Raw genomic sequence first — 72,089 nt, 5'->3', positions numbered from 1 at the left:
GATTTCTCCGGGTCCAAATGTACTCTGATGGTTTAACTCTGCGTGTACAGCTGCTCACAAAAATCTAAAAAAAGCTTTCAGAACTATTCATTTTTCCAGAGATCTAGTTAAAATGGCAAGGGGTCAGTACAAGGTAACGCTAGAAGAGAGGAAATTGGAAATTAGAACTAAAGCATGGGAAGAGCTTTTGGCAGCTACTGAACTGAAGGATATATCGAAATTTTGGAAGGTGGTAAATCACCCGTATTTTTCTGATTACGGTACTAAAGACAACGATTGTTTGATTTCAGAAGCTGTTTGGGTGAATCATTTTACGAGGGTATTCCATGGAAATGATTTACCAACTAGGGGGATGAAAGTATCAAGCAGAAACTTGCAGAATCTAATTTGAACATTCTAGATATTTCCATTGACCTCCATGAGGTCACTTCAGCAATAAATCGTTCAAGGACAGGAAAGGTACCCGGACCAGATGGGGTCCCTGTAGACATCTTTAAATCTATGGCAAATCTTTGGGGTCCGCTAATCACAAATGTGCTAAGAAGTGTAGGAAAGAGTAACATTCCTTCTTCATGGAAGTTGGCCATTATTATCCCCATATTCAAAAGGGGTAATAGACAAGATACTAGTTGTTATAGGCCAATCTCCATCAAATATTCCATGGCTAAGATATTGGGGAGTGTGATCCTATCACAGTTGGAGGATTGGGTGACAGAGGCAAAGATTCTCTCCCCAATCCAATGTGGCTTTTGGCCTGGCCTAGACACATTAGAAAAAGCACTAAATTTGCATCTCGTTCTTAGCAAATATGTAATTGCTAAAAAAGAATCCATTCATATGGCATTTATTGACCTCTCAAGTGCTTTTGATTTGGTAAATAGAGGAAACTTTGGCAAATTATGGAAACCTTGGGGATTGTTTTGAACTTGTTGGAGTTAATAAAGCATCTACATACAGACTTAAAGGTCTCAGTTCAGTTTGGCTTGCATGGTGAGAGAACTCCCCCTATTCCATCAAGACGAGGAGTAAGGCAAGGCTGTATTTTAGCCCCATTTTTATTTTTGATATATTTAAATGGGCTCTATGTCTTTTTAGTAAAATATCGGAAGGAATTCCATAATATGGGACAGAGACAGCTCCCAGTTTTACTATACGCAGACGATGCTTTATTAATTGCGCGGACAGCTAACGGTCTTCAAGGCCTGTTGGATCTTTTTAAACCGTTATGCAGGACCTTGTTTTGAAAGTAAATTTCTCTAAGACGAAATATTATGAACAAGGTAAAAGACTTTTGTTATTTAAGTATGCCTGTGAGTTCCTCTATGTTATGGAACTCCCATTTCAAATTTAAGACCCAGCAACTGGTGAGAAATATAGAAGCGATATTTCGCTTTGCCCGTAAATTGGGCTACAGATCAATATCTCAGATTGTTATGCTCTATAATTCCAAGTGTGTATCAGCAGCTACATATGGGGCAGGTTTGTGGGGTTATGTTAAAGTAGACTTGCTTCAACGTGTTGAGAACAAATTTGCCCACAGACTACTGTTGGTACCCAAGAATGCAGCAAATATCATTTGCCATGAGGAACTGGGTTTACGATATATAGAGGATTTGATTGCTGTTGCCCCAAGTCTGCTGTGGCTTAGATGCTGAAGAAACCCTGCGGCTAGCTTGGTCCAAGATTGTATGACTGATTGTTTACAATTGGCCAAATCAAATAGAATCCCTTGGTTCTCATATTTGCAAACATCTTTTCAAAATTTGGGGCTTGAGAATATGTTTACAGACCCAGAGTCTTTGCCAATAAATGCAAAGGAGATGGTGAAACAACGTCATATTGTTTATACCCTGAGCCTTAGATTTCATAGTGCCCTGCAATTGAAAACCTTTGAACCTTATGTCCAGATTTCAACCGTGGCTACTATGGAACCCTATTTGACATGGTTCTCAAGTCCATTAATATGCTCCTTTCTAACCTCATTCAAATTAAACTTCATTCATTATAGAGTGACCTTTTCTAAACAATGTATTTGACAAAAAGAGCTTCCACCTTGTCCCTGCGATGCCAGATCTAAGCAGAGCACATGCCACTTTTTCCTATTTTGTACACTTTATACTACTCTTAGATATGCTTTTATATTGCCCCTTTTACGTAAAATAAAGTTCATACAGTACAAGCATGCTATGACTTTTGTTCAAAAACTGCCTGAAATTCAAACCTGTTATCCTGTATAAAATTTCATTAGGTCTGCTATCGCTATCAGGAAATGACATGAATCTGCTAATACAGTTGTACAATAGTTTAATTTGAAAATGGATATGACTTTAAAATTAATTTGTGATTTCTGATATAAGTGAGCGTCTGTCATTTTATCCTGCATACTTTTAATGTTTTAAAATAATTTTATACTGTTTTTATATTTTAGCTAAAAGTTTCCCATTTTAAGGCTGCTATGACTTTGCATAAAATCGAATGGTATCAAATTTATTATTCTGTTTTAAATCTTATTAGACTTGCTACTGCTACCAGGAATTGACATGAATTTGCTGATATGGTAGTGTAATTAGATTTGTACTTGGGTTATGCTGCTGATTTTTTTTGTAAATTATGGTTTGCATATTGCTTAATGTATTTTAACTTTTAATTTGTATAAAATGGTTTGTGCTTTTATGGCATCTTGCAGAATAACGAATGTTGACTCACTGACTGTACACCTGTTAATTCTCTCTTGGGGGTATGAGAGCTATATGGCTTCCATCAATGGCACCTATCACATGGGGGATGTTAGCAAAGGCATAAAATCCAGACCTGACAGCAGGTAGTTCAGCCCTTTGGGGAAACTGGACATATGTCTGCAGGTGTTGGAGGAATTTTGACAGGATGAGGCTGAACACTTACTTGCACCCATGCCCACTGTCACCTGAAATGAGCATGTAGACAAAAAATGGAGTACAGATAGCACTTGCACTTCAGTAGGGATGGCATGCTGATTCTGATTAGCTGGTCTAAGAACAGGATCCAGTAAAGCACAGAGTTCATGGATTGTTGAACGATTGAGTCCGTAGGTGACAATGATGTGACGTTCATTCATGGTTTCCAATTCAACAAGAGGTCTGTACACAGATGGGGCCCTCCCTCGCCACATAAGTCTGTACCTATGAGGGATGAAAGAACACATTTGAGGGCCACACATACACGTCCAAAACAGGTTGTAAATGTATTAATGGATGTGCAATACGTAGGTTACACAAACAGACGCTATGGATTATGTACAACGTCAGGCACATGTGTGCAGGGTCAACTCTGTTGTAATGGCATCCAAGTGTGGACACATTTCATAAGATGGGTGCATGTGAGGATCAATCACTCATGTGAGCAAGTGACTAAGGGCTGAGATTTGGAGGCCCTGAATGGGGCCCCTGGCCAGGATATATGTATGTGGTGCTAGCAAGATGGCAGCCTCCTGCCATGCAGGTCTGAGGGAGTGGAAGTGACATCATTCCGCTGGCGGTAGTCGTCATGGCAGAAGGCGGTATTGACCGCTGTGCACCCACTCATTGGATTACATGGTTGTCAATGGGGAACCTGGCCCTATCATGATCGTCACCGGCGAAGACGGTGCACATCGCTGCGGAACGTACGCCATGTTGTCACACCAATGAAACTTGACTCCTGATTCCCGTGCAAGCAAGTACTCCACTGCGTGTGCTGCTGTGTCCTGACTCTGGTTACTCCAAACTGGAATGGCATGGGTAGCAAAAAAACTATGGATTTAGGCCCAGATCTCTGTACTGGGGGTGAATGTTTGACATTGTTCAGCATACCGTCCATCACTTGTTCTTTTTGCATTTGTCGCCCTAAGTGGGAAGGGTATGTCCACACGTGGGTCCTGTGCTTCCCATGCCACTGGATTCAAGCTAGCCTGGCTGATGAGGGGTGAAACCCTGAAACTGGTCCCCAGATGCTTGTTTCCAGTCCAGGGAAGATCTGGCCTGGCAGTACGGGCTGACTGTTCCCATGGGGCACAGGGTCAAGACTGATTTGCATACGGTTAGGTCCAACTGGAATGGCATGGGCAGCAAAAAAATGATGGATTTAGGCCCAGATCTCTTTACTGGTGGTGAATGTTTGACATTGTTCAGCATTCCGTCCATCAATTGTTCTTTTTGCATTTCTCGCCCTAAGTGGGAAGGGTATGCCCACACGTGGGTCCCGTGCTTCCCATGCCAATGGATTCAAGCTAGCCTGGCTGATATTGGGGTGAAACCCTGAAAGTGGTCCCAGGGTGCTTGTTTCCAGTCCAGGGAGGACCTGATCTGGCAGTTCGGACTGACTGTTCCTATGGGGAACAGGGTCAAGACTGATTTGCATGTGGCCGGGTCCAACTGAAATGGTATGGACAGCAACAAAATGATGGATTTAGGCCCAGATCTGTGTACTGGGGGTGAATGTTTGACATTGTTTAGCATTCCATCCATCACTTGTTCTTTTTGCATTTGTCACCCCAAGTGGGAACGGTATTCCCAGACATGGGTCCCATGCTTCCCATGCCACTGGATTCAGTTAGCCTGGCTAATGAGGGGTGAAACCCCGAAACCGGTCCCAGGATACTTGTTTCCAGTCCAGGAAAGATCTGGCCTGGCAGTTTGGGCTGGACTGTTCCCAGGGGGAACAGGGTCAAGACTGATTTGCAAATGGCTGGGTCCAGACTGGAGTGGCATGGGCAACATAAAAATGATGGATTTAGGCCCAGATCTCTGTACTGGGTGTGAATGTTTGACATTGTTCAGCATTCCATCCATCACTTGTTCTTTTTGCATTTGTCACCCCAAGTGGGAAGGGTATGCCCAGACGTGGGTCCCATGCTTCCCATGCCACTGGATTCAAGTTAGCCTGGCTGATGAGGGGTGAAACCCCGAAACCGGTCCCCGGATGCTTGTTTCCAGTCCAGGAAGACCTGGCCTGGCAGTTCGGGCTGGACTGTTCCCATGGGGAACAGGGTCAAGACTGATTTGCATATGGCTGGGTCCAAACTGGAATGGCATGGGCAGCAAAAAAACAATGGATTTAGGCCCAGATCTCTGTACTGGGGGGTGAATGTTTGACATTGTTCAGCATTCCGTCCATCACTTGTTCTTTTTGCATTTCTCACCCTAAGTGGGAAGGGTATGCCCAGACATGGGTCCCATGCTTCCCATGCCCCTGGATTCAATCTAGCTTGGCTGAGAAGGGGTGAAACCCTGAACCTGGTCCTAGGATGCTTGTTTCCAGTCCAGGGAAGACTTGGCCTGGCAGTTCGGGCTGGACAGTTCCTATAGGGAACAGGGCCAAGATTGATTTGCATATGGCTAGGTCCAAACTGGAATGGCGTGGGCAGCAAAACAATGATGGATTTAGGCCCAGATCTCTGTACTGGGGGTGAATGTTTGACATTGTTCAGCATTCCGACCATCACTTGTTCTTTTTGCATTTGTCACCCCAAGTGGGAAGGGTATGCCCAGACATGGGTCCCATGCTTCCCATGCCACTGGATTCAAGTTAGCCTGGCTAATGAGGGGTGAAACCCCGAAACCGGTCCCCAGATGCTTGTTTCCAGTCCAGGAAGACCTGGCCTGGCAGTTCGGGCTGGACTGTTTCCATGGGGAACAGGGTCAAGACTGATTTGCATATGGCTGGGTCCAAACTGGAATGGCATGGGCAGCAAAAAAACAATGGATTTAGGCCCAGATCTCTGTACTGGGGGTGAATGTTTGACATTGTTCAGCATTCCGTCCATCACTTGTTTTTTTTTTTTTGCATTTGTCGCCCTAAGTGGGAAGGGTATCCCTAGACATGGGTCTCGTGCTTCCCATGCCACTGGATTCAAGTTAGCCTGGCTGATGAGAAGTGAAACCCTGCAACAGATCCCAGGATGCTTAATGCCAGTCTAGGGAAGACCTGGCAGTTTGGGCTGGACAGTTCCCATAGGGAACAGGGTCAAGACTGATTTGCATATGGCTGGGTCCAAACTGGAATGGTGTGGGCAGCAAAACAATGATGGATTTAGGCCCAGATCTCTGTACTGGGGGTGAATGTTTGACATTGTTCAGCATTCCGTCCATCACTTGTTCTTTTTGCATTTGTCACCCTAAGTGGGAAGGGTATGCCCAGACATGGGTCCCATGCTTCCCATGCCACTGGATTCAATCTAGCTTGGCTGAGAAGGGGTGAAACCCTGAAACTGGTCCCAGGATGCTTGTTTCCAGTCCATGGAATACCTGGCCTGGCAGTTCAGGCTGGATTGTTCCCATGGAGAACAGGGTCAAAAATGATTTGCATATGGCTGGGTCCAAACTGGAATGGCTTGGGCAGCAAAAAAACTATGGATTTAGCCCCAGATCTCTGTACTGTGGGTGAATGTTTGACGTTGTTCAGCATTCCGTCCATCACTTGTTCTTTTTGCATCTGGTTGCTCCAATGGCACGAATCACAGGGGAACGGGTCACGCCTTCACTACGGAGGAGCTTGAGAAGCTGGTGGACGAGGTCCTATCCCTTTATGCCAAGTTATATGGGCGACCAGAGGAGCAGGTGAGTTGGTGGATGTCCTGCTTGGATGTGAGTGCTGTTGTATGTCTGCTGTCTAGTGCCAGGCACTCTGACAGGTATGTTTCTGCAGTCCTGCCCCCATAGACACGGAAATGGTGTGGGACAGGTGTGGATGGTCCAAATAGGCCCATGTAGGTTCACCTTCCTGTACTCTTGGATGCTTTGTGGGCCCATGGACTGGTGGGTGCACTTGCTAAGCATGGTCCCCCATGTGTGTAGTCCACACAGTTTTTCGGCTCCGTGTTTCATGTGGATAATGGGGTGTATTCTGGGGTAGTGGCACAGTCATGACTATTGTTGTAGGTGCTGCGTGTAGGTGTGTGAGCTGGATGGGAGTGTGTGTGAACCAGGAATGTACATTCATTCAGGTATTCACAGATTTCTCACATGTTTTGTCTCCCCACCCATGTGCTCTTGTGCCCTTTGTGTACATCAGCATCATCTGGCGAGGGAGCAGTGGCACTGGTGAGTGGGGATGCAGTGGCCTATGGTTCCAAGGCAGCAGAGTCAGCGGAGGCCAAGGGGACCAGTAGGTTGGAGGGCGAAGGGAATATCACGTGGAGGCAACTACAACTGGTAGAAGTGACTCTGATACCTCCTCCGATGGCATCTCCCTGGTGGTGGTGGACCCTAATGGGCCCACCCACTCTTTGTCATCTTCCGCCACCTCCATGCCATCTCCGCCCTCCAAGTTGCTCCCCACCCAGTTGCCTGTGCCCGCTCACCCAGGAGAGTGGGCATCTCCTTTGCCCCAGGCACCTCATCCCCTGCCCCAGTCAGCCCTGCTGCCCTCACAGAGGAGGCTATTGACCTCCTGAGGACCATCTCTGTAGGCCAGACAACCACTGCGAATGCCATCAAAGGGGCTAGCATCCCAGATGCAGCAATGCAATGCATACCTGGAAGGCATTCATAGTGCCATGTCTGACCTACAGAGATCTTTTCAGGCTCTGGCCTCCTCTTTGATGGTAGCCAGTGTCCCAGGTCTTTCTGTCCCCCCTCCAACCACCACTACCCCTTCCAGCATCCCACTGCCTTCACCCATCCCAAGCACACGTCCATACAGCCATGGACACACATCAACACACAAGAAGCAGACAGACAAACACAAGCACCACACTTCCTAACACAGGCATACACACACCCAACACACAAAGGCACACACAACAACATCCACTTCCCCCAGTGGGTCCACCTCTCCCGCCTCCCTGTCTGTCACCTCACCATGCACACCCACAAGCACTGCACCCTAAGTCACTGCTGCTGCCCCCATTCTTGCAGTCACCACAATATCTGACATCCAGTCATCCACCCCAGACCCCGGACCCGCACTCATCACAACTACATTGACTGACACATGCAGCACACTCACCAGACCTGCAGATACCCAGACAACATCCATGTACACTGGCAGCCTGTCTAGTCCCACTGTGTCAACCCCCTCCTCTCAAAACACTCAAACGTTCACAGACACCCACACAACACACATCCACCACACATAAGCATACTGTCAAGCCACCTGCATCCATGTCCGGCACACATACACCTGGTACAAGCACTCCCTCTACCTCCACCTCCAAATCCACCCCAACTGCCCCTAAGAAACGTTTCCTCTCCCGTGTTGAGCTGTTTGAACCCACTGACCCACCCTGTCTCATCCCTAAACATGCACATCTCCTTACCCAGTCCACTCCTTCCTTGTCCAAGTCCACCCCAGTCCGCCCTTCCCATTCTCGTGCCCTTTCCCCAGGGAGGAAGAAGCCCTGTGTTGCCCCAGGTCCCTCTGCCACCCCACGGTCCAAGCCCACTCCTTCACCTTCCAAGGGCAAGCCCAAACCCCCTCCACCTCCCAAACGTAAGCCCAAACAACCCCCTTCCAGATGTAAGTCCCCACCCCGCCACCCCCTGCACCTGTTCTCTGAGGTGCATGGCTGGTCCATATATGTCCCTTTACAGTGGAGTACCCTGTGCACATGTGAGAGTCAAGTCCGGCCGATTTGGTCCCTTCAGGGTATTCGTTATGGACTGGCCAATGGCCTTATTCAGACATTATGTTGTTCTACTTATATTAAAGTTTGAGTGCCCAGTGGTGCTGTTGGCACAATATGGCGACGTTGTTCATCGTTTCATTGTTGGTGTGTACATGTGTGTACTTTGGTGCTGGTCTTTGTTGCCTTGTGTCGGGTAAGTACATTGTTCTGGTGTGTATAGTGTGAGATGGTGTGAGGGGTTGGGAGTGCATTGCATTGTGTAACTGTGCCCTTTCTTCCCATGTGTTCTAGGTTGCAGTACTTACGGTCGTCCTCTTCATCAGCGGTCACGGTCGTGGAGGTATATGGCAAGGAGCAGCACTGGCATTATTTGCAACTCTCTCTCCATGTCTACTTTGGCATGTTGTATGTACCTCAGGTGAGTGTTTCCTTTTATCTAGTTCATTTCCGCCCCAGAACTGATGGTGGTCTTGTGCTTCAGTATTTGGTGGCTGGATGGAGCCTTTCTGCCGGCCTGTGGGCGGCCTCCTCCGTACTCATCACCACTCCAATGCTGGCAGTGTGTGGCTAGACCACTACATGTTTCTCATGTGGTTTATTATTTGGCAGTCCGGACCGCCAGCCTGTTGGCTGTAGTTACCACCTCCGCCGGCGGTGCGGTGATTCCCACCATGTTCATAATGACCACCTATATGTTAATCCAATGATCACCATGCGCAGCCTTTGACCATGTGCAGAGGCAAATGGTTATAGGGCCTTGCCTGAGGCCAGACTCTGAGGCTGACTTCCTACAAGCACCCAACCTTGCACCGTACACAGCCTTTGCCTGTGCTCCGCAGGGGTTGCCCACATAGGCTGGCCTGCAGCTAGTCTGTTCAGCCAACCTCCCCCAACTACCCAACCCTACTCTGAACATGGCCCTTTGGCCGTGCTCAGCTGGAGTTGGCCGCAGCATACCTCTCTGAATGTGAGAATAGGTGTAAGGTAGTGTATCTGAACATGCAAGTGACTGTGAGAGTCTCTGCCTGGTTGTGAGAGTGCATCCGGTATCTTAGTGGGTATGTCAGTGTCTGCGCAGGTCTGCGAGTGGCTGCATGAGGGTGTCAGTGGGTCTGTCAGTGGGTGTCTGAGAATGTGGGTGGGTCTGTGAGTGGATGCATAAGTGTCTGCGCAGGTCTGCGAGTGGGTGCATAAGGGTTTTAGTGGGTGTGAGTGGGAGAAAGAGATTAAAAGAGAGAGAGAGAGAAAGAGAGTGAGTGGGAGATAGATTACGTTATATATTTAAAAAAACATAGGTTTACTTCAAAAAACAAAAGTTACAGAGATATCATTGTTGGGAAATAGACTTTTTTAATAAACCATAGACATTCACCTACTAAAGGGGATATTTATAGTCCCCTAGCGCCACCTTCCACTACATTAACGTCATTATTTATGATGTTCATGTGAAGGCTGAAATCTCCGTGCCGTATTTACAGGGTGGCACAATGCATGAATTGCACCACCCTGTAATCCTGTGTGCTACATTATGCCTGCGCCAGGCATAATGTATTCAAAGAGGGCGTTTCCTCATTACAGGAGCTGGAAAAATGTGTAAGGAAATCCATAAGATTAACTTGCACCATTTTTTATGGCACTTTTAACGCCTGATTAAGAGTAGGCGTTAAAAGGGGCCATTCAGTCATTAGAATAGAGCACCATGTACACTGCAGGAGTAGCGCCAATATCTTGGCATTACTCCTGCAGAGTACATCAATAGCGTCATGTGAAATTATGCTATTGCCCCCAACCCTGCATCATGGGGCGCTGTATTTTAAATATGGCGCACACATGGTGGTGGTAGGGGGGTGCTAAAGGGTGCTGTGAAAGTGGCACTGCACTCGGTGCAGCGCCACTTTCCATTAATCTGCCCCAAGGCCTATATTTATACTATTTTTGTGCTGCATTTGCGTAAACCTAACTTCATATTTATATTTCGATGTAAGACACAACTAATGTCAAAATATAGGAGTTTGCACCATTTTTTGGATGAGTAAACCTACATTGCTTCAATGAGATGCAAGATAGGCGTTTCCATCCAAAATATGGTGATATATATATATATATATATATATATATATATATATATATATATATAGCCCAATATTTATCCCCGTACTAAAATTACACACAAGTGGGAGAAGGGGTTAAATAATGGTGCTAAGGTTGCTTAGCACATTATTTAACAACTGGGTCAGAGCAGGTGTTAGGGGTACTGTGAACCCATTTCCATGGTTAAACACCATGGAATGGGTCCACAGTTCCCCTCCCCAAGACCCAGGAACACCCCCAGTCCCACCAGAGGGACACCAGAGGATGGGGGACCCCATCCCAGGTAAGTCCAGGTTAGTATTTTTTTTCTATTTATTTTGTTTTTTTTATCTGGGGCCCTAACGTGGGGGCCCTGCATGACACAGGGTGCAATGGCCATGCCCAAGGTACACTTGCCCCCTGTGCTGGCCACTGGGGTGGTGGGCATGACTCCTGTCTGTCCTAAGACAGGAGTCATGTTTTTGGTGATTGAGCGCCATGAAATGGCACTTGTCTGGTTAGAGGCACTTTTTTTCCTCTGAGCAGGCTAGTGTCATTTTCTGAAGCACAATCCCCTCCTTCCCTATAGCCACCCGGCTATCATCTTTTTTTAAGACGCTGGTCCAAGTTTAGCACCGGCTTGCGTCTTTCAATAAATACAACGCCCGGCTGGCGTTGTGAAATGACTGAAGCTGGCGCTAAACTTTTTGTCCCAAAACTGCGTTAGGGCAGCTTTGCTGCAAAGAGGGGTTAGTGCCCATATTTATACTTTTTTTGCTCCACATTTGCATCATTTTTTGGATGCAAATTCAGCACAAACCTAACTCCATCTTTGTATTTTGACGATAGACACGTTTAACGTCAAAATCTAGGTGTTTGGACCATTTTTTGGATGGGTGAACCTACCTTGCGTCAAAGAGATGCAAGGTAGGCATTTCCATCCAAAAAACGGTGCTATCCCCATTGCCCCATATTTACTCCCCTCTAAAGGTTGAGAGGCAGATTTATGGAAAGTGGCGTTGCACCGAGTGCAGCGCCACTTTCCCTGTGCCCCTTAGCACTCTCCTACCACCACCATGTGTGCACCGTATTAAAAATACTGCACCCCATAGCACATGGTAGGGGGCAATAGCATTATCTTTCATGACTCTGTTGATGTGCCCTGCAGGACTACATGGGGCCCTGCGTACTCCTTCAGAGTACATAGGGCCCCATTATAAAGAATGGAAGGCCCCTTTTAACACCTGCTGGCGTGAAAAGTGCCATAAAAAATGGTGTAAGGAAATCTCAGATTTCCTTACGCCATTTTTCTGGCTCCCCTAAAGGGGGAATGCCCCCTTTGCATACATTATGCCTGGCACAGGCATAATGTAGTGCAAAGGGTTACATAGTGGCGGAATGCATGCACTGCTCCATTCTGTAAAAACGGTGCCGAGATTTTGGCCTCGTTGGGCCACATTAACGTCAAAATAAATTACGTTAATGTGGCGCAAGGTGGCTCTAAGGGCCTATAAATAAGCACCTAAATGTAAAAAACCATGGAAATTCACCGGTAATAGTGTTAGAGTTACCTCAAAGAACTATAACTCATGCCCTGTGGTAACTATAACTCACGCCCTCGCCTTGCACTGCTCATTACCTCACACATTATGGCACTCCTGACATCTTGGATAACATCATTGATAATATCACTGTAATATTTGCAATTACATTTATGGAAAAAAATTGTGCATGGCGAAGTGCGAGCTATAGTTACCTTAGGGCAGGAGTTATAGTTACTTGAGGTAAATGTAATTAACTAGAACAGGTGAATTTCTATGGTTTCATACATTAAAAATGTGAGCCTAACTATTACGTCCCCGTAACCTTTGGTTTTTTATATATATATATATGTGTGTAAAAAAGAAGAGAGAACTCTACGTAGTTCCCAAGTTTAGGTGGAGAGCAGCTCCAGTAAGGAGCACCCAGCAAGTCCAGCGACACTCTAGATTTGCTCACCTCAAATGTCTGTTTATCTGGCAAAATCATTAAGCATAGGATCAGCAGAGTGCCATCCATGCCCAGCTAGATAAGGACAAAGGCCCCTATTTATACTTTTTGCCACAAAACTGTGCTAACGCTGTTTTGCAGCAAAAAGTTTAGCGCCGGCTTGCGTCATTTCACAATGGCAACCGGGCGCCATATTTATTGAATGGCGTAAGCCAGTGCTAAACTTGGGCTAGCATCTTTAAAAAAGATGCTAGATGGGTGAGGGTGTCAGTAAGGAAGGAGGGGTTTGTGCATCAGAAAATGACACTAGCATGGTTAGAGGCAAAAAAGTGCCTCTAACCAGACTAGTGCCATTTCCTGGCACACAACCACAAAAACATGACTCCTGTCTTTGAAAAGCCAGGAGTCATTCCCACCACCCCAGTGGCCATTGAACCCTGTGCCATGCAGGGGCCCGAGTTAGGGCCCCGGATGGCAAAAAGAATTTAGGAAACAAATACTAACCTGGACTTACCTGGGATGGGGTCCCCCTTCCTCTGGTGTTCCTCTGGTTAGGATCGGGGTGTTCCCAGGGCCTGGGAAGGGCACCTGTGGACCCTTTCCATGGTGTTTAACCATGGAAATGGGTCCTCAGGTACCCTAACGCCTGGTCTGACCCAGGCGTTAAATAATGGTGCTAAACAAGTTTAGCACAAATATATAGCCCCTGCTCCCACCTCTGTTAAAATCACTATAGCACAAGGGAATAAATATGCTATGGGGATAGCACAATTTTTTGGATTGGAACGTCTCCCTTGCATCTCACTGATGCAAGGTAGGTTCACTCATCCAAAAAATGGTGCAAACTCCTAAATGTTGAAGTTAGATGTGTTTAACATCAAAATATAAATATGTAGTTAGGTTTGTGCCGAATTTGCATTAAACAAATGACCAAAATGCAGCATGAAAAAGTATAAATATGGATTAAATTATTTTGCCACTTGTGCAGCAAAGTCTTTAAGCATAGAATTGACACAGTGTCACCCTTGCTGAGCTATAAAATAACAAAAGTAATTTACCACTCCAGGTACAGTATTACAGCTTTGGACTAGTAAAATACCATCCAAGCCAACCTGGAACGAGTAAAAGCAAACCCTGACAAGTGTTTCATCCTCAATAGAGCTCTTCAAAGGGGTTTATCTGTGTCCAGACCCAAGGGAGCACCCAGTGTAAGTCAAAACATAACTCTTTCAGGGTTAGAATGACGCATAAATTATGTAAAAAAGAAGAGAAAACTCTGTGTAGTTCCCAAGTTTAGTTGGAGAGCAGCTCCAGTAAGGAGCACCTCGCAACACCAATGACACTCTAGATTTGCTCACCTCAAATGTCTGTTTATCTAGCAAAGTTTTTAAGCATAGTATCAGCACAGTGCTCTCCACCCCGATTATATATAGAAAATTATCCGAAATAAAGAAACATGATGATTAAGATTAAATAGGAACTGGCAAACCAAATGGAGTTAAATCCTTAGTATTTATGTATTTTTATTTTATTATCTTCATGACTGCGATGACAGTGGAGATATTGGCTTTGGCCAATTGTCAGTAAAGGGATAGCTTAGTGTGTGATCAGCAGCTCACCTTATCACTTTTGCCAAGGGCATAGTAGAAATGGGATCAGTGTCTTCATAGAAACTGGGCTGAGGAAGGCCCCCTGTTGTCTGGTGGAAATATCTATGTACGTTATCGAAATTACTCGAAAATATAAGATGGTGGTGTGTATTAGCGATTGATTGTATGCTAAATTTGTTGATTAATATTTTGTGTACTGCAGGGAAATGGCGATAGATCGTACAGAGTTTCTTTTTATCCAGCATCTTTGCCTTGATATGTGCTCTTTGAAAGTTCTACAATTTATAAATTACCAATAACACTGAGCTCTTATTTTAACATGTAACTACTCAGTTACGCTGTGGTATGTGATATTTCCTTTATTTATGTTTAGTGTTAGTGTCTCCAACTTGGGTCAGTTTTTATAGATAGGCGATAGGAGGAATTAGGCTCATTCCTGAGTCATGGAATGGTAGCAATATGCTCTGCCTTGCAAACAGCAAGACATAGGAGGAGGCCCCTGGTGCCCCTCTTTTATTTTGGGAATGCACCTGGGCCCTAGGCCCACCCAGCGGGCAAATCATTTATAATCAATGAGATGTTACACTTTTTTTTAATTCACTGAGAAATTCACACATATTCATGAATTGCACCATGAAGTTTAAAAAAACAAGCTTTTCTGCCCAAGTGGGATCCAAGAGGGGACCCCCTGCACCAAGGCTGGGGAGGGGAGGGAAAATATATCCTGCGCCCTTTTCTTTTTTTTCATTTGTGTTTGGGACTCAGGTGAAGCCGAGTCACAAAATGGCTACCAACACTTAACTGTTGAAGGGTGGGCAGCTAATCAGATCTCTGCATGAGATTGGGAGGATTTGCGAAGTGTTCGCTCCGCTATATGTACAAATTTGGTTTTCCTTCATTTCCTTAAATTTACTGAACAGATTTATTCCATATAAGAAAAAGGCTTCTTTCTCAACCAAAAGCTACCTTTCTGCCAAATTTGATGTAATTCCGTCAAGCGGTTCGGGTTGTAGTCTTGTTCAAAATTCCTATGGGAATTAAAATGGGAAACAAACTTTTTTGACCCCACCCTTTTTTCTCAGCCGCTGCTTGACGGATCGTCCCAAAGCTTTCCATGCACAACAAGAGCCTTGGACACACTTTTATTTGGAAAATTTTGTGCAGATTTGTCAAATGGCTCTAAAGATATAGCCAAGTCAAAAAACGCTTTTCCGCCAGGTAGGTAATATATATATATATATATATATATATATATATATATATATATATATATATAGATAGATAGATAGATAGATAGATAGATAGATAGATAGATAAGTATGCATATAGATATATAGATACATGTGCATATTCATTCACTGGAAAATCAAAGGTTATAAGGCTCTATAGTAAGGAAATAGAATTTTAAAAAACTTAGAAATTCACTGAAACAACACAAGGCTACAGGCACATAGTTAGATTCAGATTTTACACACATAAAACCATAGAAATTCAGCAGTTATAGTTACTTGAGTGAACCATTATTTACACCCCTAAAATGCACTGCGTATGACCTCACATATTACATCACTCATGGCATTGTCAGTGACACCACTGATTACATCACTGATGGTGACAAAATTAAAATAAATGTATTTGGCTATTGGCAAGGCCCCCATTGGACTCCACCACCAGGACTAGGGAGTCAGGGTATTCCTACTCTGCCCCTTTGTGTTTTTTTTTTTCATTTTTTTCTTGGGACTCAGCTGAGTCCCACGATGGCTGCCACAACTTCAGATCTCATTTTGGGATCTGTCGGCTCTGCAGACCTCCAGCGTCTCTAGATCTTTCTTCTTCAACAACTCCAAAGCTACAATGAAGGAGAAATGCCCCCAGGACCTGCGCCACCTGGGGGCTTAATTCGAAAACAAGCACAGAAGACCACGCTTGCTTTTCTTTCATTTTTGCCACAAATTTCCTGAATTTTCGTTTACAATTTTTTTCAAATGCTTTTTTGCCCTTTCGGGGTCCCATTGGGACCCCAAGAACAAGGGTTGTTGGTCAGGGTATTCCTTCTGTGCTGCTTTTTCTCTCTTTTTGCCTGTAGCTGAGTCCCAAGATGGCAGCCCACACTTCCTGGCTGAAGTGCTGGCAGCCAATCAGAGCTCTGCATTTCCCTGTAAGAGCTTGTTATTCTTCGCAAAGTTGTCAGAGAAAAGCTGCAGCCCTAGAAATACAAATTTGGATTTTGTTACATTTCTTAACAGCTACTGAATGGATTTACACCAAATACCCAAAAAAACACAATCTGCAGAACAAAATCTAACAAGCTAGCTCTATTAAGAGTTATATAAGCCCATATTTATACTTTTTTTAACGCTGCATTTGCGTCGTTTTTTGACGCAAAATCGGCGCAAACTTACAAAATGCAATTGTATTTTGTAAGTTTGCGCCGATTTTGCGTAAAAAAACGACGCAAATGCGGCGCTAAAAAAGTATAAATATGTGCCATAGTCTTTAAAGTACTTACACTTTCTATTTAATGTCATCAGTGATGTCATTCGACATGTCATCAGTGATATTAGTGATGTCACTGACAATGTCATGAGTGATGTAATATCTCTAGGGTCATAAGCAGTACATTGTGGGGTCCTAAGATACAGTTACCTGATGTAACTATAACTGCTGAATTTCTATGGTTTTGTATGATTGAAAATTGAGCCCAAGTATAACATCCATGTAACCTTTGGTATTTTTTATGAATTTGGAAGGTTTTTAAAATTATTTTTCCTAACTATAACATCCCTGTCCTTTGATTTATTTCAGAGAATTTCTACGTTTTCTATAATTATTTCCTAACCATATTGCCCTTGTAATGTTTGTTTTTGTTACTGAATTCTATGAGTGATTTGGTGAGTGGCTGTTACAGTTTTTGAGTGGGTTGGCAAGTGCCTACTTGAGTGTCTGAGGCAGTCTGACAGAGAGAATATAAGTGTGTGAGTGGGTTTCTGAGTGGCTGTATGACTCTCTTGGTGGCTGTGTGAGTGGATCTATAAATGTATGAATTGCTCTCTGAAAGGGTGTGAGAGTGTCTGAGTGGTTCTATGAGTGGGTGGATAGTACCTCAGTGGTATGTGAGTGGGTGTATAACTTTCAGAATAAATATAAATGGGTGCATGAGGTTTCAGTGGGTCTGTGAGTAGGTGAATGAGTGTGTAATTTGGTTTGTGAGTAGGTGTGTGAGTGTAGGAGTGGAACTCTCAGTGGGTGCCTGAATTTGTGAGTGGGTCTGTTAGTGGGTACATGAGTGTTGAATTGAATCTGTGAGGGGATGCATGACTCTTTGTGTGAGTCTATGAGTTGGTGCGTGAGTACCTGAATAGGTCTGTGAGTGGGTGCATGCGTTTCTGAATGGGTATGTCAATGGATATGTGAGTGTCTAGCTCTGTGAATGGTTGTATGAGATGGGCTTATGGGGACATGGAAAGCAAGAGTACAGAGAGAGAAAACACATTATCTAAAGTAATCAATTTTTTGAGGAGTTTGCAATTGAGAAAGAGAGACTGTGTGCATTTTTTGTTGTGTATTTTTCCAAACATTTCTGGTGAAATATGACTCACATCTCACTACCTGACTGAAACAACATCCATGGAACTCCTTATCACTATTTATATTATTATGTAGGGTGTAAGACTGAAAACTCTCCCCTTATGAAACTATGTCCTTGGTATTTACTCAGTAATATTAGTTTTTATGCACCTTTAAGCAGAAAATTATTATAACATCACTGTTCTTTTACTAAACATGAGTCAATTAAAACAATGTAAATATGCTGCAAACACTGTTGTTTTGTTTTAAAAATATAAAGTAACTACTGGTTTCTTTCGGACAGGTGTGGGAATGTTCCTCTTCATTTAGAGTAGAACAACAAATTTTGCAAGGTAAGGACTGGGGAATTTCTTGTATGTAGGACATCATCTAGGCAAATTACAGGTGGGTGGCAGGTATATATAGTAACCTCTTAGCTGCTGGGCCTTCCCCCCCAGTGCTGAGCCCTTTTTTGGCTATTTAGGGTAGTTTGCGCTTAGGCTTTAATAACTTTTTGTCCACATAAGCTATCCACGCCAAATTTGTGTCCTTTTTTTCCAACATCCTAGGTATTCTAAAGATATCCAGAGTTTGTGGGATCCCCTGGAGGAAACCAAGAAATTAGCCAAAATACAGCTACAATTTCGTTTTTTTCAAAAAGATGGGAAAAAAAGGGCTGCCAAAGAAGGCTTGTGTTTTTTTCCCTAGAAATGGCACAAACAAAGGGTTTGCAGTGCCTAAATCACCATCTTTCCAGCTTTCAGGAACAGGCAGATTTTAATCAGAAAACCACATTTTTCAACACGATTTTGCCATTTTACTGGGACATACTTCATTTTTACTATTTTTGGTGCTTTCAGCCTCCTTCCAGTTAGTGACAGGAATGGGTGTGAAACCAATACTGGATCCCGGACAGCTAAGCATTTGTGAAAAGAAGACGCAATTATGAATTCAGCAAGAGGTCATTTGTGTAGATCCTAAAAGGTTTTCCCGCAGGAAATAACAGCTGAAATAAAAAAATATTGAAATTGAGCTGAAAAAAACAGCAATTTTTCTCCACATTTTACTCTGTAACTTTTTCCTGCAATGTCCGATTTTTGAAAGCAATATACCGTTACATGTTCTGGACTCTTCTGGTTGCAGGGATATATAGGGCTTGTAGGTTTGTCAAGATCCCTAGGTACCCAGAGCCAATAAATGAGCTGCACCTTGCAATGAGTTTCCATTCTATACCAGGTATACAGCAATTAATTTATTTATTTCAGCAATTCATTTGTTGAAGTATAAAGAGTGAAAAATAGGTATCAAGAAATCCTTTGTATTTCCGAAATAACCATAAGATAAGGTATTGAGAAGCAGTGGTTATTTGCACATGTCTGAATTCCGGCGTGCCCATACTAGCATGTGAATTACAGGCCATTTCTCAAATAGGTGCCTTTTTTACATACTGTCTTACATTTGGAAAGGAAAAATGTGATGAAAGACAAGGGTCAATAACACTTGTTGTGCAATTCTGTGTTCCCCCAAGTCTCCCGATAAAAATGGTACCTCACTTGAGTGGGTAGGCCTAATGCTTGTGACGGGAAAGGCAACATGGACACATCACATTTTTACATTGAAAACAGAGCTGTTTTTTTAAAAGTGCCTAGCTGTAGATTTTGGCCTCTAGCTCAGCCGGCACCTAGGAAAACCTACCAAACCTGTGCATTTTTTTAAACTAGACACCTAGGGGAATCCAGGATGGACTGATTTGTGGAGCTCTCACCAGGTTCTGTTACCCAGAATCCTTTGCAAACCTCAAAATGTGACCAAAACAACCACTTTTTCCTCACCTTTCGGTGACATAAAGTTCTGGAATCTGAGAGGAGCCACAAATTTCCTTCCACTCAGCGTTCGCCCAAGTCTCCCAATAAAAATGGTACCTGAATTGTGGGGGTAGGCATATCGTCCCCAACAAGAAATGCTGCAAAAGACAACGTGGACACATCACATTTTCACAAAGAAAACAGAGCTGTTTTTTGCAAAGTGCCTAGCTGTGGATTTTGGCTTCTAGCTCAGCCAGCACCTATGGAAACCTAGCAAACCTGCACAGTTTTGAAAACTAGGCACTTAGGGAAATCCAAGATGGGGTGACTTGTGGGGCTCTGATCAGGTTCTGTTGCCCAGAATCCTTTGCAACCCTCAAAATGTGACCAAAAAAACACTTTTTCCTCACATTTCGGTGACAGAAAGTTCTGGAATCTGAGAAGAGCCTCCAATTTCTTTCCACCCAGCATTGCCCCAAGTCTCCCGATAAAAATGGTACCTCAGTTGTGGGGGTAGGCCTAGCGCCCGTGACAGGAAATGCCCCAAAACACAACATGGACACATCACATTTTCACAAAGAAAACAGAGCTGTTTTTTGCAAAGTGCCTAGCTGTGGATTTTTGGCTTCTAGCTCAGCCGGCACCTACGGAAACCTAGCAAACCTGCACAGTTTTGAAAACTAGACACCTAGGGAAATCCAAGATGGGGTGACTTGTGGGGCTCTGATCAGGTTCTGTTACCCAGAATCCTTTGCAACCCTCAAAATGTGACAAAAAAAACACTTTTTCCTCACATTTTGGTGACAGAAAGTTCTGGAATATAAGGGGAGCCTCAAATTTCTTTCCACCCAGCAGTCCCCCAAGTCTCCCGATAAAAATGGTACCTCAGTTGTGGGGGTAGGCCTAGCGCCCGCGACAGGAAATGCCCCAAAACACAACGTGGACACATCACATTTTCACAAAGAAAACAGAGCTGTTTTTTGCAAAGTGCCTAGCTGTAGATTTTGGCTTCTAGCTCAGCCAGCACCTATGGAAACCTAGCAAACCTGCACAGTTTTGAAAACTAGGCACTTAGGGAAATCCAAGATGGGGTGACTTGTGGGGCTCTGATCAGGTTCTGTTGCCCAGAATCCTTTGCAACCCTCAAAATGTGACCAAAAAACACTTTTTCCTCACATTTCGGTGACAGAAAGTTCTGGAATCTGAGAGGAGCCTCCAATTTCTTTCCACCCAGTATTGCCCCAAGTCTCCCGATAAAAATTGTACCTCAGTTGTGGGGGTAGGCCTAGCGCCCGTGACAGAAAATGCCCCATAACACAACGTGGACACATCACATTTTCACAAAGAAAACAGAGCTGTTTTTTGCAAAGTGCCTAGCTGTGGATTTTTGGCTTCTAGCTCAGCCGGCACCTACGGAAACCTAGCAAACCTGCACAGTTTTGAAAACTAGACACCTAGGGAAATCCAAGATGGGGTGACTTGTGGGGCTCTGATCAGGTTCTGTTACCCAGAATCCTTTGCAACCCTCAAAATGTGACAAAAAAAAACACTTTTTCCTCACATTTCGGTGACAGAAAGTTCTGGAATATGAGGGAGCCTCAAATTTCTTTCCACCCAGCAGTCCCCCAAGTCTCCCGATAAAAATGGTACCTCAGTTGTGGGGGTTGGCCTAGCGCCCGTGACAGGAAATGCCCCAAAACACAACGTGGACACATCACATTTTCACAAAGAAAACAGAGCTGTTTTTTGCAAAGTGCCTAGCTGTAGATTTTGGCCACTAGTTCAGCCGGCACCTAGGGAAAGCTACCAAACATGCACATTTTTTAAAACTAGACACCTAGGGGAATCCAGGATGAGCTGACTTGTGGGGCTCTCACGAGGTTCTGTTACACAGAATCCTTTGCAAACCTCAAAATGTGACCAAAAAAACACTTTTTCCTCAAATTTCGGTGACATAAAGTTCTGGAATCTGAGAGGAGCCACAAATTTCCTTCCACCCAGCATTCCCCCAACTCTCCTGATAAAAATGGTACCTCAGCTGTGGGGGAACGTCTAGCACCCGCGACAGGAAACGCCCCAAAACACAGCGTGGAAACATCACATTTTCACAATAAAAACAGAGCTGTTTTTTGCAAAGTGCCTAGCTGTGGATTTTGGCCTCTAACTCAGCCGGCACCTAGGGAAATCTACAAAACCTGTGCATTTTTGGAAACTAGACACCTAGGGTAATCCAGGATGGGGTGACTTGTGGGGCTCTGATCAGGTTCTGTTACCCAGAATCCTTTGCTAACCTCAATATTTGGAAAAAAACAATTTTTCCTCACATTTCGGTCATAGAAAGTTCTGGAATCTGAGAGGAGCCACAAATTTCCCTTCACCCAGCATTCCCCCAAGTCTTCCGATAAAAATGGTACTTCACTTGTGTGGGTAGGCCTAGTGCCCGCCACAAGAATAGATCACACAACGGTCAATGTTGGTCCTTACATGAGGCAACTGTTGACCCTGAGGTGATACATTCCTGACGCAGGCACTAGGTATAGGCACTCAAGTGTAGTAGTGTTTTTATCAGGACAGGTGAGGAATCACTGGGTGATAGGAATTTTGTGGATCGCAGCATATTCCTGTAGTTTGTGTGACAGAAATGCAAGAAAAATAGAGTTTTTATTCAACATTTCAGCTTTGCAGGGTATTCTGGGTAAGAAAACTTTGGAGAATCCACACAAGTCACACCTCTGCGGACTCCCCCGGATGTCAAGTTTCCAGAAATGTTTTGGTTTAGTATGTTTCCCTATATGGCCGCCGAACCCAGGACCAAAAACACAGGTGCCTGTTTTACAAAAACAGTTTTTTTGTGATAGATAATTTTGATGTCCACACAATACAATTTGGGCAGTGGAATTTTGGGCTGGACTAAATTGGAGAGCTCCCAAGAGAGCACCCTCTCTGTGCTTGCTGCCGCATTCACCTGCTCTCTGGGTTGGGCTAACCCACTATTGCCCTGTTGCACAGACTGTGCTTGCGAAAGGACAACAGGACTGCCCTCATCCCCTCCCTCACAATTTACTGGAAGAGGAGTTATCCAATGGGACTCCTCTGACTGAAAAATCACTCACCGAGTCTGTGCCATTGTCCTATCCCTCAGATGCTGTCTCAGCATCTGCTGTCTCAATCTCTGATCCTATGTCAGAGCTGTCCTTTATAACCCGAGTGACGGCGTCAGCAGCAGTCATCCATCAAGATGCCATCTCTGCTATTGGCTAAACTGTTGCTCTAAAACACTAGACTACGTAGACAGTCCCAAAATTGCTGGCGTGTGTGTGTGATACGTGTAACAGTAGAGGCCACCTTACCTGCGCTTCTTCCCTCAATCAGCACGTTCTTTCAAGACACTCAAAAAACACCTTGTCACATACCATTCGTCACAGTCTTTAGCACCTCCTGCGTATAGTCCAACAATCATTATTGGTGCTCCCACTCCCACGTCCTCCTCCTCGGATTCCCTCATTACCACCCAGCAAAAGTGCTCTTCATCTCTCCATAGCCACCCCCCACCCTGCACATACATTTAATTTGTATTATAGCGCAGGTAATGGCTGACTTTACTAATGTACTCAGCTATTTACATAAAATACAGATTTGCTCTTTGCAGTGGGCATATAAACCTTCTGCACTTCTTTATGGCACTAAAACTGCCACTAGACAAATGTCTGATCCTTTTGTAGCAGAAACATAGTCACAAGACTTACTTGACTTTTTTATTGCTGCCTAAAAGCTACAGTTGAAATGCGTCAGTTGAAGTATGTGCATTGCTTTGAACACACAAGCTGCAACTGCAAGACAACTGGTGGCAAAAAAAAAAATATATATATATATATATATATATATATATATATATCACTTTTATACGTGGGTCTGGTTTTCCTGGGGGCCGATCGCAGCCCCCAGGGAAACCACACGTGCATTGACAAAAGTGATCTATATATATATATAGATATAGATATAGATATAGATATAGATATATCCATGTAGATAGATATATCTATCTACATGGATTGATATATATATATATATATATATATATATATATATATATATATTTTTTTTGGTGGTTGTAGGGTTTCCTTGGGGGCCAAAATGGCACTCAGGGAAACCCTACAACTACTAAAAAAAAGTATTACCCCCACAGGGGGTCACCCTGCTAAAGGGCGACCCCCTGTAAATTTCTTTATTTGTTAAAAAAATATATAGCCCCTGGGGGTGGCACGATCGAGCGCGATCGCGCCACCCCAGGGGACACCAACCTTCAATTAAAAAAATATGGCCCGGCGGGGGGTGCCCTGTTTTCCAAGGGGGCCGACCCCCTCAAGTGAAATCCCTGGTGTCTAGTGGTGTTTCCTGCGATCGAGGAAGGCCTTTTGGGGCAGTTCCTCCTCCGTGGGGAAAACAACAATGTGACGTCAGCGGGCCTCGCTGACATCACAAAGGGGCGGGCGCGGGAGACACAGAAGAGATCTGTGTCTCCCAGGGATTTAAAAAAAAAATGTAAATCCATTTTCTAACCCCCTCCCTGGTGTCGGACACTGGTCGTGGCCCGCACCAGGAAGGTAGTGTGGGCGTCGGCCAGTGGCCGATGCCCGCACCAAAGGGGGTAATGTGGTGGTGTAATTTCTTTTTTTGTTTTTTAAATTGAAGAGTTGCACACCAGACGCGAGCCCTTGCAAACGATATACAACTTCTTTGTAGTTTTGATATTTGTAGAACAGTGATATATAAGTTAGAAATATTTTGATTAGGGTAAGAGGTTTAGTGATATTGTTAAGTAAATACTAGAGCAATAGAGTATAAATACTATAACTGTTGTTTTACTAGTTTTTATGGAGCTGTGACATCATTGCGCACCATGCTGGCACGAATTTACTGAGTCACATAGGGGATGCCACTCCTGCTTTTTCTCAATAGTAGTAAAAAACATATATAGACACTTTAAAGGTTTAAATGAAAGAAAGAGGTTTACTACTAGACTAAGAAAAAATATATAATTAGAGAAGAAATACCTTTTCAATTACATTTCAATGCATTTTACGGCGTCACGTTTCCATTACAATGGAGCCGCAGGGGGCTTCAAGCATCCCATGTGATTCAGAAAAAAAAGGATTTGATTGGTTAAGCACCTTTCTATTTTTATCTATAATATATATTAGAAAGGTCCACCCATTCTTCTTTGCTTTGTGAGGGGCTGTGAATTTTCACACTTCTCTTTCCCAAGTCAAAATGTTGAATTTTGGCTTGGTGTTTCCTTTGTTGTTTTGCTACTGACCATGGAATCTGCACCATAACACATGGAGGAGGAAAAAGAGACAGTTTTGGAGGAAGGGAACTAGTTCTTAAAAAGAGAAAGGACAGTATTATTTGGGATTTTGTTTTCCATACTGGAAGGTAAAAAAAGGTTAATACATGGAAAGTTTCATGCACAATCAGCAAGAAGGTACTGTCACATGGTAGTGAAAAACAATATTCACGTGTTAGATCTAGCATGTATAAACATTTGAGCACCAACCATGGAAACTGTTGAGCGAGAGCTGAGATTCAGAGGCTGAAAACCCAGCAACAAAGTTCTAGGGAAACCAATCAATAACCAGGAACATCATCTGCAGGAGGACAAGTTTCAGGAGTTCCAACTACCATTCTGGAGTCTGGGAAAATTTGTATTTTTTGCCTGAAATGTACCAATGTTCTTAGTGTAGGTGAACAAGCTGTGACTACTCTGGTGCAAACTATTAATCCACATACCTGTTAATTTCTTTTTGAGTTGTGACACACTTTGAGTTTTTGCATGAGTAGCTATATGGGTGAGTGATCAGGTGTGTGGGTGGTTCTATGGGTGAGTGAGCTGGTGAATGAGTGGGTGTATAGGTGAGTGAGAAGGTGCATAACTGGCTTGATGAGTGAGTGATTGGATCCATGAGTGGCTGTATAAGCGAGGGACTAAGTGCATAAGTGGCATATGGGTGTGTCAATGTGTGAGTGGTATATGGATGAGTGAGTTAGTGCATTGGTACTGTATGGGTGATTGAGTGCATGAGTGGGTGTATGGGTGAGTGAAAGCATGAGTGGCTGTATGGGTGAGTGGCTGGGTACAGGACTAGCTGTATGGGTGAGTGATAGGGTGTGTGAGTAGCTGTATTGGTAAGTGACTGAGTGCATGAGTGGCTGTGTGGGTGAGTGAGTGGGTGTATCAGTGATTGTATGGGTGAGTGAGAGGGTGTATGAGTGGTTAAATTGGTAAGTGAGTGGGTGCATGACTGGGTCTATGGGTGAGTGAAATTGTGCATAAGCACTTGCATGGGAGAGTCACTGGATGCATGCATGAGTGAGTGCATGAGTGGCTGTATGGGTGAGTGATAGGGTTTGCGAGTAGTTGTATGGGGAGTGAATGGGGCATGAGTGGCTGTATGAGTGAGGCATAAGGTATGTGAGTAGCTGCAAGGGTGTGTGACTGGTTGTATGGGTGAGTGAGAGGGTGTAAGTGGATGTATGGGTGAGTCAGCAAGTGTATGAGTGGTTATATGGGTGAATGAGTGCCTCTATGAGTGAGTGGGTGACTGTGTGGGTGATTGAGAGAGTGGTTCTTTGGGTGAGTAAGTGGGTGCATGAGTGGGTACATGGGTGAGTGAAAGGGTTTGTGAGTGGTTCAATGAGTGAGTGAATGGGTGCATGAGTGGGTGTATAAGTGAGTGACGGAGTGCTTATTTGTGTATAGGTATGTGAGTGAGTGCATGAGTGGGGTATGGATGAATGAGTTAATGCATGAGTACTGTATGGGTGAGTGCCTGAGTGCATGAGTGGATGTATAGCTGAGTAAGAGCATGAGTAGCTGTATGGGTGAGTGACTGTATGCATGACTAGCTGTATGGGTGAGTGATAGGGTGCATGATTAGCTGTAAGGGTTAGGGACTGGGGGCATGAGTGGCTGTATGGGTGCCTGAGTCATTGTATGGGTGAGTGAGTGGGTATAGGAGTGATTTTAAGGGTGTATGAGTGGTTGCATGAGTAAGTGAGTGGATTTATGGATGAGCGAGGGAGTGCATGAATGCTTGTATGGCTGAGTCACTGGGTGCATGGGTGGGTCTATGCGTGAGTGCATGAGGGGTTGAATGTGTGAGTGACTGGGTGCATGGGTAGCTATATGGGTGAGTGATAAGGTATGTGAGTAGCTGTATGGGTGTGTGACTAGATGCATGCATGGTTGTATTGGTGAGTGAGTGGGTGTATGAGTGATTGTATGGGGAATGAGTGAATGCATTAGTGGTTAAATGGGTAAGTGGCTGGGTGCATGATTGCGCCCATGGGTGAGTTAGTGAATGTATTAGTGGGTTATGAGTGAGTGCGTGTACCAGTAGCATATGGATGAGTTAATGATTATATGAGTTCTGTATGTGTGTGTGAGAGAGAGCATATCTGTCTGAATGAGTATGTGTATGTAGATGTGTATGTAGAGTTGTGTGATTGCTTATATGGGAGAGTGACTGTGTGTGTGTGTCAGGTAGTGTACGGGTGACTGGTGGCAATGTATATAAAATACTAACAATGGAAGAAGACTGTCTCCATAAGTATGTGAAATAAATATTTCTCTGCAATTACTAATATCATCATAGAATTGATGAAATATGTCTCCAAACACTTTTGAAAAAGAAGAAGAACATAAGTACATGTTAGTACCATGTTTGGAAGAGCTCTGAAACAAAACAGTATACATTACTTATGTTGTAACATTATACAACATTTTATGAAACCATTTTATTTTCCCTCTTTACTGTTCTCAGCCTTTGTACTAGCACATATAAACAGAGTATTGTATAGTCATCATTGAACAGCGGGGGAAAACAATTATATAGCTTGTAGAAAAAAACATAACTTCAAAGTATTTCACTACAAATGAGTGATATTGTCAATTTCACTCACTACAATTTGTAAATTACTTAGTTAAGCTACAGTTTATTCACTTACCAAAAGACCATGGGCCTGATTCACAAAAGTAAACTTACACTTTTGATCTAAGTTAAGACCAAAAGTGTAAGATTACAACTTTTTGGTACTCACAAAGGTAGGTTTTGAGTAATAACTTTACGACTACACTCAGGCTGATCATCCGCACTCGGGCCCGATCAGCCTTACTTGGGGGTGAGCCTCTGCACACGTGCCGGATGATACGCACACAGGCTGGATCAGGTAGAAATCCATGATGACCCACCTGTGTAAGTGCCTACCATCCCCTACCCAGCTCCATCTGAAACTCCTCAGCCCACACCCAATCCCAGCCTTGCTGCATACATAAAAGCAAAGCTGACACAAACAAACCCTTTCAGACCTTGCAACATGTCGCTGCATGTGTTTGTCAGTTTGCCCCTTGCTGTGCGACAGGATCATTTCGGGAGAAGGAGGAGGAGAGTAAAGAGGACAAGGGATAAACCTCTTTGGGATGTCCAGCCAAGGTGTCCTGGCCAGAAACCATTTTCCCCTGATATCATCTTGGAGATGGTTTATGAGTGGGAGCAGGATCTTGACTCAGTGACCTGCCTCTTGCACGCCAACTCGGCCTATGTTAAGATCCTAGCAGCTCAGCATTCCTTTGCTATGGGGTCATTCTAGAGGGTCACAGGTGACCTTGTGGGCATCTCCAAGGCAACCCAGGCCCGATGCCTGCATCAGGTACTGAGCTTCTTCAATAGAAGTGCCCATTGCCACATATGAATGCCCCATACACTGGCCAGAATGCAAAGGTTAGCTGTTGATTTCTTCCTCATTTCCCACTTTCCACGTGTGCTGGGTGCAATTGACTGCACTCATGTAGCTCTCCAGTCACCGCACCACAATGCACACATCTTCTGCAACAGACACCGCTGGCATTGCATCCACAAGCAGGGTGACTGGGATGCCTGTGATAGCTTCATTGATATGCATGCGGTATTCGCAGCAGTAACCATGACAGCTATGTATTCCGCAGGTCACCTCTTGCCCAGCGGATGGCATCGGGAGAATTTGGGAACATGTTGCTACTGGGTAAGTGCTAAGTACAACGCAAGTAAGAGATATATAATTGTGTCTGTACATGTGCACAACCATCAGAAAGAGCTGATCCTCATCCCACATTCATGCCCCAAACGGACACAGCATGTACCACTTCTTACAGCATGTACTACACGGATGCTTGATGGACATTTTTCATATATCACTCTTTTTCCTTCCACAGGTGGTGCTGCGTCTGCACTCTCTTCTCATCTCCTCACACCATACAGACGTGCTACCACTATACCTCATCAGAGGTACAATAGGGCACACAGGTGTACATGATCCATCATTGAGCGCAGTTTTGGGTTCCTGAAGTCAAGATTCAGATGTCGTGACTGTCCGGGTGGGAGGGTGCTGCTGTACTCCCCTCAAGTTGTGTGCAGTATTATAGTAGCCTGTTGTGTTTTGCACAACACAGTATTAAATCAAGGCTTACACATACATTTGGACCTTCAGCTAGGTCTGAATCTGGGCAACCAGGTCATTGTACAAAACTGAGGGCAAGGTATGCAGGGGTGTGACCAGCTAGTTGACACTTTTTTCATCTGACAACATGTCGTGTCATGGCCTTCATGTCGTTCGCAGTCTGTTGTCAATGTTGATTGGTGGACATTTAACACTTTGTCCGCATATGCCATCCTGACACTACTTTGCGACTCATACATGATGTCTGTATAGAACAGCTGTCCCCAGGAGTCAAAAGGTTGTCTGTGCATGTTATCATGTGCACATGTCATGGACTAGCATGTCAAATGTCACTTAAGGTGTCATTGGCTCTGGAGATCAAAGTTCAGGATGTGTGAGACGTCCCTAGATTGTGTCACAAGAGGCCTCTGCTTAACAAAGGTGTTACCCATTGTGCAGAAGGTGCCACATCAGGGTGTGTGTCCCTGTAACCAAGGTGAATTTTCCTGCCATGAGATATTACAGTGTAGTGATTGCAACAGATGTGCAATGATTAAGGGGTCGCTGTCACTAGTGTGTTGGTTATGGGCATGTCCTGACGGGCCAGGGGGGTAATGGGCCTTTGTCACAGGCACTGAAAGGGGAGGGGCAGGTCTTGTTATGGTGTTTTGTTTCAGAACTAGCATGCCAATATGTGCAACCACTTACAAATCGGCAATCCTGCATGGCCCACACACTTGAACTTACTGTTTCTGTATTGGGTCTGGTATGACAAACTAGTCAGTGCTGCAATGGCTTTCCAGTCTTACAATGTACCTCTTGCCGTTGGTGCACTTGGTATTATGTGTCCAGAGATTGATATCACAACCTGAGCCTGGATTGGTGATACAGCACAGTTTTCCAAAATGTGAGTAAGATATGTTGACCACACGTACCATAATGTAATGCAAAGTACAAAACTGTGGTGGGAAGTCCTATAGTGTAAAGTGTAACCACAAAACATTCAATTCCTCCCTCAGTATACCTGCCTTTCCTACACGCTTGCATATGTCATGGTTGATTTTCACTTTACAATTTCTTTTTTAGGCTTTCGTTCTGAATACACTGCTACGCCCCGCAAGTGGATCCTAAGCTCCGTATGAGGAGAGTACACTCAGGGTGCGCATGATCTGCACTCGGGCCGTAGAATCCGGCATCAGGCCAGAACCCAATGATAATCAACAGGAAGTGACACAGAGGACATGCACGGCAGAAAGTCCCTGATAAGAAGTTGCTGGCAACCATTTACTTGTCATTCTGAGTCATCCTCTGCTACAAACAGGATCCTCTGCCATCCTGCTGCTCAGTCCACCCTTACTGCCCCCAACATGTCTAAGGGAGTTCAGGAGAGGGCACCCCCTTCAGTGAAAGGGAATTGGACATCTTGGCTGGAGGGGTGCTCAACAACTAACCTTACCTTTATGGGGGCCCGAGGACCAGCTGAGCAATGCAGGTTGCACTAGGATCTGGGAGCGCAGTGCTGCAGTGCAATTATACCACTGGTGGGCCAGGAAGTTCTGCAAGCACTGGAAGGACCTGAAACATTGGGGGGCATATTTATACTCCGTTTGCGCCGGAATTGCGTCGTTTTTTTTTACGCAATTTCGACGCTAAACTAACTCCATATTTATACTTTGGCGTTAGACGCGTCTAGCGCCAAAGTCCATGGAGTTAGCGTCATTTTTTAGCGTGGACACCTACTTTGTATTAATTATATGCAAGGTAGGCGTTCCCGTCTAAAAAATCGACTCCGAGGCATGTGCGTCGGATTTATACTCCCGGGCAAAAATCACGCCCGGGAGTGGGCGGGTCAAAAAAAATGACGTACGGCCGCTTTTGCGCCGTTTTTTAGCGCCTGCAAAAGGCAGGCGTTAAGGGACCTGTGGGCTCTGAAGGAGCCCAGAGGTGCCCTCCCATGCCCCCAGGGACACCCCCTGTCACCCTTGCCCACCCCAGGAGGACACCCAAGGCTGGAGGGACCCATCCCAGGGACATTAAGGTAAGTTCAGGTAAGTATTTTATTTTTTGTGGCATAGGGGGGCCTGATTTGTGCCCCCCTACATGCCACTATGCCCAATGACCATGCCCAGGGGACAAAAGTCCCCTGGGCATGGCCATTGGGCAAGGGGGCATGACTCCTGTCTTTGCTAAGACAGGAGTCATTTCTATGGGGGTTGGGAGTGAAAATAAATGGCGCAAATCGGGTTGAGGCAAAAAAATTGCCTCAACCTGACTTGCCCCATTTCTTGACGCCCAAGCCCCATATCCCCCTACGCCGGCGCTGCCTGGTGTACGTCATTTTTTTTAACGCACACCAGACGGCGCCGGCGGCTAATGCCGGCTAACGTCATTCAATAAATACAGCGCCCGCATGGCGCTTCAGAATGGCGTTAGCCGGCGCTAATTTTTTTTACGCAAAACTGCGTTGGCGCAGTTTTGCGTCAAAAAGTATAAATATGGGCCTGGGCCCTTTTGAGGGCCCAAGAACTATTGTGGCAGTCCTCCCAGTTCCACTTGCACCGGCCCCACCTCATGCCACTATACAGGATGGTCCTGAGTACAGCCTGGCTGACCCTCCATGCTCAGCTGGAGGATTTGGAACAGCAGAGATCTAGTGAGTGCAGTGCCTGCATGCTGTATCTGGTAGCATGGTATGAGTGGTAACAGAGCTGTACAAACATGTATCATGTCACCATGTACAGAATCTGGGCATTTGCTGCAGCAGTCATAAGACTAATGCCCATAGGATCACATTGGAAGCACTGACGTAATTGCCTTCTAGGTCTTGTAGTGTGCTGGACACTGCAGGGGAAATAGCCATCACTCATGCATTTATGTGAAAAAATGCAATGCCTCCGCCATCACTTGTGAAGCAAGGGCCTTATCACTGCTGTGTGCAATGTGAAAAGGATGGTCCAGACCCTGTCCAGAGTGAGGTCAAGTGGTCACATTTTTTGTGTCGGATGCTGTGGCATGCAATCTCTTTCTGTGCCTCTCATGTCTCTTTGCACAAATTACACAAATTGCAGCAACAGTAATAAGGCTAATACCCTATGGGATCACATTGGAAGCACTGACCAAATTGCGTTCGGGACTTGTAGTGTGATGGACTCTATAGGGGAAATAGCCATTGCTCATGCATTTATGTGAAGAAATGCAATGCCTCCACCATGACTGGTGAAGCAAGGGCCTTAGCAATGCTGGGTGCAATGCCAAAACGATTGTCCAGACACTGTCTACTGTAAGGCCATAGGGTCAATTTCTTACAGTGAATGCTGTGGCATGCATGCCTTGGTTGTGTGTATCATCAGTGTAAAATATAATTTCTTGTATCTTGGAGAAATGGCTGACTTTAAAATACGTCTCACACAAAATGGTTCCTGAATTTCCAAAGTGGAACAAATGCACATGTCCTTGCAACAGTGGCTCATGTGTCTCATGTAACAGCTAGCTAGCTCAGCCAACTTTGTACATGTGCCAAATGATGTGCAGCACCAACAGGCATTCTTGAACTGCCAAATGTGGCACATGCCATGTAGGTTGGCTGATAGTTCAGGGATCCTTAAAAGCATATACTCACAGGTTAGCAAAGGTCAGGGTCAAGGCTGGTTTTCACTTGTATACCCATTCAAGCATTCATGTGGAATCAGATCATGCTACACAGCAGATGATATGCAATATTTTGAGGCTACCAAGTCTGCACTTGGCTGGGTCATCACTGACCTATTCGCAAAGGTAAACTTAGATCAAAAGTATATTTTTAGACCACAAGTCTAAGTCTGGAACTAAAGTCTAACTTTACTCTTAGTAAACTTAGGGGCATATTTCTACTCCGTTTGCGCCGAATTTGCGTCGTTTTTTTCGACGCAAATTCGACGCAAAACTAACTCCATATTTATACTTTGGCGTTAGACGCGTCTAGCGCCAAAGTCCATGGAATTAGCGTCATTTTTTTGCGTGAACACCTTCCTTGCGTTAATGATATGCAAGGTAGGCGTTCCCGTCTTAAAAAATGACTGCGATGCTATTGCGTCGTATTTATACTCCCGGGCAAAAATGACGCCCGGGAGTGGGCGGGTCTAAAAAACCCGCATTTGCACCAGATTTTAGCGCCTGGGTCAGGGCAGGCGTTAAGGGACCTGTGGGCTCAGAATGAGACCAGAGGTGCCCTCCCCTGCCCCCAGGGACACCCCCTGCCACCCTTGCCCACCCCAGGAGGACACCCAAGGCTGGAGGGACCCACCCCAGGGACATTAAGGTAAGTCCAGGTAAGTATTTTTTTTAATTTTTTTTGTGGCATAGGGGGGCCTGATTTGTGCCCCCCTACATGCCACTATGCCCAATGACCATGCCCAGGGGACAGAAGTCCCCTGGGCATGGCCATTGGGCAAGGGGGCATGACTCCTGTCTTTGCTAAGACAGGAGTCATTTCTATGGGGGATGGGCATCGTAAAAAAATGGCGCAAATCGGGTTAAGACGATTTTTTTGCCTCAGCCTGACTTGCCCCATTTGTGGACGCCCAAACGCCATTTTTCCCTACGCCGGCGCTGCCTGGTGTACGGGTTTTTTTTTCACGCACACCAGGCAGCGCCGGTCGGCTAACGCCGGCTAACGCCATTCAATAAATACGGCGCCCGCATGGCGCTTCAGAATGGCGTTAGCCGGCGCTAATTTTTTGGGCGCAAAACTGCGTTAGCGCAGTTTTGCGTCAAAAAGTATAAATATGGGCCTTAGACTTTTGGTGTAAGTTTACCTTTGTGAATCAGACCCATGGCTTTGGGGTGTATTGCTCCATCCAGACTGTGTTCCATCTCCACTTTTAGACTAACTTGTGAAGAAGACTATGTAGTGAGGACAGGAAACCCTTGCCACTATATCCTTGGGTAACTTGAACTTCTGTCCAATAATTCACATGTACAGCTTTTATGGCCACTGAGAATCTGGACAAGAGCTTTAGGTTAAGCTTTGTCAGTACAGTAGGGTATACCACCCAAAATTGTGACAGATGTCAATGCGTGAGTTATGTCAGGACATATCAGTGATAATATCAGTCAATCAATCAATCAATCAATCAGACTTTTTTATAGCGTGCTACTCACCCACAGGTTCTCAAGGCACTTTGGGGAATGTCCTCAGGGTTCAGTCGAAGAGCCAGGTCTTGAGGTCCTTCCTGAATTGAGGTAATGATGGCGACTGTCTGAGGTGAAGAGGTAAGGTGTTCCAACATTTTGCTGCAAGGTAGGTGAATGATCTCCCTCTAGCTGAAGACTTCTTTATGCAGGGTACGGTGGTGAGCGACTGCTGGGAGGAGCAGAGAGGTCTGGCAGGGGAGTAAAAGGTGATGCAATGGTTGAGGTAGCTGGGTCCAAGGTTGTGGAGGGCCCTGTTGGTGCGTATGAGGAGCTTGAAGTTGATCCTCTTCTTGACAGGGAGCCAGTGAGATCTCTCAGATGTCCTGTGATGTGTTTTTGATGGGAGATGTTCAAGATGAGTCTGGCGGAGGCATTCTGGATTTGTTGTAGTATTCTCAGGTTCTTCTTGGTGGTAGAGGGCGTAATCATAGTCAAGTTGCATGTCGTGTGTCATGGTTTTCCAGCAGTCACTCAGGATCCATCTGAAGACCTTCTGTAGGAGTCAAAGGGTTTTTAAAATGAGGCAGCAACTGAGTTGACCTGTTCTGTCACATTGAGCGCTGAGTCAAGGGTGACGCCAAGGTTGTGTGTGGGGTCTGTAGGGATGGGGGGGCTGCCAAGTATTGAGGGCCACGAGGAGTCACCCCAGGCCGAGGAGGAGGGTCCCAGGATGACTGTCTCTGCCTTGTCAGAGTTTAGCTTAAGGCAGCTCTCCTTCATCCAGGCGGTGATTGCTTCCATCCCATCTTGGAAGTTCTTCTTGGCCTTAGTGGGTTTTTCAGTCAGGGAGATGATCAGTTGGGTGTCGTCAGTGTAGGAGACGAAGGGATTGTGGCATCTGAGGGGGAGTGGGTCAACCTCTGGCTCCTGCAGCAGTTAATAGATGAACAGCGTAGGACCCGAGAGGATTTGACCCGTTCCCTGGATTCCATGAATGACACCCTCACTTCCTTGGGTGCAGCCCTGATTTTTGCCCTGTCTCAGCGTACCTCCCATACCACTGTCCATGTGTCCCCCTTTAATTCCTCCCACTCTGTTACCCCCCGCACCCCTCATACCCCCCATGTATCTCAGTCCCATAGGGTGTCAGGTCCTCCTAACGCCAGCCGGGAAGAGGCCACAATGGCAGAGGATCTCATTGTCATAGAGAAAGATGATGACCAGAATGACACTTGATTGGACATTTGATTTGGACTACACATTTCCTTTACCCCCCTGTAAATAGACTGTTTTCCATGACGTTTCCTGATGTGTTTTATTTATTTTGCCCAACCCCCTCCATGTCCCATGTGCCTACTCTGTTATATATTTTATTTAGTTTCTTCCTTCCCAATGGACGGTTGTGTTGTTTACATTACATTGATCTTTAAAAAAAGGAGAAGTGTGTTGTGTTGTGTAGTTCACAGTCTGTGCTGGAACCATAGTATGGAATTCTATGTCTGGAGTTGGTTTGCTATGCCTTCTACATGACACAACTGTATTCAGATGGTCCTAGGGATGAAAATGTCTTACCCACATTGTTGACACATACATGGCCTACAGCCACATTGAGCCTTTAAACATCATCAACTAATGCCCAAACACATTTAAATGTGCAGAATTTAATTATTTATATAGTGCTGTGCACGCGTATGTCATACTGCTCATGGGGGATTGCAGCTGTGCCTTCGCAGTTTTGATGGTGAGGACCTTTTCAATATTGTGCGTTTCCTGGAGTACTTAGTTGCAGGTGGATGTGGTGCCTGTCCAGTGAGTGGGGTCTGCCTGGACAGGGAGTGTCTGAGCCTGTCCAGTGTGGGGTCTGCCTGGACAGGAGGTGTCTGGGCATGTCCAGTGTGGGGGTCTGCCTGGATAATGGGTGTCTGAACCTATTCGGTGTCCAATGTGGGGGTCTGCCTGGACAGGGGGTGTCTGAGCCAGTACAGTCTTGGGTCTCCCTTGACAGGTTGTATCTGAGCAGGTAGTTTGGGAGTTTGTCATTCCTCCTACTCTTTTACCCCTCACCCCCCCTATGTGACTCAGTCCTGTAGGGTGTCAAGTCATCCTATTGCCAGCCAGGAAGAGGTCACAATGGCAGAGGATGTCATTGTCATAGAGAAAGATGATGATCAGAATGATAGTTGACTGGACATTTGATTTGGACTAGACATTTCTTTTACCCCCCTGTAAATAGACTGTTTTCCATGACATTTCCTGATGAGTTTTATTTATTTTGCCCAATCCCCTTCATGTCCCCTGCCCCTACTCTATAAAAATAAATATTTTAAACAGTTTATTCCTTCCCAATGGAAGGTTGTATTGTTTAAATTACATTGATCTTTAAAAACAAGTAGAAAGTGTGTTGTGTAGTTCACAGTCTGTGCTGGAATCATAGGCCCTCATTATGACATTGATGGCAAATCCCACTTACTGCCACGCTGACTGCCGCCAACGTACCACCGACGCAGCAGATATCTGTTCACCATATTATGACATACACACACCATCCGTCAGTATTCAGCCACAGACACAAATCTGCCACACCAAAGGCCAGTGATAAACTGGCGGTATCCAAACCCACACCGTTATGCCAACAGAACAACGCCCATCACATTGTGACCCACGAATCACCACGGCAGACATTCAATGGCGATAAACCATTGGCGGTACATACCGCCACGCTCAAAATACACACACTCAAACAAACCAACACCACATTGGACAAGTCAGACAAAACACACCTGACACCCATTCACACACCACATCCACATACCAACACCACTATTAAACACACACCCACATTACCCACAACCCTTTACGACTACAAACCATTGGCACGAGACAGACACAACCACTACAGACAAAACCAGAGCGACACACTACTTACACCTATACACCACCCACACACCCCACATCACACGCCCCAACACATCACCCTACACACCCTCACCTACACAACTCACACAACACCAATGGCACCACAAAAACACCCCCGACTCTCAGAGGAGGAGCTAAGGGTCATGGTGGAGGAAATCGTCAGGGTAGAGCCACAGCTATTTGGAGCACAGTTGCAGCAGATATCTATAGCTAGGAAGATGGAGCTATGGTGGAGAATCATTGACAGGGTCAATGCCATGGGATAACACCCACAAACCAGGTTTGATATTAGGAAGAGGTGGAACAACGCTTGGGGAAGGTACGTTCCATTGCAGCAAGACACCAACTCGCTGTACAGAGGACTGGCGGTGGACTCTCACCTCCTCCCCCACAACTAACAACATGGGAGGAGCAAGTCTTGGCAATCATGCATCCTGAGGACCTGGCCGGAGTAGGAGGAGGACTGGATTCTGGTAAGTCAACTCTATACTACTACTACCCCCCTCCCTGCATGCCATCACATACCCCCACCCTCACGTCACTCCCATCACTCCACCACTTCCCACACACCCCACCATCACATCTCACTCATCCCAATGCCAAGCCCTGCATGCCATACCAATGCATGGACACCACTCACAAACCTGCATGGACACCTATCACTAAAGCATGCACACTAGAGAGAATCAGCTAGCCCACCACATACCAACTTACACAAGTGAAAGATGCCAGGGCAAATCCAACCAAAGACGGCAAGCCACCGATGCACAAAATATCAGACACAGAAACAATAACACATCATTTACATCCCCACAGGTATCCCAGCCAATGTGACCGGAGAGGAGGTGCCAGCAATATCCAGTCCCCCAACTGAAGATGCCCACAGTGATGATAGCAACTCTGGTCACCTGGATCTGGATGACCAACCGGGCCCATCAATGATTTCTGGACAGTCGGTTACCCAAGCCAAGTCACAGACAACCACAGAGCCTCCCCCATCTGGAAACACCACCACAGCACCCACCCAGCGTACCCACACCTCTGCCCCCAGGACACATCAATGAGCAGTGTGTCCATCTCTACAGGGACCCCAGGGCACACCTCAAACCCATGACAACCAGGGACCTGGGGTCAGTGGCAGTGGGCATACAGTTCAGGGGACAGAGGCACAGGACAACAGGGAACCTGGTAGGAGTGCTATGCGCCAGAGGGAGGACAGGCCCAGGGAACCAACTCTCCAGAGGCACTTGCAGAGATCCTCAGAGCATACCAACATTCCCAGGACACGATGGGCCAGATCCTGGACAATGTGCAGGAGAACAGGCGGCTGCAGGAGTGACAGTACCTGGTGATCAGGGAGGACTTGCTGGCCATCAACACCACCCTGGTATCCATAGCAGGGGTGCTGGAAGACATGGCCATTATTATGAGGATGGCAGTTTCACAACAGCGGGCCCCTGTCACTAGCCAGACATCTGAACTGCCTTCCACCTCCGCTGACACTAGTGGACAGGAGGCCCGCCACAGGACTCACAGGGCCACCAGCACCCCACCCTCTGCAGAAGGAGAACCACCGCACAAATGTTCCCTGCGATCCAGGCAGAAGCCAGAGACTATTGCCAAGACCCCGGCCAGGAAATGAGACTCTCCTGGTTGTCACCCATGTATCCCACTCTGTCACCCTGTCCACCTTGAACTGCCATTGCTTCACTTCCTGTGTTCCCATGGACAATGCACCTGTGCTACAGACTGGAACTATAGCCTGGAATTTCCTCCATCATCACCCCATCCCATTGCACTTGCCCCTCAATATCTTAGCACTTCAATAAACACCCTTGAAAAAAATAGAATTATGGAGTATGTCACATTTTTTAAGTATGTATACATTTAACCATGTACAAACACTGCCATTTAACTGTACAGTAAATAAGCACATATGAAAGACCTGTAGTTGGCTGCAGTGATCACGCCAGGAGCTATTGTGAGGCACCAACATCTGTAAAATGAATTGCCAAAGGGTACAGTAAGTGGGCATAGATGTGGGAAATAACAACGTGCCAGTGCCAAAGAATTTCAAAATAATGATAATGAAATGTGAAGTAACACTGTCTTACCTGTGTGTCATTCGAAATATTGTCTGATCACTGCTGTTCTGTTGTCCTCATCCTCTGCCTCCTCATCCTCACTGTCCACAGGCTCCACTGCTGCCAAAATGGCATCTCCAGCCTCCTCCTCCTGCAGAAAAAGTACATGGCATCTCAGGGCAAGGTTGTACAACATGCAGCATGCAACTATTATCTGGCAAAACCTTTTTGGGTGAGTAGCACAGGGATCCACCTTCTAGATGGAGGCACCGATACCTGGCCTCCAGGAGGCCAAATGTTCTTTCAATGATACTTCTGGTTCGCCTGTGTGCCTCATTATAATGTTCTTCTACCCTTGTCCTAGCATTCCTCAGAGAGGTCAGTAGCCATGATAGGTTGGGGTAACCAGAGTCACCTGCAAATATTGAGGGACAACATTTAGCCACACACTATCCCATATGGCCCACACCACACCCATACACCAACATCTACTGGGTGGGAACCAGGGCTCACTTATTAGCCACACTCTGTGCCTCTGTGGTTGGGCCATCACATTTGGGAAGCTGATATTCCTCAGGACAAAGGCATCATGCACCGACCCATGATACTTAGCATTGACAATGGAAATGTGCTGGTCCGCCAAGCACACCATCTGTACATTCATTGGGTGAAAACTCTTAGGGCCATATTTATACTTTTTGATGCAAAACTGCGGTAACGCAGTTTTGCGTCAAAAAAATTTGCGCCGGCTAACGCCATTCTGAAGCACCATGCGGGCGCCGTATTTAATCAATGACGTTAGCCGGCGTTAGCCGGCGGTGCTGCCTGGTGTGCGTGGAAAAAAACGACGTACACCAGGCAGCACCGGTGTAGGGGGATATGGGGCTTGGGCGTCAAGAAATGGGGCAAGTCAGGTTGAGGCAATTTTTTCGCCTCAACCCGATTTGCGCCATTTTTTCCGACTCCCAACCCCCATAGAAATGACTCCTGTCTTAGCAAAGACAGGAGTCATGCCCCCTTGCCCAATGGCCATGCCCAGGGGACTTATGTCCCCTGGGCATGGTCATTGGGCATAGTGGCATGTAGGGGGGCACAAATCAGGCCCCCCTAGGCCACAAAAATAAATAAAAAAAACACTTACCTGAACTTACCTTAATGTCCCTGGGATGGGTCCCTCCAGCCTTGGGTGTCCTCCTGGGGTGGGAAAGGGTGACAGGGGGTGTCCCTGGGGGCATGGGAGGGCACCTCTGGGCTCCTTCAGAGCCCACAGGTCCCTTAACGCCTGCCTTTTGCAGGCGCTAAAAAACGGCGCAAAAGCGGCCGTACGTCATTTTTTTTGACCCGCCCACTCCTGGGTGTGAATTTTGCCCGGGAGTAAATACGACGCACATGCCTCGGAGTCGATTTTTTAGACGTGAACGCCTACCTTGCATCACATTAACGCAAAGTGGGTGTCCACGCTAAAAAATTACGCAAACTCCATGGACTTTGGCGCTAGACGCGTCTAACACCAAAGTATAAATATGGAGTTAGTTTTGCGTCGGAATTGCGTCAAAAAAAACGACGCAATTCCGGCGCAAACGGAGTATAAATATGCCCCTTACAATTTCTGTGCACCTGTTCATTTTGATGAGGGGGTACAAATGCAATATGTGTTCCATCAATGGCACCAATTACGTTGGTGATATGTCCCATTGCATGTAAGTCAGCCTACACTGTGGCCAAATCTTCCACCTGGGGATACAATGTAGCTGCACTTGTGTTCAATCAGGGCAGAAAACACTCTGGTGAGCACAATTGAGAACATTGGCTGTGACTTCCTGCTGCCAAGCCAACTGTCACTTTGGAAGAACCAGTTGCCAGGAAATGGAGCACTGATAGAACTTGCACAAGAGGGGGATCACAGTGGGGTGACAGATATCATATATCAGGTCAGGCTCCAATTGGGCACACAGCTCTGTGATGGTGGCCCTATGAAGTCTATAGGTGAGGATGATATGCCTGTCCTCCATTGTTGCCAAGTCCACCAGGGATCTGTACTCTGGGGTATGTCTCCATCTCCTATTCATCCGTAGCGGTAGCAATGTAAGGGACAAAAGAGTGAGGAGCCGGTCACAAACTTAACAATGGGGAAACAACAGAAAGATGCATGCTGTCAAATTGTAATGGTTCAGTGAGAATTGTCCTATATGTCCAAATTAGAACAGTGACATAGTAATTATTCAGGGCCTGCCCTCCCCCCGAAATGGTGTCTGCCTTTCCTGTGTGGAGGGACAGGCGGAAGTGAGGTAATTCTGATGATGTTGTGCGCCGTTGCGGGAGGCGGTTGGGAACAGCTGTGCAACTCCTCATTGGTTAACATTGGGCCCTATGGGTTACAGTGCCAATGGTGATGTACGCCGGGGTGACTGTATGTACCGCCGTGGAGGTCACCGCCATTTTCTATCATATTCCTCATTTGCTACCTGACCTTCAACAGGAGAGGCCCTACACTGCATGTGCTGCTGTGACCTGTGTCTGGAACCTACCATGGCCCGTGTGACTGGGGAAAGGGCCCCTGCCTTCACTTCAGCGGAGTTCAAGAGACTGGTGGATGGGGTCCTACCCCAATACGGACTGATGCATGGGCCTCCAGACCAACAGGTGAGTACACTGTGGGCACGATGCATGTGGCATGAATGCATGGAGTGGTGTGTGAAGGCATTGTGTAAGGGGGGTGGGTGGATGTCCCCTGGGCAGTGTACAGTTTGCGTGCTGGGCCATGTGTGTGTAAATGGTAATGTGAAGGGGTATGGTGGGCCATAAGTGTAACAGACAGGACTGTCCGACTAATACTATTTTCCTTTGTGCATTCCCTCTGCAGGTCAGCACCCATCAAAAGAAGGGTATATGGCGTGCCATCCCCAAGGACGTGCAGACCCTGGGGGTCTATGGGAGGCGAAGCAGCCACTGTCGGAAACGGTGGGAGGACCTGAGATGCTGGACATAGAAGATGGCGGAGGCCCAGCTGGGGATGGCCTCCCAACGAGGAAGGGGTGCCTGTCGAACCCTGACCCCTCTGATGGCCTGCATACAGGCGGTGGCCTAACCTGAGCTGGATGGGCGCTTGAAGGCATCACAGCAGCCACAAGGGGGTGACTACAGTGCCCATCATTACAACTTACACATGGTAGGGTGTTATCCGGGTGGGGAGATGTGTATCAGTGGGTGCCCCTTGGCCGGGCCTGAGATTGCAGCATAGGTCCCCTGGTGGCAGGGGTCCAGAAGGGATATTCCTGCTACATAACTCATAGGCATCCACTACTGTTCAAGGCTGCGTGGGTCCCAGGTGTGCTGGATTTGCCGGTGTGTGCCCCTCCCCAAGCCTTGGTGGCTTGCAATATCACTAGTAGTGCAATGCATAGTGCGTAGGCCTGTACCCTGTGTGTGAGTGTGCTGTGTATGCCAACGGTGGTGTTGGTGCAGCCATTGATGAACTGTATACTTTGTCTCTTCCCCTCCCTTTTTGTTTTGTCATCCTGTCCTTATGTGCATTAACATCTTCTGGCAGATGAGCAGAGGCACCGGCGACGGAGGGAGCTGCATCCCACAGGACAACATGAGGCGGAGTCCACTATGCTGAGGGCACCAGTGGGACGGAGGGCGAGAGGAGCACCACGGCGGAGAATGGAGGGGACAGTTCAGGCACACATACCTCCTCCAATGAAAGCTCCGTGTTGGTGGCGGACACCTCTGTGACCACAAAGCTACAGATACAGCCACGACCCCGTACCAGCACCGCCCTCCCAGCAGCCACTCATCAAGTTGCCCGTGCCCACTCACCCAGAAGGGTGGGCATCTCCTTTGCCCCAGGCACCTCAGGCCATGCCCCAGTTATCCCTGCTGCCCTGAGTGAGGAGGCTATTGACCTCCTGAAATCCATCTCTGTAGGGCTGGCAACCATTGTGAATGCCATCCAGGGGCTGGCAACCCAGATGCAACAGACTAATGCTCTCCTAAAGGGCATGCACACAGGCTTGGTGGCCCAACAGAGATCAATCCAGGCTCTGGCCTCCTTTCTGATTGCAGCCAGTGTCCCTGTTTCTACCCTCCCCCCTCCAACTTCCTCTTCCCTATCCCATTCCCCTCAACCCCATCCTATTCCAAGCCCACAGACAGATGAACTTGCACACAAAACAACACACAAGAGTGGCACAGGCAAACACAAGCACCACACATCATCCCACCGGCACTCAAACAAACACCATCCAGATGAGACATACCAACATCCACAATTTCCACTGTCTCCCCCTCCTCCTCCTCCTCTATCTCCCTCCCAGTTCCATCTATACTCAATCAATCAATCAATCACTGCATTTGTAAAGCGCGCTACATACCCGCGAGGGTCTCAAGGCGCTGGGGAGGGGGGGTGCTACTGGTCGAAGAGCCAGGTCTTGAGGAGTCTTCTGAAGGCCAGCAGGTCCTGGGTCTGTCGTAGGATGGTGGGGAGAGTATTCCAGGTCTTGGCGGCGAGGTAGGAGAAGGATCTGCCACTGGCGGTGGTTTTTCGGATGCGGGGGACTGTGGCGAGGGCGAGGTTGGCTGAGCGGAGGCTTCGAGTGGGGGTGTGGAAGCTGAGTCGGTTGTTGAGGTAGGTGGGTCCGGTGTTGTGCAGTGCTTTGTGTGGGTGGATCAGGAGCTTGAAGGTGATCCTTTTGTTGACGGGGAGCCAGTGCAGGGTTCTCAGGTGGAGTGTGATGTGGCTGCGGCAGGGGACATTGAGGATGAGTCGGGCCGAGGCGTTCTGGATGCTTTGGAGTCGTCTCAGGAGCTTGTTTGTAATTCCTGAGTAGAGGGTGTTCCCGTAGTCGAGTCTGTTGGTGATGAGGGCCTGGGTAACAGTTTTTCTCGTGTCGAGGGGGATCTATTTGAAGATCCTGCGGAGCATACGGAGGGTGTTGAAGCAGGACGCAGAGAAGGCGTTGACTTGCCTGGTCATGGAGAGAGTGGAGACGAGGATGACCCCCCCAGGTTGTGTGCGTGGTCCGTGGGTTCCAGGACTGCGCCTAGTGACGTGGGCCACCAAGAGTCGTCCCAGGCTGATGGGGTGGGTCCGACAATGAGGACCTCTGTCTTGTCTGAGTTCAGCTTCAGTCTGCTGTCCTTCATCCAGTCCGCTACAGCCTTCATTCCTCGGTGATGGTTAGCTTTGGCGGTGTGGGGATCTTCGGTGAGGGATATGATCAGCTGGGTGTCGTCGGCGTAGGAGATGATGTTGAGGTTGTGTTGTCGTGCGACGTGGGCGAGGGGGGCCATGTAGATATTGAACAGTGTCGGGCTGAGGGAGGATCCCTGTGGGACGCCGCAGATGATTTAGGTGGTTTTAGAGCGGAAGGGTGGGAGGCGGACGCTCTGGGTTCTGCCGGAGAGGAAGGATGTGGTCCAGGCCAGGGCCTTCTCTTGAATACCGGCGTTGTGGAGGCATGCTGATAGGGTGCGGTGGCAGACCGTGTCAAAGGCTGCTGATAGGTCCAGGAGGATGAGGGCGGCTGTTTCTCCTTGGTCCATCAGGGTCCGGATGTCGTCAGTGGCGGCGATGAGGGCGGTCTCGGTGCTGTGGTTACTGCGAAAACCGGATTGGGAAGGGTCCAGGATGTTGTTGACTTCGAGGTAGCAGGTCAGCTGTTTGTTGACAATCTCCTCGGTCACTTTTGCCGGGAAAGGGAGCAGGGAGATGGGCCGGAAGTTCTTGAGGTCCTTGGGGTCCGCCTTAGGCTTCTTCAGAAGGGCGTTGATCTCGGCGTGCTTCCAGCTTTCTAGGAAGGTTGCTGTTTTGAAGCAACAGTTGATTGTTTTCCGGAGGTGGGGCGCGATGGCTGCGCTGGCTTTGTTGAAGACGTGGTGAGGGCATGGGTCCGATGGGGATCCGGAGTGGATGGAGTTCATGGTTTTGATGGTGTCTTCGTCGCTGACGCTGGACCAGACGGTCAGGCGACTGGTGCGAGTGGTAGTCGCAGGGGTGGTGGACTCGGTGGTGGGTGCGGGGGGGTCGGGGTTGAAGTTGTCATTGACGTCGGTGATCTTGCGGTGGAAGAAGGTGGCCGGGGAGTCGCACAGGTCTTGAGATGGCAGGATGTTGTTGGTGATGGAACTGGGGTTGGAGAGTTTTTTCACGATGCTGAAGAGCTCTTTGGTATTGTGTGCGTTGTTGTCTAGGCGGTCCTTGAAGGAGGTCTTCTTGGCGGTCCTGATGAGTTGGTGATGTCTGCGGATGGCGCTCTTGAGGGCTGTGTGGTTTTCTGGTGTTCGGTCATGGAGCCATTTCTTCTCCAGCTTCCGACAGGTGTGCTTGGAGATCCGGAGGTCCTCGGTGAACCAGGCGGCTTTCTTGTTGGTGTGGTTGGTTGTAAAGGTCTTGAGAGGGGCGAGGGTGTTGGCGCAGTCGTTGATCCACTGTGTGAGGTTGGTCGCGCCCGTGTCTGGGTTGGGGGGGTCGGTGGGTGGTCTCAGGGCGAGGGCGGTAGTCAGTTAGTCCTCGGTGACCATGCCCCAGCAGCGGCGTGGTAGCTGTTGGGTGCGGTGGTGTGTGGTGGGTTTTCTGAAGGTGAAGTGGACGCATCTGTGGTCGGTCCAGTGTGGTTCGGTGGTGTGGTTGAAGGAGACGTGGGGGCTTGCGGAGGTTATGGGGTCGAGCGTGTGTCCAGCGGCGTGAGTGGGTGTTGTTACGAGCTGTTTGAGTCCGAGGTTGGCAAGGTTGTCGGTCAGGGCGGTGGAGTTGGTGTTGTTGTTGTTCTCGAGGTGGAAGTTCAGGTCCCCGAGGAGGATGTAGTCCGTGGAAGCGAGGGTGTGGGTGCTGATTGGGTCGGCGATGGTGTCACTGAACTGTGGGCGGGGTCCGGGAGGTCTGTAGATGAGAGTTCCTCTGAGGGTGGTGTTGGGGTCGGTGTGGATCTGGAAGTGCATGTGCTCGGCGGTGGTGAGGGTGTCATCGGTGTTCGTTGAGATTTTGATGGAGTCTTTGTGGATGATGGCAATTCCTCCTCCCACTCCGCTGGATGCTGGTGAATCTGCAGTTCCGGCAGGTGAAAGGCCCCTGGGTGCGTTTCGGGGTGGCCCGGTAGCAGGGGTGGTCTTGTCTGGTGTTGAGTGCGTGGAGGGTGCTTGCGTCGTAGTGCAGTCTGGTGTTGCGGGGGGTGCAGGTTCCAGGGGTTCTGGTGCTGGGTGCAGTCCAGGCGCGCCCGCTTCACGGCCTCCATATGAGAGCAGAAGGAGGGAGGAGCAGCTGGGAGGTGGGAGCGGGCGGCCAATGGGAGTGAAGGGAGTGGGGCAGCAGGGGCTCAGCAGCAAGGGAAAAACCCGGGGACAAACCCGGGGGAAAACCCGGGGAAAAAACGACGGGAAAAGACGGCGGGAGAGGGACAACAGAGCACAGGGGTACAGAAAAAAGGGAGCGAGTAGTCAGGCGGCAAAAGTGGCAACGGAGGTTCAACCCACAGGGGGCTGCGTGGCAGATGGGGGAGCGACCTGCCTGGTGACAGGGTCAAAGGTCGCTCTCTACCACCGCTTCGCGGCCTCCATATGAGGGCAGGTGGAGGGAGGAGCAGCTGGGAGGTGGGAGCTGGGCGGACAATGGGAGTGAAGGGGGCGGGGCAGCAGGGGCTCAGCAGTAAAGGAAAAACCCGGGGGAAAACCCGGGGAAAAAACGGCAGGAAAAGACGGCGGGAGAGGGACAACAGAGCACAGGGGTACAGAAAGCAAAACACAGGGGCACAGAATGAAAAACAAAGTGGCACAGAAGCCAAGCGCAGGGGTACAGAAAAAAGGGAGCGAGTAGTCAGGCGGCAAAAGCGGCAACGGAGGTTCAACCCACATGGGGCTGCGTGGCAGATGGGGGGAGCGACCTGCCTGGTGACAGGGTCACCACCTGCATGCACTACATCCTCTTCCACTACCAGCATCACCACCACACCTAGCAGAACACACACCTCACTGGCAGACACCTCCACAACAGCCATGTACACGTCCCCTGTGTCCTCTCCCACTGTGTCTGTGCCCCCCTTCTAAAGTACACGAACGTCTGGCCAAGGTGGCAAAAACCCAGCCAAGCACCTCAACCACCCAGTGCAAGGGCCCAGTAGTCACCACACCCACTTGTGGTGGGAAAGGATCCAGGGCACATGTCCTGAGGGTGAAGGAGCCTGCACCAGGCAGCCTCAAGGGTAAGGAGCCTTCCCCACCTGCTGTCAGGAAGACCAAGGAGCCTGCCCCAGCTGCTGCCAGGACAACCAAGGAGCCTGCCCCATCTGCTGCCAGGAAGATCAAGGAGCCAGCACCAGCAGGCAGGAAGGGCAAGGGGCCGGGGGCAGGAACTCTGACGGAGCCCCCACCACCAACCACGGTTGTACAGCCAACCAAGGCTGCAGGGGATGGGCTGGAGCCTCCCTCCACCAGCAGCACCACCACCACCAGTGGGCAGCCATCCGAGGCTGCAGGGGATGGGCTGGAGCCTTCCCCCACCAGCAGCAGCAGCAGAACCACCATCACAAGTGGGCAGCCATCCGATGCTTCAGGGGATGGGCTGGAGCTTCTGCCCACCAGCAGCTGCAGAAGCACCACTACCACCACTGACCAGTCATATCCGCCGGCGGACGTTATGTAGTCCTGCCTCCATGGGCTGCTGTGCGGCCTGCCCCCTGCTAATCCTGTGGGTATGACACCCACCAGAGAGGCTGTGACCTTGCACTCCCCATGAACAAGAGCACAGGGCATGATGCCCCCTCCAGAACCAGTGGGTAAGACACCCACCAACCCCAGCCTCCCCAGGATCAAGAGCACTGGGCAGGATGCCCCCTCCAGAACCAGTGGGCAAAATACCCACCAACCCCAGCCTCTTCAGGATCAAGAGCACAGGGCACGATGCCCCCTCTAGACCCAGTGAAAAAGACACCCACCAACCCCAGAATTAAGCACAGCTCCATCAGTGCACCTCAGTTCTACCATGGCAAGGTCACTTCATTTCCTATACTATGACCCCGCTCACTTACAATTCCATTACAGCAGCTCATATCCAGTCCCACTGCCAAGCCAATACTAGACCCAAAAGAGCAAAGCACAGCTCAGCCAGTGCGCCTCAACTCTAACATCCAATACCATTGTTGATGGGAACCATCACAGCTCTGCCAGACTCTATCAATTCTAACATTCAGTGCACATTTCTTCTCAGTACTAAGGCTCACACACATGCCCTTCAGGACTCCTCGCTTCTGTGGTTTAGAGACAATGCCACTCCCACACTGGGTCCCACTCGCAGCTTCACCAGGACACCTCCAGGCTAACACTCAGCTACACTGACCTGCCAATACTATGTTCCACACATAGCTCCATTAACATACCTCACTTCTGACCTTCTGTGCTTGTTAGTTTTTCAGTACTGCAGCCACATACAACTCTGTCAGTGCACCTCAACCATAACCTGCACCGCCCCAATATTCCAATACCAGGAATTACATGGTGCTCCGTTTCTCATTCCTTACCCACTGCCTTTCTGTTATTCCAGCACTGGGCTGGGACACAGCTCTGCCTATACCCCAGTCCTGATCTGAAGGGCCCTAATATTGATCTATTGGGGTTCACATAAACCTGCTACTGTACCTACTGTTGTTATGCAGTGCCCCATGCTGTTCCACACTCTGACTTCTGTTTGAGGATGTGGGGGAGCCAATTAAACCTATTCTTAGCTGCCATCTTTATTTCGGAGGGTCTGTTTCACCTATCTCACTCTATTCTTTCCTTTACTCTGTTTACTCTCAATGTTTTATTTCTCCCCACTTTTCTCTTTCCAGCTCTTAAAATCCACATGCTAACAGTTTCGATCCATCTGCTCTGCAGCATTGAAATATTGTTATAATGTATTTACCACTCTCTGTATAAGCAATGTAGACAACACATTTGATTTACAATTTGGACAGAACATGTTTTGGTCAATCTTTTTATTATTTTATCAAAAGACACACTTTTGGACTCTGGCAGAGTTAAGTGGAGGGACTACTCAGAATGGATTTCAGTGCTAGATGAGAAAGAGCAATCTTCACACTCATGGTTCCATGTATAATTCATTCCAAAAATGTCATCAACATGTACATTTTTCTCTTCTAAAGCTGCAAGGATAACCATAATAAATGCCTGTGCATCATGTTGACGGTTTAGAGTAAATACCAAAGATCCACTGTATTTGCCTACTAGTTCTCGAATGCCTGAAGCAGAATGTATTACAGTTCTATAGTGGGATAAGAGTGAAAGGCAATGAAAGAGTGCTGTACCCAACGTGTTCCTTGTTTTTTTCTTGAATTGCATTTACAACATGTGGTAAATGGAAGAGAACATTTAGAACAACATTAGCATAGCAGTTTACGATTAGTGTTATCCAACTGGTAATCTACAGTACCTCTACATTTTCCAATTTTCTTTTTTGACACCTTTTTGTTTATCCTTGCTTTTTGTCTTTTTAGTAATATTGGCTGATTCTTTTTTCTCAGTTTTCACTTAGGACATAATACCCGTTTTTCATTAACAGGATTTTGTCCTAAATGAGGAGCATATTTACTTTTTAATCTGTTGTACTCTCTCACACAATTTGCATCGGAATTAAGCTTCTTCTCATCAAAATCAACCAGCAACAAGCCGGATAATGCTCAAACTTGTGACAATGCTACACATTCCTTCCTTAAACACTGTACTTCCAATATAAATAGCTGCAGCATCAACACCTGAACCTTGAGACTTGTCGATAGTTACATCGTAGCCGTGACAGACTGGGAACAGCTTTCGCTGGACATGTAAGTCTTTTACAAGCAAAAAGCATACAACACATCATCCAATTTGCTTCATGCTGTCAATCTGATCAAGCTTCATAGGTAAGAATTCAACTTCATCTCAGTTATGGAATTTAATGAAATCAATGACTTTATCCATCACACCATTTACTAATCCTTCTTCAACACTTAAATTACATCTTAAAATTACTCTACAGTTTTTGCAGACATGCAAACACTTCGCTAGTCCAACAGTTCTGGATACAGATTTCCTCAAAGACTTCAATTTTTCTTATAATTTTCCACTGAGTAGCACTTTTACTCCTTGGTGTTCCATTTTGTTGATAGCAGTAGTATCCAAAACGTCTTCATTCTCTACTTTTAGTAATTATTCATTAAAATCAGCAAACTTTTGAAGTGTAGGCATTAAAGAAATTATGGATTTCCGTTCTTTACAAAAAGTAAACATTAGCTCTGCTGCCTGTTTTTAGAGGAAAATAGTTCTTTAATAAGTTGACTTTCCGAGGTATGTTTTCCCTCCTCTGTTAGAACTCTAACTCTAATGTCCTTTAAATGTTGCTGTATTCCATGTCAGAGGCTTAACACATAGGTGGTCATTACAACCCTGGCGGACGGTGTTAAAGATGCGGTAATACCGCAAACAGTCAGACGGACAAAAAAAGGGAATTATGACCCTGGCGGAAACCGCCAACAAAGACAGCCACTTTAACACACCGCCCGCCACGGCGGCACAGACAAGCATTGCGGCGGTCACTGCCAACAAATAGGCGGGAGACAATGTACCGCCCACAGTATCACAACAGGCCAATCCGCCACCTTTTCCGGGGCAGATTCACTGTGGATAAAAACACAGCGGAAACAGCTTTTGCTATGGGAAAACGCTCACCTTCTACACATCCCACGAGGAACGACGACTCCATGGAGCCGGAACTCCAAATACTACCTGCCCTTGTCTTTCTGCTCCTTCACGACCAACAGCGACGTAGGCGCAGAAGATACCGGTGAGTACTGCACCTACGACACGGGGAGGCAAAAGTTAGGGTGACACCCACCAAACACCCCCACCCTCGCATATCTCAACATACACACCAATGCAGTCACAAAAAGAACAGTAACAACCCACAATCCCCCAGGAAGAATGCAAAGACAATGCGAATTTCGGGCAAACATTATAATGTGCTAATATACATGTCATACAAAAATATACAAAGATATGTATTCCAAAATCACTCATATTTACATAAATAATCCGAGAAGTATTGCAGAAATGTACACAACAATATCCGTGCACAAACAGTCCAAAAATGCATGGGCGAGGCCCACAATAGATACCTGACCAAAATCCGAGAGAACACTGCAAGGGCATGAGATAGAAACACTACAGGCACCTGAGGGGGAAGGGAAGGGGGGGCACCTCAGCCAGATGAATGCAAAGCCAGATCCACGACGGGGCTCCATGCCCATTGATGTATCCTGGGGAGTGCAAAGCCACAGTCTCTCAAGTCTCTACAGTGGGTGGCTTGCCCACTGTTCAATCCTGGGGAGTGCAAAGCCACAGACTCTCAAGTCTCTACAGTGGGTGGCTTGCCCACTGTTCAATCCTGGGGAGTGCAAAGCCACAGTCTCTCAAGTCTCTACAGTGGGTGGCTTGCCCACTGTTCAATCCTGAGGAGTGCAAAGCCACAATCTCTCAAGTCTCTACAGTGGGTGGCTTGCCCACTGTTCAATCCTGGGGAGTGCAAAGCCACAGTCTCTCAAGTCTCTACAGTGGGTGGCTTGCCCACTGTTCAATCCTGGGGAGTGCAAAGCCACAGTCTCTCAAGTCGATGCAGGTCCATACTGGTACTGGGGGATGACTGGTGCCCAGACTGGATGAGTCTCCCCGTGAAAGGTAGTGTCCTGTCACTGTCCCAGCTGCACATGGGATAAGGATGCCTGATGTGGTGGGCCATTCATTCCTACCCGGTGCATTGCCCTGTTCAGCGGTGCTTTGCCATGGCGGTCTTTACCCTGTTCAGCGGTGCTTTGACATGGCGGTCTTTGCCCTGTTCAGCGGTGCTTTGCCATGGAGGTCTTTGCCCTGTTCAGCGGTGCTTTGACATGGCGATCTTTGCCCTGTTCAGCGGTGCTTTGACATGGCGGTCTTTGCCCTGTTCAGCTGTGCTTTGCCATGGCGGTTCTGGACTGTTCAGCTGTGCTTTGCCATGGCGGTCCTTGCCCTGTTCAGCGGTGCTTTGACATGGCGGTCTTTGCCCTGCTCAGCGGTGCTTTGACATGGCGGTCTTTGCCCTGTTCAGCGGTGCTTTGACATGGCGGTCTTTGCCCTGTTCAGCGGTGTTTTGCCATGGCGGTTCTGGACTGTTCAGCGGTGCTTTGCCATGGCGGTCTTTGCCCTGTTCAGCAGTGCTTTGACATGGCGGTCTTTGCCCTGTTCAGCGGTGATTTGACTTGGCGGTCTTTGCCCTGTTCAGCGGTGCTTTGACATGGCGGTCTTTGCCCTGTTCAGCGGTGCTTTGACATGGCGGTCTTTGCCCTGTTCAGCGGTGCTTTGCCATGGCGGTTCTGGACTGTTCAGCGGTGCTTTGACATGGCGGTCTTTGCCCTGTTCAGCGGTGCTTTGACATGGCGGTCTTTGCCCTGTTCAGCGGTGCTTTGACATGGCGGTCTTTGCCCTGTTCAGCTGTGCTTTGCCATGGCGGTTCTGGACTGTTCAGCGATGCTTTGCCATGGTGGTCTTTCCCTGTTCAGCGGTGCTTTGACATGGCGGTCTTTGCCCTGTTCAGCGGTGCTTTGCCATGGCGGATCTGGACTGTTCAGCGGTGCTTTGCCAAGGCGGTCTTTGCCCTGTTCAGCGGTGCTTTGACATGGCGGTTCTGATACGGACATTGGTGTGTGGCATGACGATCTCCATACTGGACATTGGTGTGTGGCATGACGATCTCCACACTGGACATTGGTGTGTGGCATGATGATCTCCACACTGGACATTGGTGTGTGGCATGACGATCTCCACACTGGACACTGGTGTGTGGCATGACGATCTCCACACTGGACATTGGTGTGTGGCATGACGATCTCCACACTGGACATTGGTGTGTGGCATGACGATCTCCATACTGGACATTGATGTGTGGCATGACGATCTCCACACTGGACATTGGTGTGTGGCATGACGATCTCCACATTGGACATTGGTGTGTGGGATGACGTTCCATCATTGCCCAGCGGGCTGTGGAATCATGGCCCGCCTGGGCTGTGTCTTGTGCGGTGGTCTCTGGACCAGTGACGATACTTGGGCCCTCCTGGGCTGTGTTGTGTGCGGTGGTCTCCTGACCAGTGACGATACTTGGGCCCTCCTGGGCTGTGACTCCGGCGGTGGCGGTGGTCTCTGGACCAGTGACGATACTTGGGCCCTCCTGGGCTGTGACTCCGGCGGTGGCGGTGGTCTCCTGACCAGTGACGATACTTGGGCCCTCCTGGGCTGTGACTCCGGCGGTGGTGGTGGTCTCCTGACCAGTGAAGATACTTGGGCACTCCTGGGATGTGTCTTGTGCGGTGGTCTCTGGACCAGTGACGAAACTTGGGCCCTCCTGGGCTGTGTCTTGTGCGGTAGTCTCTGGACCAGTGACGATACTTGGGCCCTCCTGGGCACTGACTCTGGCGGTGGTCTCTGGACCCATTACGATACTTGGGCCCTCCTGGGCACTGACTCTGGCGGTGGTCTCTGGACCCGTTACGATACTTGGGCCCTCCTGGGCACTGACTCTGGCGGTGGTCTCTGGACCCATTACGATACTTGGGCCCTCCTGGGCACTGATTCTGGCGGTGGGCTCTGGACCAGTGACGACGGTGCTGGCGGTTGTGTCTGGACCGCCGGAAATGATGGCGCACTTCTCCGCCGTGACACTCACAACAGGCTGGGCAGACTTCCTCTGGACCTTCCCCACCTTTTTTGGAGTTACAGCTGACTCACCAATCGCCTTCGATCCCATTTCACTTGTTGTCCCACCAGGAGTCTTGACACGGTCCCGTCGTCCACTCTCCAATTTCGGAGCCTTTACAGGGGGTGGGCTGCCAGTGCCTTGGCTCCGGGTCCTACTGCCTGCCCTAGTCGACGGTGCACTGCAAACACCTGGAACACGCACCACTGGTACTGGTGGGTTTTTGGCTGAGGCGCTACGACGGGACTGATGAATTGGAGGGGGGGTGGGTGCAAAAAGGTCAATTTGACAGAGGGACAGTTTCTGACGAACACTGGGATGGGTAGCTGGAGGGGGTCTGGGAGTGGAGGAAGAGGAGGTGGTTGTAGGAGGTGTCATATTAGCAGTTTTGGGTGCAGGTACTGGAGGTTGTCGTGAGGTGGATGGATGTTGGGTGAGTGATTGCCGGCGTTTGGGTACTTTGGGAGGTGGCGTCACAGAAACACTGGGGGAGGACACAGGGGACGTGTAAATGGCAGAGGAGGTGGTGAGTGCAGGTGAGCGGCGTGTGGTGCTGGGTGTCCTGGTGCGAGTCCTAGTGCCTGTAGATGTGGTGCATGCAGGTGTGTGTGTAGACGAGACTGGGAAGGAGGAGGGAGAAGAGGAGGAGGGGGACACAGTGGAGACAGCGGATGTTGCTGTGTCTGTATGGGTGTGATGCTTGTGTGAGGGCCTGTGGGATGTGTGGTGCCTATGTTTGCCTGAGCTACTTTTGGGTGTTGACTTGTGTGCATGCTGGTCTGTAGGTGTGCTTGGGATGGGCTCGGGTACAGGGGATTGGGTCTGGGTGGAGGAAGTTGGAGGGGGAGGCTGGACACAGGGACAATTGCTGCCATCAGTGCTGAGGCCAGAGATTGCAGGGTTCGCTGAAGGACAGCCTGACCAGAATGAATGCCCTCCAGGAATGCATTACCGTGTTGCAACGCCCTTTCTACACCCTGGATGGCATTCACAATGGTAGACTGCCCAACAGTGAGTGACCTGAGGAGGTCAATGGCCTCCTCACTGAGGGCAGCAGGGGTGACTGGGGTAGGGGCTGAGGTGCCTGGGGCGAAGGTGATGCCCACCCTCCTGGGTGAGCAGGCACGGGGTGAACGCTGAGGGGCTGCTGGGAGGGCGGTGCTGGTAGGGGGGGTGGCGGCTGTACCTGTAGAAGTGGGGCGCACAGATGGTGCCGCCACCACAGGGGTTCTCACGTCGGCTGACGAGTCTGTGTCGCTGGTTGGTGATCCTGTGGCCGACGTGAAGCTCCCCTCACCCTCCGTCCCACTGGTGTATTCAGGGCCATATTTATACTCTGTTTGCGCCGGATTTGCGTCGTTTTTTTTTTACGCAAATTCGACTCAAAACGAACTCCATATTTATACTTTGACGTTAGACGCATCTAGCGCCAAAGTTCATGGAGTTTGCGTCATTTTTTAGCGTGGACACCTTCCTTGCGTTAATGATATGCAAGGTAGGCGTTCCCGTCTAAAAAATGACTCCGAGGCATTTGCGCCGTATTTATACTCCCGGGCAAAAATGACGCCCGGGAGTGGGCGGGTCAAAAAAAATGACGTCCAGCCGCTTTTGCGTCATTTTTTAGCGCCTGGTCAGGGCAGGCGTTAAGGGACCTGTGGGCTCGGAAGGAGCCCAGAGGTGCCCTCCCATGCCCCCAGGGACACCCCCTGCCACCCTTGCCCACCCCAGGAGGACGCCCAAGGATGGAGGGACCCACCCCTGGGACATTAAGGTAAGTGCTGGTAAGTATTTTTTTTATTTTTTTTGTGGCATAGGGGGGCCTGATTTGTGCCCCCCTACATGCCACTATGCCCAATGACCATGCCCAGGGGACAGAAGTCCCCTGGGCATGGCCATTGGGCAAGGGGGCATGACTCCTGTCTTTGCTAAGACAGGAGTCATTTCAAAGGGGGTTGGGAGTAAAAAAAAATGGCGCAAATCGGGTTGAGGCGAAAATTTTGCCTCAGCCTGACTTGCCCCATTTTTTGACGCCCAAGCTCCATTTTCCCCTACGCCGGCGCTGCCTGGTGTAAGTAATTTTTTTTGACGCACACCAGGCAGCTCCGCCGGCTAACGCCGGCTAACGTCATTGAATAAATACGGCGCCCGCATGGTGCTTCAGAATGGTGTTAGCCGGCGTTAAATTTTTTGACGCACAACTGCGTTGGCGCAGTTGTGCGTCGAAAAGTATAAATATGGCCCTCAGAGTCTGTGGTGTGGCCCTCCATGGCCATGTGGGATGCAGCTCCCTCGTGCTCCGGTGCCACTGTACCTCCGCCTGTTGATGCTGATGTACAAAAGGACAGGGAGAGCAGGAAAAGGGGGGGAGACATAACAAAGAGAGTTTTAGTGCATGGCATACCGCTACCGTTGGCGGACAAGGCAGACCCAGCAGCCCCATGCACAACGCCGCGCACGTGCCCTCTGCACATGCAATTTCTGGGATATGGCCTACATGGCATTGGTGGAAATCTGCGCACATGGATGCCACAGGGGCAACTATACCTCAACTTGATAATTTACTGAGGTGGGGTAGAGTGCCACATGGCCTACCTTAGGGAGGGGCCTTGCGTACCTAAGTCGCCCTGGCCTAGGGACACCCAGAGCCCACCTCCCACACCCAGACACCTCCACTGCACGCAAAGTCCGCAGAATGAGAGTGTACTCACCCCCTTGTGTCTGCTGTGATGTCCTTAAGCGCCCATCCAACTCCGGGTAGGCCACCGCCAGGATCCGGAACATCAGGGGGGTCATGGTACGACGGGCACCCCTCCCACGTTGGGAGGCCATCCCCAGCTGAGCCTCCGCTGTCTTCTTGCTGCAGCGGCGAATGTCCTCCCATCTCTTCCGGCAGTGGGTGCCCCGTCTCTGGTGGGCCCACAGGGTCCGGACCTCCTTGGCGATGGCACGCCAAATGTCCCTCTTCTGGTGGGTGCTGACCTACATGACATGCACAAGGAAAGAGGAACAGTCATTACCAACTGCACCATCAATGTGAGTGGCCCCCTCCCTATTCTGACCATGTGGCCCATTTATTCCCATGCTTTACTGTAGTATGACTTCTGCCCCCTTCCCTCTTCCACCCAGCCCTGTCCACCCAGGCCTAGCCCCTACAACGTGCCCCCTGTGTACTAACCTGTTGGTCTGGAGGACCGTAGAGTAGCATGTACTGGGGGAGGACCCCATCCACAAGTTTCTCCAACTCTTGTGCAGTGAAGGCAGGGGCCCTTTCCCCAGATGCAGCAGCCTTCGTCGCTTCCAGACCGAGGTCACAGCAGCACTAGCAGTGTAGGTCCTCTCCTGTCGAAGGTCTGGTATCTAGTGATTGAACAGATAGAAAATGGTGGATACGTCCGCGGCGGTGACGTCCGCGGCGGGGCGCATCATCACCGCCGGCGCACCTGTTCATTGGCTCCTGGGTCCCATAGGGTCCAATGTTAACCAATGCAGCATTGCGCCGCGGTCTACGACCGCCTATCGCGACGATGTGCAACGCCAGCGCTGTTACCCCACAATCCCATTGTCCCAGTTTAGAGGTCAGGCAGCTGCCATTTCAGGGGCCCACATGGATTCATTTTCAACTGCGTCACACATACTGAGGCCTACACTCAACACACATACAGGAAGGGTTTTGTGTCTGGTGTAGTCTTGTGTGTAACTGTGGGTACATACCTGGAGGAATAGTGACTGGTTCTTCGCTGTTGTCCTTCTTAGGCACCGTCAGATGGGACATATGAGAAGATGGCGGAATCCTCCGGTGTACCGACCGCTGGTGGACCTGTTGACAATGGAAGAGAGACATTCAGGCCCATATTTATACTTTTTTAGCGCCGCATTTGCGCCGCTCTTTAACGCAAAAGCGGCGCAAAGTTACAAAATACAATAGTATTTTGTACGTTTGCGCCGCTTTTGCTTAAAAAAATGACGCAAATGCGGCGCTAAAAAAGTATAAATATTTGCCTTAATCGTGACCTACCGGTTTGACCGTGCTACAATCCAGGAACTATGGCCCATATTTATACTTTTTGACGCAAAACTGCGCTAACGCAGTTTTGCGTAAAAAAAATTAGCGCCGGCTAACGCCATTCTGAAGCGCCATGCGGGCGCGTATTTATTGAATGACGTTAGCCGGCGTTAGCCGCCGGTGACGTCTGGTGCGCGTTAAAAAAAAGACATACACCAGGCAGCGCCGGCATAGGGGGATATGGGGCTTGGGCGTCAAGAAATGGGGCAAGTCAGGTTGAGGCCATTTTTTCGCCTCAACCCGATTTGCGCCATTTTTTTTCACTCCCAACCCCCATAGAAATGACTCCTGTCTTAGCAAAGACAGGAGTCATGCCCCCTTGCCCAATGGCCATGCCCAGGGGACTTCTGTCCCCTGGGCATGGTCATTGGGCATAGTGGCATGTAGGGGGGCACAAATCAGGCCCCCCTATGCCACCAAAAAAAAAAAAAAAAACACTTACCTGAACTTACCTTAATGTCCCTGGGATGGGTCCCTCCAGCCTTGGGTGTCCTCCTGGGGTGGGCAAGGGTGACAGGGGGTGTCCCTGGGGGCATGGGAGGGCACCTCTGGGCTCCTTCAGAGCCCACAGGTCCCTTAACGCCTGCCTTTTCAAGGCGCTAAAAAATGGCGCAAAAGCGGCCGTACGTCATTTTTTTTGACCCGCCCACTCCCGGGCGTGAATTTTGCCCGGGAGTATATATCCAACGCACATGCCTCGGAGTCGATTTTTTAGACGGGAACGCCTACCTTGCATATAATTAACGCAAAGTAGGTGTCCACGCTAAAAAATGACGCAAACTCCATGGACTTTGGCGCTAGACGCGTCTAACGCCAAAGTATAAATATGGAGTTAGTTTTGTGTCGAAATTGCGTCAAAAAAACGACGCAATTCCGGCGCAAACAGAGTATAAATATGCCCCTTAGTTTTTAAAATCGGTTGTATTCTTAGGTGAACAAAGGCAAGCATTACATTTGAAACCATGCTTAACTCACCAATAACTAAAAGCTTCAATTTCTTCAAAACTGTTGTCACATCAGGACAACCTTCTGTGGAAAGTTATTCCTTTGATATTGTGTGCCGCTAACCCAATTGGTGGTGTTACTACACACAATAATTTTGATTCTGAAGTCTTGTGTAGGTAAGTGGACAGAACTTTAATTAAAAAGATTTTCCTGGTACCAGCTTGGCTACTGATATATAAAAGTATTGGCTTGAGTAATGAGCAATTGCATTGTTTCTTCTGATGTTGAAATCCATGTTCTTTTTTGTCTTTTACTTCAATATAAATGTCTTTCTCTTCATTGTTGAGTTATACAATTAACTGTTCTAGATACAGATTAATTTCTCACTTGCTCCTTTGAAGTTTCTATTTAATTCATAGCTACTGCAGTTTCATTTTCAATGATAGGCTGTCCAAGAGGATCCTGATTCAGTGGTGCTGAACTTTGGCTGCTTTGAGAGCTATCCTTAGCTATCTCATTTCTTCTTGTTGTATCTCATCTATCATTTCTGAATAGTTTGTGAAAATGGAACACTGAACTGCATTAAAAAGAATCTTCATGGCAGTCATAGTCTCCAAGTAATTCTAATTCACTAAGCCAAGGCTTGTACAGTTGAAGAAGAGCTAAATAGATAAACTCTCTTTTGTCAGGAGTTTGGCAACTAGGACTTGGGTGGTTAATTATATTTTCTTTTGTGTGTTTGACATCACATCCAAGTACTGCATATTTCCCTTCAATGCTTTCAAATACAGTGGTTCTATGTCTGCAGATTTGAAGAATTTCATAAAAGCACTTGTCTTCTAGATGTGGAGTTCTTCTTGGATAATATGTATCCAATATTTGATTTCACAACGTCTGTCCTGTGTAGTCCAAACTCTGCTAGGTACTGAGGGGCATATTTATACTCTGTTTCCGCCGAATGTGCGTCAAATATTTTGACGCACAATCGGTGCAAATCCTGCCCCATATTTATACTTTGACGTCTGACCCCGCGGGCGTCAAAATTCCACCATGTGCGTCATTTTTTGGAAGGGGGAACCAGCCTTGCGTTAATTATATGCAAGGTAGGCGTTCCCTTCCAAAAAATGAGTTTAAGGCATGTGCCCCATATTTATACTCTGACGTCATTTTGATGCACAGGAGAGGGTGGGCCTTAAAAAACGACGCACAGCCTGATGGGCACCGTTTTTTAACGCCTGGGTCAGGGCAGGCGTTAAGGGACCTGTGGGCTCAGAAGGAGCCCAGAGGTGCCCTCCCCTGCCCCAAGGGACACCCCCTGTCACCCTTGCCCACCCAGGAGGACACCTAAGGATGGAGGGACCCATCCCAGGGAAGTAAAGGTAAGTTCGGGTAAATATTTTTTTCAGATTTTTTAAGTGGCATAGGCGGGCCTGATTTGGGCCCCCCTACATGCCACTATGCCCAATGACCATGCCCAGGGGACATAAGTCCCCTGGACATGGCCATTGGGCAAGGGGGCATGACTCCTGTCTTTGCTAAGACAGGAGTCATGTCAATGGAGGTTGGGCGTCAAAAGAAATGGCGCAAATCCGGTTTGAGGCCTGAATTTTGCCTCAGACCTGACTTGCCCCATTTTTTGATGCACAACCCCCATTTTCCCATACGCCGGCGCTGCCTGGTGTGAGTCATTTTTTTTTACGCACACCAGTCCGAAGCGCCGGCTAATGTCATTCAATAAATAAGGCGCCCGCATGGTGTGTTGGAACGGGCGTTAGCCGGCGGTAAAATTTTTGACGCACAACTGCGTTGGCGCAGTTGTTCGTCATAAAGTATAAATATGGGCCTGAATTTCTGGGAAAGACTTTAACACTCTGTTTCATGTACTAGCCAGACAAAGACTTACCCAAACAATTCCCTTTTATTTTGAGAACCAACTTGCTGAACTCATCCTGGCACAGGCTTCATAGGATCTCATTTCCCTATGGAAAGCATTTTCAAGATGAAGGAGTAAAATGTATTGCTATCTTCTCTGCAGAAATCTCCCCCCACTTTTCCTTCATCTTTATCTTTTCAGATTGAGGTTGTCTCCAACAAATTGTATGTCCATATTAGCATTCCACATTTTGAAAATCACAGGGCTATATGCATGAATATACTTTGAAGTCTCTATTCTTCTTAGGTGATACGTGTTATTTGGTGATTTCCGTGTCAGTGTATGTCTGACTGAAGACAAAAAGCTGTGTACTCTTCCTTTTGAAATGACCGGTCAGTGTATGTGTCAGGGTGTGCCTGAGTGTATCAGTATATTCATGAGTGTATGTCTCAGTGTATGTATTGACATCTGCCTGGGTGTATCACCCTATGTACGAGTGAGTGGCTGTGTGTGTCTGTATAAATGAGTGTGTGTCTATGTGTCTTAATGTATAAATCATTGTGCAAGTGAATATGTCACTGTATGTGTCAGAATGTAACTGATTATGTTAGTGAATATTTCAATGTATGCCTGAATGTACAACTGTATGTGTGTGTCAGACTGCCTCAGTGTATCAATCAGTGTGCGCCTGAGGGTTATAGTATATGTATTACTGTGTGTTTGGGAATACAATTTTATGTATGAGTGTATGCGATGGGTATCAGTGTATTCATGAGTAAGAACCTGGTTTCGTCACTGTATTCATGAGTGTATGCCAGGCTGTCTCAGTGTATACATGAGTGTGTCTCTGGGTGTGTCAGGGTATGCATCAGTTTGTGCCTTTGTATGCCATTGTATGCATGAGTGTGTCCGTGGGTAGGTAATTGCATGTATTGTTGTGTATATAGGGGTGTAGCTGTATACATCAGTGTGTCTCTTGGGGTTTCAGTGTAAGTTTCAGTGTGTACCTGGCCATGTTAGTTTATGTATGAGTGTATGTCTAGGCATGTTAGTGTATGCATGAGTGTGTGCAGGTCTGTCTTAGTGTATGGATGAGTGTCTGCCTGAGTGTACTCTGTGAATATGTTTTCAAATATATAATTTCCTAAATATCTTTTTTTACTGGTTTCGTGACTATAGCTATGGTTTTGTGAACAAAGTTGTGACACACAGTATAGGTGAGACATTGGACCTATAAATAACCATATCAAACTGAAACTGTAGAACTGATAAACTAAAACTTAAAACTATGGGGGTCATTATGGCACCAGCGGTAAGTGGTAATGTGGCAATAGTACCGCCAACAGGCTGGTGGTACATACTGCCACATTATGACCTTGGTGGGTTGGTTGCAGCTGACCCGCCAATTTACCATCCCTACTGCCATGGCGTAGCAGCCGCTAGGCCGGAGGTAACAATCTCCAGCCCGGCAGCCGCTATAGTACCACCGACGGCATTTTGAGCCAGCCTAAAACCATGGTTTTCGTGGTGCTAGCAATGTCATGAAAACCATGGTGGTAGGCCCTACCAGTGACAGGGACTTCCTTCCCTGTCACTGGCAGGAGGCTCACCACCCCCAGAAACACCCCCTAGATGCCCCCACCCACGCTCCCCTCTTCCAGCCCCCCACCCCTCCATTCATGCACACACTTGCAAAATCCCACCACACATACACCCACTCACTCACACTGGTGTACACGCATTCACTCACGCATACATCCATTCATGCTCGCACACATCCGTACACACATTCACACTGACATGCAGACACACATTCACATTTCCATTCTTACACACATTCACACACATGCATACATACATACAAACAACACTACACACAGACGCATTTATGCACACACTCACATATTCATGCACACAACCCCCCCCACACACACACACACACACAACAACCCCCATCCCCTCCCCTGTCGGAAGCCCAACTGACCTGCATCCAGGTGGTCGTCTGTCAGGGAACGGGACGGTGCGCTGCTACTGCCAGCAGCAGCGCCCACCAACAGGCTGTATCATGTGTCATGAGATGGCTGGTGTTGGTCTACTAGCGTGGCAGTGCTGGTGGTAGCAGCGACACCTTACCACCATCTACCAGTATGGCCACGGCTGGATTTCTGCCCTTCTTGTGGCGGAAGTCCGGCTGTAGTCATAATCTGGTGAACGGATGGTAGCTGCAGTGATGGTCTTTTGGCGGCCGTCATCCCGGCGGTAGGCAGTTTATACCGCCATTTACTTAATGTGGGCCTATATCTCTTATCTTATAACCATGTACAACCTTCCTTATAACCTTTATATAATCTACTTTAGATATGTTATATCGAAAAAAAAGTATTCTTCTAAAGTCTGCTTTACAACACAAAATGTGTGGCTTAAAGTATACTAGTGTTAATCGTGTTCTCCAAAAATAAATATGTTACTATACATGTGAATAAAAGTATCTAAACCTCTCTGGCTGTATCGGAGACACTATACTATTCTCTATGTCATATATACTTTTATCCCTCTTATCTAAAGACATAGGTGGTCATTATGAACATGGCGGGGTGGGCTGCCATGCCGGCGGTGGAGGGAAATTCCACCAGCCGGCCCAAACCACCACATAATGAAGCCTATGGTGGCCCTCACCCACCGCCAGGCTGCCTCCGTCAGGCAGCCAGGCAGTGGACGGCATCATTATCCGACAGGGTAGCGGTACTGCCCCTAGGATAATGATCCCTTAGCCTCCAGCCTTTCCCTGGCGGGTTTCCCCGCCAGAGGAAGGCTGGCGGAAGGGGTGCACCGGGACACCCCTGGTGGCCCCTGCACTGCCCATGCACTTGCCATGGGCAGTACAGGGGCCCCTGTGCAGTGTCCCATCGCGCAGGTCACTGCCCGATTTACCACCGTGTTCATAATGAGGGCCATAGTTATGATTACCCATTCATTGATAACATGCACCCTAATTGACATGACTGTTAAAGTGCTTTAGTTGGTAGATAATATACTGTTACAAAATCACTTTAAATCTTTTATTTTCAGAAGCATTAAATCTCAGCATAAGAATGGTACACCACTCTGACACCAACAAACCATTAATGACAACCTATTCAGCTTTGGTGTCAGAGATACTGTCTTAGTCAATGTGAGAGAACAGGGCTGATTGCAGATGCCCGCTAACTTCTTGACCCCATTTTCTACTTTTTGCTGGTGTTTTCCTGACTCTGATGGTGCCCTGGGTACTGCTAACCAGTCCCAGGGCCTGTGCTCTGTGTAAAATCAGTATGCAAATTAGGCTAATTATAATTGGCTAAGTCAACCTACCTATAAGTCCCTATTATATGGTATGGCATGTAGGTTTATGGACCCCAGCATAGGTAGTGCACCCATAGGTGCACTGCTGAGGTGCCCAGTGTCATTTTAAAGGCAGGCCTGCCTTGCTGGCTGCTTTTAAATTAAAGTTACATGCAAATTCGACTTTGGAATTAAAAGTAGTTCAAAAGTCTTAAACTATGTTATGTTTACATATAAGTCACCCCTAAGGTGTGCCCTATGTGCCCCTAGAGCTGGGTGCCATGTAACTACAAGCAGGGACCTTATAAAAATAGTTTTATAAGCCCTGGTGAGGTAAAACAGCCACATTCGTTTCTCCCTCATTGTAGTGAATGGCCTCCATAGGCTAGAATGGGGAGACTTTATTTTAATTTGTAAAAGTCCTCTTAAGTAACAGATACCAGAAGTTTGATATCAAATTAATTGTTATAATAAATCACACAACTTCAAGTTTTTGGATTTAATATAACTTGTTCAGGTAAAGAGTTTTAAACTTTACCTGAAACTTTGCCAACTTAAGCCCTGCAGTGTTTTTGCTGCTGTGCTCCGATTGGTCAGCCTCTGGCAGCCTGGCCAGGCTGCCTTGATGAGGTGTGAAGTGGCCTGGCTCCACACAAAGAGATGTGCCTGAGGGAGGAGGTCTCCCCTCAGCAGATGGTAAAGCAGGAAGGGGGAGGGCTGCCAAACTGGTCTTCAAAGGCAGAGAAGGACATTTGGAGCAACCCAGCAACATCCCCACATCCTGCAAACCCAGACAATTAGGTGCCCCCTTGATTAGATTAGGAGAGGGCAGGAGAGGGATGTGTTTAGTATTTTTAGCCACACCAGTGGGTGGGCTCAGACAGATGTAACCTCCAAAAATCACTTTCAGCCATGATGGATTTTTGAGGAATGTTGCTCTCTGGGATTGATTTTTGGCACACTTCCCAGGAAGTGGTCATCACAGGGGGAAGGACCCTGCCCCTGATTGGAGAACCAGGACCCCCCTGTTTTTCACCCAGGAGCAAGGATAAAACTGGCAGACCTGCACCCACACCTCAGTTACCTACTAGATCCCTAGCGGGAAGATCTACAGAAGTAGAAGGACTGCCCTGCTGGACCCCTGGCCTGCACCTGGACCCTGCACTCTGAAGGACTGCACCAGCTGCACACTTGGGCTTCACCACAAGAAGGACTTTGCCTGGCTTCAACTGGTTCAAGGAGGGACTCCCTGTTTGCTACAGGTGAAAAATTGCTAACCAGAGTCCCCTGCGCCAACTCCTGAAGAAACCAACCAGCTGACCATTGTCCAGTGGCCAAAAAGGAGTTTCCGTCAGGTGCATTCTGGGAGTTGTAGTCCACACCCCGAAGGAGCATCTCAGAGCTTCTGGAACCTTGGGGTGAGCTGTGGACCCCAAAAGAACCTTAAAGGAACATCTGGAAGAAGATCCAGAAGTTTTGAGAACTTTGGAGAACTTTTGGAAAAAAGCTCCATAGAGAGACTGACCTGCCGCAGAAACTCTAGCTGGCTTGCCTCAACTCAACCCGGCCTGACTTGCAGGTTCGTCCCGGTGAAGGAAATCTCCAAAAAAGAGACTAAGGGGGTCATTACAACCCTGGCGGACGGTGGAAAAGGTGCAGTAATACTGCAAACAGGCCGGCGGACAAAAAAATAGAATTATGACCCTGGCGGAAACCGCCAACAAAGACAGCCACTTTAACACACCGCCCGCCACGGCGGTACAGACAAGCAGCGCGGCGGTTACCGCCAACAGACAGGCGGGAGACAATATACCACCCACAGTATTACAACAGGCCAATCCGCCACCTTTTCCGGGGCGGATTCACCGTGGATAAAAACACGGCGGAAACAGCTTTTGCTATGGGAAAATGCTCACCTCAACACATCCCACGAGGAACGACGACTCCATGGACCCGGAACTCCAAATACTACCTGCCCTTGTCTTTCTGCTCCTTTACGACCAACAGCGACGTAGGCGCAGAAGATACCGGTGAGCACTGCATCTACGACACGGGGAGGGGGGAGGCAAAAGTCATGGGGACACCCACCAAACACCCCCACCCTCGCATATTACAACATACACACCAATGCAGTCAAAACTATCACATTAACAACCCACAATCCCCCCGGAAGAATGCAAAGACAATGCGAATTTCGGTCAAACATTGTAATGTGCCAATATACATGTCATACAAAAATATACAGATATATATCTCTAAATCACTCATAATTATATATACAATACAAGAAGTAGTGCAGATATGTACACAACAATGTCCGTGCACCAACAGTCCAAAAATGCATGGGCGAGGCTTACAATAGATACCTGACCAAAATCCGAGAGAACACTGCCGGGGCATCAGATAGAAATACTACAGGCACCTCAGGGGGAAGGGAAGGGGGGGCACCTCAGCCGGGTGACTGCAAAGCCACATCCACGACGGGGATCCATGCCCATTGATGTATCCTGGGGAGTGCAAAGCCACAGTCTCTCAAGTCTCTACAGTGGGTGGGTTGCCCACTGTGCCATCCTGGGGAGTGCAAAGCCACATTCTCACAAGTCTCTACAGTGGGTGGTTTGCCCACTGTGCCACCCTGGGGAGTGCAAAGCCACAGTCTCACAAGTCTCTACAGTGGGTGGTTTGCCCACTGTGCCATCCTGGGGAGTGCAAAGCCACATTCTCTCAAGCAGATGCAGGTCTCTACTGGTTCTGGAGGGGGACTGGTGCCCAGACTGGATGAGTCTCCCCGTGAAAGTTCCTGTCCTGTCACTGTCCCAGCTGCACATGGGATAAGGATGCCTGATGTGGCGGTACATTTATTCCTACACGGTGCATGCCCTGTTCAGCGGTGCTTTGCCATGACGGTCTTTGCCCTGTTCAGCGGTGCTTTGCCATGGCGGTTCAGGACTGTTCAGTGGTGCTTTGACATGGCGGTCTCTGCCCTGTTCAGCGGTTCTTTGACATGGCGGTCGTTGCCCTGTTCAGCAGTGCTTTGCCATGGCGGTTGAGGACTGTTCAGTGGTGCTTTTTTTTTTTTTTTTTTTAAGTTTCAAAAGTTTTATTAAGAATATATAAGGCGATACATACAGCATATAAACAAACTGTTTAGCTTTCAAAACATTGTTTTTGTTCTTTTACCACAATTATTTCCATTGTGAGCATATATGCATATACTGTCAGGTAAGTAAAAAATCCCAGTTGCATAGTTGAGTTTTGTACCCTTATTTTGAAGAAAAGTGGAGAACAGGTGGGGGGGGGTGGTAAAGGGAGGGGGAGCGAGGATAGGGTTGTGTGTGAGGGGTTGATCTTGGTATAGGGGAGAGACGAAATAGTCATATGAAATGTGGAGGGGGAGAGAAGGGGAAGAAAGAGGAAGAAAGAGGAAGGGTAATCGCGGGGGAATGTAGAATGAAGAGACTCGAGGTAGGCAGGGGGTCTATGTATCCTGAGACTAGCTTGTTCAGGCCTAAGAGTAGATCGTTCTGTACTGCTCCGTCTGTAGCAAGGTATTATCTAGGGGTAGACAGTATGTATGTTAGATATGGTAAGGTCGGTTAGAGAGTGTCTACGTCTTATATGAGTTGATTTCTCAGTCCTTGTTTGTGTTAGGAAGCGACTTGTATTACTATGTTGGGTAGTTCAGGGTCTCGTGCATATGACAAAATTAGAGGCCTTTGGATTGATAGAGAGAGAGAAAAAAGAGAGAAAGGGGAGAGGATAGCGTAGCTAGGAGGAGAGAGAGGGGACAGTAGGAGATTAAATGTGTTTCCGGAGTCTAGGATTCTCAGAGGGTGATTGGTAATTGATATTCCCTAATCATTGATCATTGAACATTGATCATCCGTTGGTCATCCACCAGCCGCTTCATGGTCTCTTCAAGAATGGGCGCCAGACCTCCTCAAATTGTTCTGCTTGGTCCTGTAGGTTATAAATCACTTGTTCATGGGTAGCCATTTGATACATGGCCGTCATCCATTCTATCGTGTGTGGGGGCAATGCTAGATCTCCAGTGCCGGAGTATGCATATTTTGGCCGTGGCAAGTGCCGTGTGGATTAATCGTTTATGTGCCCGCAATAGGGAGGGATACGGACGAATGTCATGTAGAATGATAAATGCTGGTGGGGTCGGTTTTGGTATCTGTATGAAGTCCGATGAGGCGAGGCGTACCGCGTCCCATAGTGACTGTACCGTTGGACAGTGGCATAAAATATGAAGTTGGTCACAATATGGCTCTGTGCATCTCCAACAGTTCGCGTGAGGTATCAGCCCTGCCCTGAAGAGTTTAACGGGGGTCCAGTACCACCCCTGAAGGATTTTAAATAGGCAAAATTTCAGGCGTGCTTCACGTATGCCCCTGTCGAGGGCTTCTAGTATGTCTGGCCATTCTTTGTACGTGTAGGTTATCTCTAGTATATCCTGCCACTTTAAGCGTAGTCGTTCAAGTAAAGGCTGAGAATAAAGGTGGTTAGTTAATTCGGCATAGAGGCCAGCCATAACGCCTTTTTGTCGGCCCCATTTCTGAAGATAGGTGACGATGGGTGAGGTTTTGAGCATCCACGGGGGGGTTCCTAATGTTCTCCGCATACAGTGTTTGAGCTGTAGATATCGCCACTCCTGATTACTTTGGATGCCGAATTCTTCCTGGATGGAGGCGAATGTGCGGAAGCTATCTCCATCTATTATGTGAGATATATTGTGGATACCTGCCTCGGACCATTGGGGCCATCTGAGAATATTCCCTCCTATTTTAATGCTTTTATTCCCTGCTATGGGAGCCTGAGTATGCAGGGAGGGGTGTACTCCTAGTAGTCGATGGGCTCTGCACCACGCTGTGTTTGTAGCCTTGAGGATGGGGTTAGCTAAGGGAACATGGTCGGCGTATGTTCCTCCCATCTCCGTATACTGTCCATATAGGAGTTTCTCTGTGATCACCCATTGCGGTGGATCGGCTATATCCGGAAGTGTATATATTAGCTGTGAGAGTTGTAGGGCTAGAGAGTATTGTTCTACCAAGGGTAGTCCTAATCCTCCGTAGAGCCGTTGTGCCAGTATTATTGCAGGTTTCAGTCTTGGGTGTGAGGAGCCCCAGACGAAGGCCCTTATGGATGCGTCTATTAATCGGAGTGAGGAAAGAGGTATCTGTAGGGGGAGCATGCCTAGCACGTATGTGAAGCGTGGTAAGGTGACCATTCTGACCGCCTGTGTCCTGCCCCACATGGACAGGCCTAGTAGGGACCATTTGGCAAAGTCTTGTTTCATTTTAGATATAAGGGGGTCTATGTTGTCCCTGACCATGTGTTCTAGACCTCTGTTAATGAACGTTCCTAAATATTTAAGGCGGGTCGGGGTCCATTTGAATTGGAGGCCATGTATCACTGCCCTCGTCGTTATGCGGGATAATGGTAGTGCCTCACTTTTATCCCAGTTTACCCGATATCCGGATAGGGATGCGAAGTCTTCTATAGTGGAAAGTAGTGCTGGGAGCGAGGTTTCTAGATCGGACATTGTTAACAGAATGTCGTCTGCGTAGAGATATATTTTGGATACGCCCCCGGTGATATGGATCCCTTTTATTTGGTGAGAGTTTCGTATGGTGGCAGCTAGGGGTTCCATGGCCAATAAAAATAGAAGTGGCGACAAGGGGCATCCCTGGCGTGTGCCCCTTCCGATAGGGAATGGGTCTGACATGATGCCCCCACAGTTAACCTGTGCTGTGGGATGGTCATATAATAAACGCACTTTAGAGATAAATTGTTCCCCCAGGCCAAAATGCTTCATGGTTGTGAATAGGTAGGACCATTCAATGCGGTTGAATGCTTTCTCCGCATCTAGGGACAGGGCTAGGGCTTCATCAGGTAATTGTATGGATTCTAACAGTGTATGGCAAAGAGTTCGCATATGATTTCTGGAGGTACGGCCTGGTACAAATCCTACTTGGGTATTGTAAATCAATGATGGTATCACCTTGCGTAGCCGCGCTGCTAGAACACTGGCTAGGAGTTTGACATCCCCATTCAAAAGGGAGATAGGACGGTAACTGCCGCAAAGAAGGGGGTCTCTCCCTGGCTTAGGTAAGATGACAATCGTGGCTTTATTGGATAGAGCGCCCAGGGAGCCTTCTTGACATGCTTCCGTCAGTGCTTCATGTACTGCGGTTATTGCCTCTTCCCCAGCCCATTTATAGAATTCCGCAGGGAATCCGTCCTCTCCTGGTGATTTATGGTAGGGGAGGCTTGTTATAACTTGGGTTATCTCTTCTTTGCTTATGTTACCGTCCAAGAGGGCCCTGCCTGCCTCAGACAGACGGGACAGATTGGCCGCGGTAAGGAATGTCTCCATTTGCGTTTGATCTGTCGTTGTTTCAGGAGTGTACAAATGTCGGTAGTACTTGGCGAACTCGTTTACAATGTCTTGTGGGCGAGTTAGTACTGCTCCTGAAGAAGATGTTATGGCCGCAATGGCAGAGGTTGCCTCTCTTTGTCGGAGCTGCGCCGCTAGGAGGCGACCTGCTTTTTCCCCTTTTTCGTAATGGCGGCCTCGCAATTTTTGCAGTGCGTATTCCGCCTGAGATGTATAGAGTTCATTGTGTGCCATGCGGGCCTGTTCTAAGGCTTGTCGCAGCCTAGGGGATGGTTGGGCGGTATATTGTTTAGTGAGGTCCTGTATCGTAGTCTCTAAGGTGGTTTGGCGGGCTATTCTGTCTTTGTTGGCCAGTGCTGCATCTCGCATCATATTCCCTCTTAGGGTTGCTTTTGCTGCCGCCCATAGGATCCTTTTGGAGGATACAGTGCCTGTATTCTCGACCATGTATGTAGCTACATGAGCTTTTAATTGTTCCTTCCCTTGGGGAGAGCGATATCTGTGTACAGCCAATCGCCATGGTTTACGACCAGAGAAGGAGAGTCCCACCTGGATCCGGATTAGTATTGGGGAGTGATCTGAGAGCCCGCTATCTAGGATGCAGGTGTCTTGTATATGAGGGATTACAGTGTGTGATACTAAGAAATAATCCAGACGCGATTGGGTGCCATGGACGGTGGATAGGAAAGTATATTCCTTATCTTTCGGGTGTTGTATTCTCCAGCAGTCCACCAGACCGACGTTGGTGGTCAGGTCTGTCAGAAGCGCTCTGTCGTGATTGTTACATATATCAACAGGGCCTGTCCTATCCATTATGGCGTCTTGGACGAGATTCCAGTCTCCCCCGATTATATATCGAGTAGTTCCGATTTCTGTCAGGAGGCGATTTAGCTGTAAAAGGAATGGGCGTTTTGGGCCGGTTGGTGCGTAAATGGATCCCACGCATAAAACAGTGTCCCCTAGTTTTAGTTTAGCAAATATATACCTTCCTTCCGTATCATTACAGGTTTTAATGATAGTGGCCGGGAGGGATTTACGTACTAGTATCGCCACTCCACATTTGCGGGTCCGTTACTTCCAGATTCCTGACTCGTCGGACGGCAGCTGAAGGCAACCCTCCCTGCCTAATCCTGTTTAAGTTTACTGGATTCCAGAGTGTCAAGGTGAGTCTCTTGAATCAGAGCTATATCTGTTTTTTTAGATTGAAGATAGGACAGTATCTTTTTCCGCTTCACATAGCTCGTCATGCCGTGTACATTCCAAGAGAGTATGCGTAATGGTCGCGTCGCTTGAGGGTGGGACTTCGACATATTGGATAATTGTGAGTAAGTAAGCACCCTCGTTCCGGGGTTGGTGTTGGTGGGGGGGAAGGGAGGGTGGGAGATATTGACTTAGTTGGTAGAGTGGGAGTTGTGTTTCGAAATGATACGGAGTTTTATTTTATATGGGGGTTAGCGGCTGGTGGAGGCCAAGGGAGTCCTCTGGAGAGGAAAGAGAAGAGAGAGGAGAGGGTGAAGGGAGAGA

The sequence above is a fragment of the Pleurodeles waltl genome, chromosome 2_2, assembly GCF_031143425.1.
Source record: "Pleurodeles waltl isolate 20211129_DDA chromosome 2_2, aPleWal1.hap1.20221129, whole genome shotgun sequence".
NCBI lineage: Eukaryota > Metazoa > Chordata > Amphibia > Caudata > Salamandridae > Pleurodeles > Pleurodeles waltl.
This window is presented reverse-complemented; position numbering follows the sequence as displayed.